Source organism: Acomys minous (assembly GCF_964271855.1).
Source record: "Acomys minous genome assembly, chromosome: 2".
Classification (NCBI taxonomy): domain Eukaryota; kingdom Metazoa; phylum Chordata; class Mammalia; order Rodentia; family Muridae; genus Acomys; species Acomys minous.
In genome coordinates this window covers 90,997,443-91,069,531 of record NC_140484.1, presented here as the reverse complement: position 1 = coordinate 91,069,531, position 72,089 = coordinate 90,997,443, and the positions used below count along the sequence as shown (strand labels likewise).

The 72,089-nt window shown below is 40.7% G+C and overlaps 1 long non-coding RNA gene and 1 pseudogene across 2 annotated transcripts; both read left to right on the top strand.

The window, feature by feature from the left end:
- Window positions 1-13,014: 13,014 nt before the first annotated feature.
- LOC311590159 lies at window positions 13,015-30,675 on the top strand. The gene is made up of 3 exons (XR_014776791.1): window positions 13,015-13,135; window positions 21,929-22,029; window positions 30,446-30,675. It is a non-coding gene; the product is annotated as an uncharacterized lncRNA (long non-coding RNA).
- Window positions 30,676-62,868: 32,193 nt separating this feature from the next.
- Window positions 62,869-63,711, top strand: LOC311578164 (voltage-gated hydrogen channel 1-like; annotated as a pseudogene). The gene is made up of 2 exons: window positions 62,869-62,888; window positions 63,073-63,711. The product of its transcript is annotated as a voltage-gated hydrogen channel 1-like (transcript).
- The last annotated feature ends 8,378 nt before the right edge of the window (window positions 63,712-72,089 follow it).

Genomic DNA, 72,089 nt, shown 5'->3' with positions numbered 1-72,089 from the left:
GCATTAGGAAGGTTGGGAACCACTGGAGCTGTAGGAAGCCTAGCTAAAGTGGTGTGGTGATCAGGAACAGGTCCAGACTCCTGTTAGATATTTGGACAGAATAAAAGTGACTATCTACAATATAGGTTATATTAAGTTCTACTGAGATAAGGAGGTTGGCTGAGAGCATTTAAGAGAAGCAGTCACGGATTTAGATTCTAATCTTAGCTTCACCACTGCTTGCCACGTGGCGATCTCTGAATATTCTTGAACCTTTTGATCTTAGTGTTTAGATAAAACGGTGGTGATGGAAATGTAGTAGTAATATCCCTCACTGAGAAGTTGCAAAGATTAAAAGTACCAAAATTAACTCACAAGAGATCTGCTTGGCATAGAGATGACTGATAAGAATGACTGTGTTCTAAGTACCACATTTAGTGCTGAGCACATAGTTCTTTATTTACTTGTTAATCCAAGTTTTGGCTCTTCATTTTCTAGCATATGACCTCAGTGGATGCAAATAATGTCAAAACTATTTAAAACTGGACGTGGTGGTTTGAATTACAACACCTCCTCTCAGCCTCAGGTATGTGAATGCTTGGTCCCCAGTATGTAGCACTGTTTGGGGAGGTGGTACAGCCTTGCTGGAGTAAATGTGTCACGGGGGGCGGGGGTGAGCTTTGCAGCTTGTACACCCACCCTACTCTTCTACTTTGCTCTTTCTGCTTCATGCTTGCCTTTGAAGATATGACTTCTCAGCTTCCTGCTCCTGCCACAAAGCCTGCTGCTTGCTGTCATGCCTCCTCACCGTGACGGACTCTTCTCTCTCTCCATAAGGCAGGAAAATGAAAATCATTCATGAAGCATCTTCCCTTAGAAAATGAATGCAGGTGTTCTCTTTTTATGTTAAAGACCTTGAAGAAAAAAAAAAGAGAGATCTTGAAGCACTGGCCTAGTGTTCTGTGATTCTACAGCTTTTGTGCTTAGTCATTTGGTGAGTGTTTGATCAACCCATATCTTTTTCCATACACCTTACTGGATCACAAATTCAGAGACTAAGGCATACTTTACTTTCTGGTTTATCCTGGTTTGGCACATTACATACATACTAGTCAGCTGAAGGAAGATACTGTGAAGGGCACGAGGAATAGATGTGAGTCAGCTTTGCAGTGGTAAAACTGCACAGATATGCATGTGGCTTTGTGATCACTAGCTGCATTTAATAGTCAAGCCCCACTTGGACTTCACCATGAGCTTATGAGGACGCCTTCCTAGAGGACACTGTCTCTCATAAATAAAGCCAATTATATTTCACCTGTCATTGCAATGCTGTCATTTACTAGCATATAAATTTTGAGTATGCAAATGTGGACTGTAAGCCAGATATATGTAAATACGATCTATGCAAATGTGATCTATAAGTCTGGTATATGTTATAATGACCCTGGAAGACAGGGCTGCACAAAGTGTTAGGGGGCGGCTCCTTCAAAGAATGAAGAAGACAATGCACCCTGATTCCTCATAGGCTTCACATACCACCTTTATTAGGAGTCCGATGGGGCCTTGCACTAAAGCCGGGGGTAAAAGAGGAAAACACAGGGAACTTGTCTGCCCTCAGAACACTTCACCTCCACAGATGAGGAAGCATTACTCAAAATTCAGGTTAGAATACAGGAGCCATGCTTTCATGTATTGTGAGACCAAAAGAGAAAGCAGATTTTGTTCAGAAACATATTTATGGAAGCCTAGATAGTGGAAGTTTGAAATGATAAGAAAACACAAGAAGCATATGTTTTTCTATTTGTAGTATGCCATGCCCATTTTAATAAATAATCTATGGTATTAAACACTTGACACAGAATACTTGGTGTGTAGATGGACAGTTCCCAGCTTCATGATGTTGAAAGCATGTGTGTTGATCAAGGCTTTCATATTGGGGAGTGCCCTTGCAGCTTACCGATATAGTACGTTTTAGGACGCTAATGAAATATTTATGTTTATGTAAAACTAAGTTGCTCATGCATGTGTACCATGGCCTGTTTCTCAAGCTTCAAAATATGAATAATTTAAATTTTTAAAAAATTCATTTATGCATTCTGTGTATATGTGTGTTTTGCCTGTATATCTGTGCACCATGTGCATACAATGCCCATGGAGGCTAGAACAGGGTGTCAGGTACCCTGAAACTAGAGCTACAGATGTTTGTGAACCGCCATGTGGATGCTGGAAACAGAACCCAGGTCCTCTGTAAAAGCATTAAGTATTTTAACTACTGAGACTTCTTTCCGGGCATGTGAGTGATTTAAAAAAAATGTGTGTTTCTAAATTAAATGAAACTAAAAAGCTGTCTATGTATTTGTTTACACTTATTTTTCTGAACAATGTTATATTCAGACAGAGATTCATGTACCTCAGGCTGGCAGTTAATTCACTACATAGCCAAAGATGGCCTTGAGTCTTGTGCATTTTGCCCCCTGGAGCTGGGAGCACAGGTATGAGCCAGCTTCTCAGTTCAAGAGTCACCATGGATGGACTGCATGCTAGGAAGGCACTCTATTAACTGAGCCTAAACATTTTCCTGAACATTGTCCATTCACCCTACACTAAAAGTAATGGCGTCAACATGGCAATCAGAGCTGCTGAGTGAAGAAAGGAAAAGTGTTGACAAAGGAACCACTTGCAAAGTCCTGAGCTGTCCAAAGAGCCTCCAACGAGCCACTAAGCATGGTAGTGTTTCCAGTGTCCTTGCGTTCATACAAAGCTATAGAAAAGTAGACAGTTATTAAAACACCTGGGTTGCTTTGAGTTTCTGTCCATTTGATTTGATGTAGGCTATTGGCTTGCTGTCTATAGCATTTATTGTGTTTAGATGTGGGCCTTGTATCCCTGATCTCTCCAAGACTTTTATCATGAAGGGGTGTTGTATTTTGTCAAAGTCTTTTCCTACATCTAATGACAAGATAATGAGTTTTTTTCCCCTTTAGCTCCTTTATATGGTGGATTACATTGGTTAATTTTTTTATGTTGAACCATCCCTGCATCCCTGGGATGAAGCCTAGTTGGTCATGGTAGATGATGTATTTGATGTGTTCTTAGACTCAATTTGTGAGTATTTTATTGAGTATGAACATCGAGTCAATGTTCATAAGGGAGATTGGTCTGGAATTCTTTTCATTGTTGAGTCTTTGTGTGGTTTAGATATCAGGGTGATTGTGGTTTCATAGAATGAGTCTGACAATGTTCCTTCTGTTTCTATTTTGTGGAGTAGTTTGAGGAGTATTGGTATTACCTCTTCTTCCTGAGTGAGATAACTCAGACCCAGAAAAACACATGTACATGGTATGTCTCACTTAAAAGTGGATTTTAGCCAAATAGTACAGGATAACCATACTACAATCCACAGACCCAAAGAAGATAAGTAACAAGGAGGACCCAAGGAGGGATGCTTAATTCTCACTCAGAAGGGGAAATAGAATAGGTACCACAAACGGTTAAAGAGAGGGAGCATGGAGAGAAATGAGGATTGATATCAGATTTGGGGAGAGTGGAGACAAGAGGACAGAGGGCTTGCCAAGAGAAGTGAGACCTTGGGCACGGGCTTCTCTGTGACAAGCCAGAGACCTACAACAGGGCAGGCTCCAGGGAGGATGTGAGGTGACTCTAGCTGAGACTCCTGGTAACAGGGGTCATGGAGACTGGAGAGGACACCCTCTAACTGGACAGGACTCCAGGTGGATAGAGGGAAACACCAAACTATCCACAAAATTTTCAACCCCAAGTTTACCCTGCCTACAAGATGTACAGGAACAAAAAATAAAGCAGAGATTGAGGAAATGTCAAACCAATGCCTGGTCCAACCTGAGACCCACTCCATGGGAGACAGCCAACCCCTGACACTATTAACGATACTCTGCTATGCTTGCAGATGGGAGCTTAGCATATGTGTCCTCCTAGTGGCTCCACCTAGTAGGTGATGGAAAGAGATGCAGAGACCTACAACCAAACGTTGGGTGGAGTATAAGGAGTCTTGTGAAGAGTTGAGGGAAGGATAAGAAGACTCAGAGGGGACAAGAGCTCCACAACAAGACCAACAGAACCAAATAAGCAGGACTGGGGGGGGGCGCTGTGGAGACTGAAGCTCCAACCAAGGAGCATGGACTGGACCTAGGCCCCTGCACAGATGTAACTGATGGACAGCTTGATCCTCATATGGGTCCCCTAGTAAGGAGAGTGGGGACTGACTCTGACATGGACTCTGCTGCCTGCTTTTTCATCACTTTCCCATGGCAGGGCTAACTTGGCCAGGCCACAGGGGAAGAAGATGTGCTGTCCTGATGCAACTTGATATGCTGATGTGGAGCAGGGCTCCCCTTCTCTGAGGAGTAGGGAAGCAGGGCGGGAAGGGGCTATGGCTAGGATGTAAAGTGAATAATTAATTTTTAAAAACAAAGTGATTTGGCAATGATAAGACAATTAAGCATCTGGGACAAGATGAGCTGTGGACTCTGGGGAGAATCAAACTCATGTCCACAATAAAGCTCTACTGCTTTTTTGGAAAATAAACACAATTCATTAGGTAAACTTTTTTTTTGTAGTGCATAGTGTTCTGTAGAAGGCTGGTTCACACCTGCTGAGGACTGCAGCCGCGGGATAATAAAGAGCTTTAATCATGAAGATCGCTGATTTCCTCATTTATTCCAGAAGCTGTTAAGAGAAGCATTTGCTTGCTGTTTCATCTGGTTTGTTGAAAAGTGAAACCCAATATATGAAGAATTATGAGTTCATTTTTTTCTTTTTGTGTACATTTTCAGCACATAATAATTTACAATGCATTTCCTTCTAATTAAACTGGATTCAAGTTTCAACCAAAGCAGACAGAATAACCTTAGTGTTTTATTTTAATCATAACTGGACAGAACCTCAGCTCTCTTTCCATTGTAGACTGGGGACCAGGTCCAGAGGATTACAAGGAAGGACAATGGCTGTTTTTATTTAAATGGAAAGTTCTTGCTTGGTGACCTTGCTCTATAATGTTTTTTTATGTGTGTGCAATTTATACCTTTTCCTGAGGAGGTAAGATTGCATACTGTGGAGTTTCTCTCTGGAGACCTGTTCTCCTGGCCGGATAGCTATGACAGGTTTAGGCATTAAATAGCTTTAAGCTTGTCAAAGAAAGGTTATTAAAAATGTCCCTGCCTTTCAGGCTCCATGCCCAGTAGGAGACCCACTGCAGTCCTCTGGGGCCGTCTTTCTATTTAGTCATGTCATTTGGCTCTTTGCCTATAGCAAAAAGTGAGACACCATCTGTTATTTCTCACTAATGGCTGTCTGCTCTGAGCTTGCCTGGCTCTGTGCTCACCCGTTTCCCACCAATGGCTGGACCTCGTGTCCCTAGCAGACTCTCCGCAGAGAAGTGTGCTTTATTATTAATGGGCTTTCATGGTGAGAAGTGCTTACAGAGTCTAAGACACGCTTCAGATTTAAGCTATTGTCATTACTGTGGGACCAGTGTGAAATCTCTGTCGTTTGTTTTTCTGTAAGAGTGATCGGATTTTATGTGGGACTAGCTATTTGATGATAATCACAATTGCTTGTATTAAGTGAAGGCACCTATAAGTCAACATTTTCCCTCAAGAAATCACATAAAGTAGGCATTACTACTCCTTCTTTCTAGATAAGCCAAAGTTCTTTACCTGATACAGATGTGGAAGGGTTTATCTAACCCAAGCCTTTCTCTAGAGCTGAACCTTCTTCAGTCACCAGCTCTTCACAACCTGTTCAACCGCATAACCACCGGCTCTTCACAAAGCCTGTTCAGATATTAGGGTTATGATTTAAAGCCTCATTTTAAAAAGGCACCATATGCTGGGAGCACATCATTTCCTCTTGGGAGATTTTTCTGTGCTGCTGTTTATTTAAATATGGGGACATTTATTACACCCTGACCACAGTTTCCCCTCTGCTCCCAGTTCCTCGCCTCGCATCCACTCCTGCTCCACTTCCCCTCAGGAAAGGGCAGGCCTCCCTGGGATGTCAACCAGCCATGGCATATCAAGATGCAATAAGAATAGGCACCTCCCTTCATATTAAGTCTGGACGAGGCAACCCAGTAGGAGGAAAAGGGTCCCACAAGCAGGCCAGAGAGTCAGAGACAGTTCAGGCTCTGCCTGTTAAATGGAGAATATATATTCTACTCAGCTTCAGAAACTGCCAAATACTTCTGGCTTGATTATCAGCCTGCTAAGTATTGTTCTCAGCTTGCACAAGCAGACAAGCCCAATGTCAACCCCCAAGTTCAGTCCTCAAGTCAGGCACTTGAAAGCAGCCACCGCTTGAACAATGTTGGCATTACTATCAATTTACAACCAGGACATGCATTTCTGTTGTAAAATTTCCAAAAGTAGCAGTGCTTTTGCCAGTAACTTGTTGTATAGCCGTGGACAACTTTATTTACTTAGAGACAGGGTTTCTCTGTGTAGCCCTGGCTGTCCTAGACTTGCTTCGTAGACCAGGCTGGCCTCAAACTCACAAGGATCCCCTTGCCTCTGCTTCCCTGTGTGCTGAGATTACAGGCATGGGCCACCATGCCCAGCACCATGGGCAACTTTTTAAACCTCGAGACAGTGCTTAGCTCTTTATATATATCCCAGGCTGCCTTCACGTTCCATATGTAGCTCAGGCTAGCCCTGATCTTACTATCCTTCTGCCACCCAACAGGCAATGCTGAACCAGGCTAGAAGCTGTGTGATGACTTCAGCTAGGAGGACACATTTTGTAGTAGAATACATGTTTTTTTAAAAACCTGTTTTTGCTTTACTTCTGGCTGATAAAATTGTAAACACAGAAACAGCAAAATTATAATATATTAAAAAAATAAGTTTTACTTTCTTTGCGAATCTCAAACAATAATAATAAACACTCCATAAGTGTTTGCTGTGGAAAGTGCAAGGCTGAAACAATGTTTTCTTGTTGTACTGTTGGCTATTTGGGGGAGTTGTAAAACCTGCTACAGAATATAAATCATTGCCCAGTATGTGATATTTTCAGTAAGTTAATATCACTGAAAAAAGTTTCATTTTTTAGATATTCTTAAAAAAAATTGCCTGAAAAAAATGTATGGGTCGTTTTGGACCAAAAAAGGTAAACAACTCATTTTGTTTTTAATATTTAATGTTCATCATAAATCTCTCCAAAGCTAATATCTATGTGTTTTCTATGGCTATTTAAAATGGAAATTAGTTTTGCAGTTTTCACATGGTTATTCTGCTATGTCTTGGAAAGACTAATCAAGTATATTATTTGCACATTCCAGAGACTTCTGAAATTCTCCATACTCCTGCTTCTCTGTGGGGAGAGCCTGTCTCACCCTCCCAGTGGTCCAAGGCAGATGCTCACACATTCCATTCATATATCCCTTTCTTTCCTCTCCAAATGCAAATTAATTGCCATCTCTTTTGTGTTTTTCCTCCAAGCCATTCTTCACAGGGGGCCACTCCCAGGCTCACCTTGTGTACCTAGCTGCCATCACTACCTGTCCAAGTGTCTGTACTATTACGGTGCGATGGCCTCCCAGCTGACCCTCTGTGGTCCATCTCTATATTTAGGACAAAGCGTACTTAATAAAATACAAAGTGAGCTAACCTCACAGGTTCTGATCTAACGTCACAGGTTCTCCACAAGGAACAATGAAATTGCCCTTCTCCATGGGGCTTTTAAGACGGGCTGTGATCTGAGTCATGCCTGTGTCCCTTGCTGTCTCTAAGCTTTAATAACAGTGGCCTGCTGGTAGCTTCCTGAACACTGGAACTTTTGGGTGGATATGTGATCTTCCATTTTCACCTTCCTGGTGTGTCATGATTTAAATGACCCATGTGTCTCTGAGGCTGCAGCTAATCTAACCCTTTGCAAACATTCTAGCTTCACCACATACAGATATACACTTCAGTCTGTAATGAAGAATTTCTTACCCAGGGTCAATGGTGCACTGTTCTGGGAGGAGACCAATGCAAAATGTGTCTTTTGACTCTAAAGGCGACCTCCCATTATCCTCGCCTCCTTGGATCATCTATCTACTTTTGTGCTGTCTTCTCCCACATTTTACCAGAGTTTCTCTGTGTGACAAAGAATACTACATGTGTGCTGAGAGCCAGAAGAGCCATCATGGTCTTCGTCTCTTTGTGAATCACTCACTCTGAGTAAAGTCTGTTGTCCTGCCATCGTCACTCCTATGAAGAAATTCTCACAACAGAGAACCAAGGTTTTCTGCTACAGTCTGTAGAAAATTTCAGGAGGTCGTATCCCTAACCCACTAGTGAGCCATCTTGGATGTGTCCTTTCTCCCCAGGCTTTCAGCTGCAGTAGTCCAAACTGACAGCTTCTTGGAATCTCCATGTGACCTTGAATCAGGATCACTCAAGCCCAGGGATGTTTGGATTCTCCATCTTAACCTTCAGTAAAGGTTGTTTGTTGTTTTAAGATTTTAATCCTTCAGGATATTATTCATTAAAAGCAGTGGAGAACAACTGCAGACCAGGATGTTCTCATTGGCATCCCTGAGCTAAAAGGACTAAGCATCCTTGATGCTTATACCACCCTTCCTGAGGACAGCATCTCTCAGCATAGATTAGACCATCATAGTGTGCTTGGCAGGTCAATCACCTGAAAACAGCAAATGTTCTTTCATCACTAAATAGACAACACCTTCCCAGAGTTGGAATACAATATGATATTTTTTTTAAGTTCCCTGTTTAAGTGGAAGTTTGCTTTTTTCTGTAGCTTGGAGTGAATACAGGTATTGTAAAGAAACTTCAGTCTACAGAAAGGCAACAGGGTTCATCTTAAAGGGTCCGTGGTACTAGGACTTATTTGCTAAGAAGAAAAAATGGAATTTCGGGTTCTGTGAGATGTCAAAGAAATTGTGTAAAGAAGACAAAATGGAAAAATAGCATGCATGGGAAGGTATTCACTTTCCTCCTCTTTCAGCAGAATTTAAGCTTGGGTCTCCTACGATGCGAGCTTCAAGGGTTGGAGAACTCCAGGCATGTCAAGGTCCTCAATGAATAAGGTGTGTGCACACGCATGTGTGAGAGAGAAAGAGACAGGGGTGGAGAGGGGGGGAGGGAGGAGTTTATGTATGTAATACATTATGTGTGGATGAGTATCACAAAGGTTTTGTTTTGTAAAACAAAACAAGATAACCTTACACAGGTATGAAGAACAGCGAGACTCTTTACATTGTCTTATTTATAATCAGAGAAAACCCCTTAACACTTGTGCCTTATTTAAATCCACAGAGCCAACAGGAATAAATTAGACTAAAAGAATAGGCTCCTTGAGATTGAGTCACTCTGTCTGCTCACAGTCTTCTCTTGCCACTTGTCACCTTCGTGAAGGTTGGCACTAATCACAGGCAATCACTCGACAGGCAGGTCCCCCTCCTCTCCAATCTACTTCCCTGCCAAGATGGGCAAACGGGAAAATCACTTTCTGAATGTGCTTGTGCTCTGTCTGTCCCTTGGGATGTATTAGTCTGGCCAGGACAGATCTGTAAAGACAGCTGTCTGACCAGAAAAGATCTCAAAGCATCCCTTGCCTTTGGAGGGAATTCTTAATTTTATTTCCCATCATCAAATGTTTACCCTTGAGGACTAGTTTTTATTATTATCTTTTTTTTAAAAAAAATGGGAAGTAAGTGGCTCAAAAAACCCTCCACCGTGAGATGCCCTTGAATAGTTACCAGTTCACGCACACTTGAATCATCTCCATAAACCTCTCACCAAGTTAAGATCCACTCTGCATCTAAGCAGTTATGTGGACCAAGCTCATTGCTTTCAAAACACTGAAAGACCTTTTCTTTTCTTTTGAATTAAAAGGTCATTCTTTGGCCTCCAAAGGTAAAGCTGCAGGGGGTAAGCTCTCCCTATTGAGCAGGGTATCTAGAACACATCACATTGCCCACGTCACATGGCTTTCCTCGCACTACCCACCCTTCTGGAAGCTAAATCATTCATTTCCTTCTGCTCCTGCTCCTCCTCCTCCTCTTCCATCTCCTCCTCTTTTTCTTTTCTTCAAGATCCATCTCTTCTCTTTCTCCCTCTTCCTCCTCTTTTCTTCTTTCATCTCTTCTGCTGCTCCCTCTCTTTTCTTGTTCCTCCTCTTTCTCTTTTTTTATTTTTCTCCTTCCTCCTCTTCATGCCTTTAAACAGGTTCTTGCTATGGAGCCATAATGCTGACCTGGAACTGGGGATCCTCCTGCCTCTGTCTCCCACCTGCTGAAATTGCAGGTGTGTGCCACTCCCTTTTGACCACTCCTTGACTTTAGTGCAGGTACTTCTGAGAACCCTGAATGTTTCTTCATCCCTTCCCAGGTTAACTATTTGGTACTAATCTTCCAGAAGTCAGTTTTCTGTCACTACCCTCCTGTATTTCTAGTACAATGCTCAGGTGTACTTTAAGGACACACTGTGACTCAGTGGGTCAGAAGTCTTGCTCTGCATGCCAGTAGATCTGAATTTGTAACCCCTAACACCTTTGTAAATTGCCAGGCATGGCTGTGTTTACACCTGTAATTCCAGTGTCCATAGTCAGGTAGATCTCAGGAAGAAGCTCCTTGGCCAGGCAACCTAAATAAAACAGTAATCTTCCAGTTCAGTAAGAGATCCTGTCTTCAAGGCAGCAAGGCTGAGAGAAGCAAAGGAAGGCATGCAGCACACATATGCATGCATCTCTCTCTCTCTCTCTCTCTCTCTCTCTCTCTCTCTCTCACACACACACACACACACACACACACACACACACACACACCACACTACACCCCACATGCACCCCCACACCCTCCCCACCCCACATAAACAAGTAATTAACAATTAAACATGCTACATGCTTCTTTCTTGTGGTCAGTCATGGTCTGTAACTTTATATTGTTGTGACAGATAGAAAAGTATCTGTGTTCCTGTCTTGATCAGAAGTTAGATGCTCTACGTTAGCCAGCTTGAACCACAAGCCTCAAGTCTCTCCTAGGCTGGGGAGGTGAGGAGGTGAAGATCGAGGGCTACAAGAATTGCTTCTCAGTAAGCTATGCCTTCCTAACCTGTGGATGGCTGACATGGAAGAAGAGCAGCTCTAATGACTGACATTCTGATTTGGGCACTGATCCTCTTGTGAGGTCCCCTCATAAGATGCTCTAAACAAAACTACTTCGCCAAGACCTCTTCATGCCATCCAATCATAGGGCTGTTAGGGAAGACATGACCACTCAGTCCATAACATTCCCCTACTAGATTGTTCTACAGGACAAAGAACGCTCATGGCCATAGGTTCAGCCTTGATTGAAGCTCAACCCAGCCTCAAAGGAGGGAAAACCCAGGTCTCCTTCTGACTGGAAGCAAGTAAGACTCAAATAGGAGGTCAAAAGTAGTACAGTGTAATGAAGTCAAGAGTAACACAAGTTCAGGAAAACTGGCAGACTTGCATAGAATTCTAGCTCGAACAGAAGTTTCAAGAGAAATTAGAATGAAAATCTGGACTACTAACAGCAGATATGATAGTTGCCGTTGAAATATGTGCATAGCCTGGAAGGTACATAAGAGCTTTGTGCAAACTGAGGAGACTAGATCACCAAGATCAATAATGTTTTGTGTTAATCTACTTGTGGCCTGGGGTGCTTGCTCTCTGACTTCCATCAAACTATAGAACCCACCCAGAGCTCCCTAGACAAGGCTGGGTAGTTTCAACGACCAGGGGTGGAATCTTTAACACTAACACTTGAATAAAGAGTAGATGATGTTGCAGCTGATTGTTTATGGGCCACATGTTTAGGAAATCTATATAGGACAGAATAAAAAGTGATAATATTATAGGCTGTCAGACATGGAAGCCCTGGCTGCAACCCAGCCAGGTGTGCCCAGATGTTAACAATTATTCCCTCTAAACTCACACTTCATCTTCTTGGTTAAGTGTTTAGGAAACCCATTGCCTTTAATTCTCTGAATACTTTCCCCAAATCATTGAGTTTTGAAGGAAAAAGAGTAAGAACACAAAGCAGATCGTGTATGAACTTCTCTTTCATTCTTTTGAAAATTCCAGGTAGTTGCTGACCCAAAAGGCCAGGAACACACTAAGGATGAAGAAATCAGATGAAAAGTGAGCCAAACCAATAATAAAAAGCAGCCGTGAAAAATGAGACATGTTCCCATGCTCCCTAGGGGACACCAGGAAGAGGGGGGAGCTTTCAGAATTCACTTTCGGCTTCCTTTTCTCATTATTCACAAGATGGAGCTGATAAAAAAAAAATGGTTCCGGAGAATGGAGTGCCGCTGACGATGGAAACTGAATTCACTGGTTTCACTGTCTCTCTAGAGGAATAAGTCGAGGACTCTGTCTGAGCCCACGAGAGGCAGGAGAGGAGAAGGAACCACGGAAAACTGCTTTCTCTGCTTCCTGTTCTGTTTCTAGGGGGGAAGTGTGGAGCCCTAGCGGTTAATGGTGACTGAGAGCTAATCTCCACTGCGCATGTCCTGTCGTATTGAAAGCGTAACTCAACCTCACTACACATCGTTCTGTTCCTGTCACTTCACAAGATCACTTTTGATATTTTGGATTAAGTGAATTGATTGTAAAGTTCTAGGAATGGTTTCTGGCACACAGTAAGTTCCCTATGACTGTCTTCTATTACCTAAGAGTACCACCAACCTCGTCCATCCTTCCACTCTCCCTACTTCCGCTGAAAGAGCCAAATACCGTTTCTCATAGGATCTGACGGATCCTACAATCAGCCAGCCAGTTGCATGAGACTCAGCTGTAATCTCACATGGGCCCTGAGAGATTTGAGCCAACGACATTCACAAACGCTTCCCTACTCCTCTCCCAACCCTCCCCCCAAAATCCTATGTCCTTCATCTGATTTGTAAAAAACAGTAACGGCACCAAGGACTCTCAGCTTTCCCCTTATCATTCTATGCTTTATGACGGACAATAATATACGATCCTTTGTAATGTACGATGAGATTACTAAGCAATAACTCTCTTTAGCAGATGGAGAAGATGGTCACCGGTTATCCACTGAGTCAAAAACTGACTGGGTAATCTTTACAGAGCATTCCAATGAAGTATGACGACTCCCTCAGCCACATCCCTGGGCCATCTTCTCTCTGCTTTAGTAAGTCCTTCAGGCTTCCAGGGATTCAGTTCCATCATACTGACAACGTCACACCAATGCCTTTGGATTCCTTGGCAGGGGGCCGGGCGGGAGGGAAATTCAGCCAAATGCGTGGTCCACTGGAGTTATGACTTTAAAACCTTATATTCAACCATGGTACAAGCAGAAATCAGACGAATGTACCCATCCAAACAGGATTGTGAGATGAGACTGGGTAGACTCAACTCAGAAACTCCTGGTCCTTCAACAAAGGTTCCAAAATCCGTGCTCTAACTCCAGATTTATTTACTTTCTGGACAAACTTAATTGCACATTATGCAGCCACCCATATCAAGACTGGGTGTGTGTATGTGTAAGGTCACCTCCCCACTGCCCATACACCATATTTAGAGACCTAAAATTCCTAGAGAGTGTGTGATGACCTTTGGGGACAAAGGATTAGAAAATGGATCTTTTCCCAAAGAATTTATGTAAGTACAAGGTGTGTGCCAGAATCCTTTTCTAAACAACAGAAAAGAAAGAGAATTTGTTCAGAGTTACTTCTCATCTCTTCCTTTGAAGTTGCCATACTGGCTGGCACCGGTCATACGCAGAGCAGCAAGCTGAACTTCGAGTCTCAGCACCATTTGACGTGGGGTTTTTCTGCATCACAAAAGGTGCTGCCACACACAGGTTTGGATAGAGATTCCACCTTAAGCTGTCTGACTGACATTCACCCTCCAACCAAAATCTAATCCATCCATAAACTTGGCAAATGGAATATGCAGAACCCACTGCGATGTAATCACAGAGTCAGGGCCTTCCTGAATATGCGTTTGCAGGGTGGGGTTTCTTTTGGGGTGTGTATAAAGAAGAAGGTTAATCAATCATACCAAAAAGAACTTCAGGTGGGATAATCTAGTCTGCATTCTATGAACATGGGGAGCAGGAGGACCCAGAAGAAGTTGTTCATCATACTATCCGAACACTAAGAGCCCGCCTTCCCATCTGCACTTCCTGGTTTGTTGGAGATCGGTATTTCATTTTGACAAATCAGCAGGGGAAAAAAAAACAGTAGTAATTCTGCTTGGTGCTTTATCAACATTAGACCAGACATCTATACAAATGAAAATGCCCTCCCGATATCTAAAACCAAGCCTTGGTTCTTAGATTTGTTTTGTTTTGTTTCTTGAGTGCTGTTTTTGTTTTTTGTTGTTTTTTTTTTAGGTTTTATTTTTTATTATAGTTTAAATGTCATATTAACAGGGTTCATCCTTTTGGTCTGCTGACTTAACCAGAAGGCATCAGCTGGAGATTGTCCTCTTTGCCTCTAATTGCTTAATTAGCATTCAAATCCAAGGTCTTAAAGAACGGTTGGAATTATTTTAAGTTATGAGTTAGTTAATTGCTGTCCTGACACCTCTGATGCTGTCATGCAGCTGCTTAAAAAAAAAAAAACTCATTGAGATGAATGGAGCTTGAAGTAAAAATTTAAGATCACAGTTTTAAAAAGCGTTATATTATTGAAACCTATTTTTAAAGAAATCATAGATTTTTAAGTTGTGTAAATATTAACTCACAAGTAGTATTCGTCTTCTACAAAAATTATGTTTAATCAAGAAATTTATAATTCTTTTAGCCAACCCAATGGATAGCTAGTTCTTTGGAAAATTAAGTTGATTTTTAACATATCTCTAAAAACATAAAAATAAACATATTCATGGGGCAATATGATGTTTTATACATGTTCATATTGTGTGATATTTAGATGGAGAGAAACTCATCTATATGCTAAGTATATTTAATTTCTTCATTATAAAAGCATTTAAAATAATCTATAAAACCTTATTTTGTTTTGCGGGAATATATATAAAGTGGTTAAGTGCTAGTATGTGTCACTCTGCTTATGAACAGCATAAAGCTTCACAGTTATTTAAATTAAGCTTAATTTTTCAAAGAACTAGTTATCCATTGGGTTGGCTAAATGAATTAGAAATTTCATGATTAAACATCATTTTTGTTTGAGGAGGACCCCAGGACCCAGATCTGCCTGTCATAAAGTTCTTCTTGTAGGTTTCCAGGATCCTGTGGGTCCTACTATTTCCCCATTCCTCCATGCTACTCTCGCCTAAAGTCCCAATAGGATGTCCTCTCCTCTGACCCACTTTCTTGCTAAGTAAAGTTTTTCATGGGACCTATCCCTTGGACTAGTGTTTTGATATAAGTGAGTATATACCGTTTGTCTCTTTTTGCTTCTAGCCAAGGAGAATATAGGCAGTAAACTTCGAACCCCTACCAAGACCTAGCTGACGAACATGATATTCTCAACCGTTGAGTGGAGAGTGAGATCTGACTCTCACACGAACTCTGGTGCGCCTTTTCTGACCATGTCCCCTGGATGAGGAGGCCTGGCAGCACTCAGAGGAAGGATAGCAAGTTACCAAGAAGAGACTTGATATTCTAAGAGCATATATAGGGGGAGGAGGTCTCCCTCAATCACAGACATAGGGGAGGGGAGAAGGGGGGAAGTGGGAGGGAGGGAAAAATGGGAGGAAACAGGGTAAGGGCTAACAATTGAGATGTAATATGAATAAATTAATAAAAATGTGTAATAAAAAACAAAAAAGCATCATTTTTGTAGAAGACTAAAATTACTTGTGAATTAATGTTTACATAATTTAAAAAACTGTGATTTCCTTTAAAATAGATTTAAATAATATAACAATGGCCATTATGATAGAAGTGGGGCACAAGAGAGTCTAAAGCATTTGGCATCTGAGAAAAACAGTGTCTCCTGAAAATAAATGTCATTGATACTGGCTCTATAAGACTAATATAATCTATATTATAAAATTTTACCCTTAGCAAAATTAGAAATTAGGCTATAAAATGATTTGTAGAAACTCAAATCAGGAAAAAATTTAATAGGAACATAAAGAATCAATAAATGAAAAAGAAGATGTATGCAAGATATATATAGATAAAAATGCAAATACAATGTTCACAATGGTCTGGGGATTATTAAATAAGAATATGTGAACAATGTTTACCAATACTCAAGGAATAAAACAGAAACATGGGCAGTGTTCCTCACGAGTGCTGATTTAACAATTAAATTGTATATTTAGTGTTCTAAACTCACAGAAACATCACTACATTCATAACTGGTCATAGAATACATTGATATTAACACATTTTATAAATAACCTCGGGGATAGCAACACAGGTACGTGGTATAGTACTTGCCTAGGATGCACAAAGCTTGAGGCTTGATTGCTAACATATAATAAAAACTGTAATTAATAATAATAATAATAAATTAAACAGTTTGTTCAAAGCTTCAAAATATTGCAAATAGTTTATCTGGCTAACCATTTGCTTTGTAATTTATCTCAAAGAACTATTTTTAGAGAAATAGATATACCCGATTACACAGAGCTTAAAATCATCTGTAAGAGACATCACGATCAAAATCATCTACCCACTGGTTTTTTTTTTTCAGTTAACAAGAGTAGTAATGGCATCAATTAATAATATTTATAAGATAGGTTATACTAAAACTTGAAATGACACTTTAGTCACTATAAAAATAGACATGAGGAAAACCACAGAGATATGAAGTTGCCGCTGCATTGGGTTAAATGAATTATAACTGATTTTAAGGTGGAGCTGGTGGCTGAGATATTTGTCGCTTGAGTTTCCATGTAAAATTAATTGCTTCCCTGAGCCTGAGGACCTTTTGCAATATGAAGTGATATTCACCTCACGAATTTGTCGCCTGTGTTAGCTGATCAAATATGTTAGTTGATCAACTACCCTCATGAACAATATTTAATCAAGTCTCAGAAAACAAAAACAGTTATGTTGTTATTGGCATTCATGGCATCAAGTGAACAGTAAATAGACTGAATAAACACTTGTTAGTCTAAGTTCTGAAACAGGAGTAGGGAGAGTAGACCTAGGGAGAGATGGCTTAAGCAGTGTGATCATCACAGAAAAGGCCTCTAAGGGGACATTTTAAACATGGAGCAGGCGAGGCGAACTTGGTAGACTTGAGGACAGCAGTGAAGGCTGGAGTCCCGATGTGGGAGTTTGTTGGTATTCACTTATGTGCTGTAATATTTGTTTTGCCAGTAACACCTGACTGGGAGACACTGGCTGCCTGTTGATTTAAAACATCATTTCCCTTGGTTCATTCAAATAATAAAATGTTAAATGTATAAAATGTAATGGACCAAGAATTTTTTGGCCACGAGTAATTGTTTACATTTCCTGCACTGGTGAGCCTGCTGAGTGTGACTGGGGCTGGCTGGTCTTGCTGGCCTTGCTAGGCTCATGGGATTAACAAAAGATGGTTGGCAGGCAGCTATGCTCACATGCCTCATAGATCCCTGGTGAACAGTTGGCATGGTTGGCTCATGGTCTTGGAAGAAATGCAAAGAAAGACTCAATGTTCCCTTTCCAGCCCCTAGGCTTAGAGACCAGATTCCAAGACGTGAGTCCCCCTCAGATGGTGTCTCAGGTACCTCTCTTGGTGCACCTTGGTCTTTTTCTGTAATCTGCCCTTGCTCTGTCAACATTCCAGGAGCCAAAGCAAACCATGTGACCACATCTAAGATGGGGTTTACTAGTAGGAGAGGTCCAAGTTGTAGAGCAAAGGAAATAGAGAGAGAGAGAGAGAGAGAGAGAGAGAGAGAGAGAGAGAGAGAGAGAGAGAAAGTAACTACTGATAGTCACTACATAGGAGGTTTGAAGCACATTGACTTGTGTTTGCAGTTTAAGCAATAAGTATCATTTTATGTTAATAATGTGTACTTATTTTCCTAGATTGAATAATAAAAGTACAAAAATGTTGACTTTAGGAGCATTATGCAATAAAACAAAGTTGAGATTACGTGAAAACAGAGAGTAAACATATTTTCAATTATATAGTTAACAAGGCTATATTTGTGTTACCTTCTAGGATAAGCTCTTTACAGAATGATAAGAAATGAAGTTAGAAAATATCACTCATTGACAATGACCCAGATGTTAACATGAGAAGAGAAAGAAAGAGATTTGAGGGAAGTGGGAACATTAGAAAAACAACTTTAAATCTTTGGGATGTGAAAAGAGAAGAGGTCAAGAGAGGGCAAATAGGATACAATTGAATACATTATATAAGTGTGTGAAAAAGTGTTAAAAGCCTATAATTACACACAACAAATACAGATTAACACACACACACACACACACACACACACACACACACACACACACACACACACAAAACTGCACCTAATAAGGCACAAAGGAGAAAGTGTTTTTACACAAAGAAAGCAGCACCTTCAGATGCCCAGTGGTAGAAGCATATGGCTTATGATGGAGTAGTAGGTTCTATGGGAGTAATGACCAGTTGGCCAGTAGTGGAAACTGGGTGTAGGCTACAGGAGGACTATCTGTGCCATCTTGGAGTTTCTGGGAATTCTGAAGGGATGCTAAAAATTTATCTGAAAGAGATCTCCTTATGGTCCAGAAGGGCTAAGCAGTGAGAATCCCTTCTGAACTCTCCTGTACTCTGGGACTTACAGAGCCTCCTCACTGTTCCTTCATCCATGTAAGATATGACATGTCTTTAATAAGTCATCTGTTGGATGAATGAAGGACTTGTAAGCTTTTGGGGCTGTGTTGTGCTTTGAATGAGAAATGTCCTCCATGGTCTCAGGCATTTCAACAGTTGGTCCTCAGCTGGAGGTGATCTTTGGGGGGGAAGTTATGGAAACTTTAGGCTTTCATAGTTGTTTTCAGAGTTGCTACTCCACTTCCCAAATGCCTAGTATCATCCAGGACTGTGAGCATTGACTATGCACAGACAAATTCACCATCAGAGAGAAATATTTAGAAACTATGAGACTGGCAATCTCTGAAAACTCAATGAAAGCCTTCCCTGAAATCCACAGCCGTAGGAAGAGCAACCATCTGCTTCTTTTGGCCAGGAGAGCCTGTATTTGAATCACGCCGCTGATTCCCCTTAGAAACCAGTCAAAACAATCCTGGCAATTGCTCTTTTAAGTAGATTTTCCCCTGAAATGACTCTGCTATATTTATTCTGTGCATCATTTAAAGCTCCCAAACTGCTCCCCACAAGGTGTTCAGTTAAACAGAGAATCCTGACACACATTATTCTATTGAATGGGCAAAGCTTGGAGCCACTGTTGGCTTTTCTGGTTTTTTGTTTTTTGTTGTTTTGTTTTGTTTTTTGTTTTGTCCCTCACATCCATTAGATGAGTAAATGACCAGGCCCATATGGTGAACTGTATCCCAACCCTTCTTACACCTCTACTGCTGCCTTTGGCTGAGACACTGTCTCCTCACTGGAAGAAGACATCTCATAAGCTTCCAGCTCCAGTCTGCTTTAAAATGTTGTTCTTTCTATTGTAGCCACAGGAATCTTTATGAAATTCTCTAGTATATTCTGATATGATCAGAGCCAATATCAAAATATCTCTGTGATACTATAACCTGACGACAGCAGATATAAACAAAACACACACATACACATGCGCGCGCGCACACACACACACACACACACACACACACACACACACGACACATATACTGCCCCCTAAACCCCAACACACAAATTGGAGTTTTGTTCAACTAGAACAAAGTTCCATTATTTTCAGGAGAACATGTAGACCTGTCATCATAGTGTTAACCCAAATAAGCCAGACCCAGAAGGACAAATACCCGTGCTTTCTCTCATCTAGAGAATCCAGATTTCTTTTTAAAAGACATGCACATAGATGGGGTAATGTTTGAGAGGAAGAAAGAAACCACGAAGAGGGGAAAATGAGACAAGCTGGGTGCCTTGGATGAATATGACTGTGACACATGTATGCCTGCAGGTATAAGAATGGTATTTTAAAACCTAATATATGCTAATAAGCAAAGCCATTCCTCTATGGCTCAAGAAATTAGATGATGGTGAAAGACATCACAGACACAAGACCAGGTAACAATTTCTCTATTGGTTAAAGAGATGACAATTTCTGCACCAACCAAGGACAATGCATGCAAAGAACCAAGACTGCCTGTTCAGAGGTAGCTGATGGACAGCTGGTTCTCCATGTGGAGGAGGAGCGCTTCTGCGGAACCTCTGACATGCATGATTTGGTCACTGCCCCCTGGCAAGACAGCCTTGCAGGCACACAGAAGAAGGAAGGTGGTTCACACTGTCATGATGAGACCTAATAGGCTGTGGCCAGAGAGTGGGGTAGGACGTCCCTCATTAGAAGTCTAGGGGAAGGGAATAGGGCAGGAAAGGGAGGGAGAGTGGGATAATAACTGGGATGTAATGTGAATAAATTATAATAAATAAAATATACATAAAACATAAATAAATAAATAAATAAATAAAATAAAGCCCATGTCCATTGAATGGGGGAGAACAAACCAATGTGTATAATTCTGCAATGGCTGTGCAGATGCTTTTTTTCCCAGGATAAGAAGATGTTACCCCAGAAGCGTGGGATCCAGTAGTGGGCAGAGTCTTGCCATGGGAGATTCAGGGTGGCAGCATCAAGGATAAATTATGCTGTAGCATGCATCTACAACATGATACCATAAGAAAGGCATGTTAATGCTTCTTTACAAGAACCAGTAAGTCCAATCTAAACAGAATCCAAATCCAAGGGCAGTCTATAAAATATCTCACTAATGCTTCTCAAAACACTTAAAACTCGCCCAAGCCAGATAAAGTCTAAAGAAATGTCACAGCCAAGAGGAACTGACACAGACAGGAAGGCTAAAGAAGAAGCCTCTTCTTGGATCAGATCCTAGACAGAAGAGGTGGTCATCATTCAAATGTTCAAGAAATGATAAAAAAAAAAAAGCCTGAACTTTAGTAGAGGAATTTTGAAAAATTAGACACACTGACAGCTGGGGGAATAGGGTGTGGCTCAATGGCTCACAGGCAATACGCCCATAACAGATCACTGACATTCTTGGTACTGTGTCTTACACACTTTCTCTTGCAGATCACTGTACTAGAGTGATTTTTTAAAAATTGTGTTCATATTTGTATGGGGGAAGGGGTATGTGCGCATGAATGCAAATGCCTTTAGGGGCCAGAGATATCCCGGAGGTGGAGCTAGAGGTGGTTGTGAGCTGGGGTGTCAAATGAATTTGGGGACCTCTGCAAGAACAGGATGTGCTCTTAACTGCTGATCCATCTCTTTATGTGCCTCCGAATCCTCTGCTTGCTCGGCCATTCGCTGGAGTGCAGCCTTGATATTCTCCAGCCCAGCCAACTTTCTTCCTTTTGCTGGTGTGTTTCTACTGTAAGGGACTGTCCTTCCCAGCACCACATCTGCACACCACTGTCATTCACTCGGGTCTCAGTTTAAATGTCACCTCTGTAGACAAGCTTACATGGCCACCTTACATAAAATTACACCGCTCGTCATTCTTCAGCCTGTTCTGGATTTTCGCCATCCTGAGTTTGGCATGTTTACGGACTCACCTGTTTGCTCCTTGTCATTCCCTCTCGAGGGAACATGGAGGTCACTAAGGCAAAGGACCCTCGAGCTCTCGTTCTTCTGTCTCCCAGCTCTAAGCAAATGTCTGATTCACAGTGGATCCTCAACGCAGTATCTGTTAATGTTTCTAATGTCCTCCCCCGGGGTTGCACCACCACCCTTCCACAGTTCAAATAATTTTACATATGATGCTGTTGGCCTCCGAAACTCTCTTCTGACTTCTACCTGATGGCACCTGATCCTTGTTCTACAAACAAAGTAATTAAGGTCACTAAGTGTTTTATTACCTTCTTAGGACACATGATGATGATGATGATGATGATGATGATGATGATGAGCTTGTGACAGAGAGTAATCTTCTATTCTCCAAGCCCCCACACTTTAAAACATACTGAGGTGAGTTTTGTCTCTCTTTCCCTTTGGATTAGCTACACACACACACACACACACACACACACACACACACACTCACGCACGCACAGGAGTGAGGGAGGAGGGAGGGAGGGAAGGAGGGAGGGAGGGAGTGGAAGAGGGAGAGGGAGAAAGAGAAAGGCAGGCAGACAGACAGACAGACTAAACACTTAATACGTTGGACTTTCCATATATTTTCTTCCTCCTTAGTATAGATTATGTGAGAATATTCTACTCCCTGCCTTAGAATGAGAAAGAAGGAAGGGTGAAATCAGGCCTGTGGTTAGAGCATCTGGCCATCACCATTGTAAAGATGGATCCCTTCAGCCTCTCTGAAAATGTCTAAACTTCCTTCTGTCTACTTTTGGGTTAAACTTCAGAAGGACTTGGGCCTTTGGCTATGATCCATCCTTATGAAGACTCTCGAAAGCCACAGTCAGATTGTCTACAACTTTGCTCATTTATCAAGTATTCTCAAAGTCCACAGGGCATCGGATGCTGGGCTGGGTGCGGTAAACATGATGGTGATGGCCAGGGCACAGCTGGGTCCTAAGAAATGGATAAACTACTGAAAGAAAATGCTAAGAATTAAAATTAGCAGCAATGCAGAAATAGAACAGGTGACCAGAGGAAGCTCTTGTAAGAAAAAAATAATCAACTAATGATTAGCAGACCCAGGAGGGAAGACCTGGGCTGTGTAGGAGATGCATCTTTGATGATAAACTCAGAAGAAAGGTCTGGCCTATGGGGGAAAGGTAAGGAGCAAGTGTGAAACATTTCCAGCTAGTATGGAAATTCAGTTTGCAAGCTACTGGTTTGTATTTATGAATATGAGTTTTTCACACACACACACACACACACACACACACACACACACACACACACACATTCTGGAAGTTGAGGAATTCTTATGATTTGTTGTTGCTGTTGTTGTTGTTTCTGTCACTTTGTGAAGGTCCCAGTAAACTCAATTGCTGTGGGAAAGAAAATGATGACCAAAGACATGTTTGCCAAGCACATACATTGTATTTCAGCTTATGCAGAAGAGGCTCTATTCTTCCTATTATAACTGGGGTCACTGTCCTGCAAATGTTTTCAAGGAGTGCTGCTCATGAGATCACTCAGCTGTGTCCTCACACATTCCCTCTGTTTTGAAATTCACAGTTTGTGGTCTGTTTTTCCTCAGGGGCCACTGCTGCAGTCCCAAGTGTGCCTCATCACCCATTTTCTCTCAATTCACCACTAGAGTGCACCAAAATATTTATTACAAGCTCAGCGAGCCAGGGGCTGTGCTTCCACTGCATGTTTTCCTCTTTTCTTTGTATTTTACAATTCTGTCTGTCATTCAGAGACTGGGCACAGTACAAGACATCTCCATTGTAGAAAAGTTAACAAGCCCAGTGGTTGGACTCAGGTAAAGATTGTGACTTGATTCAGAGGTCAGGTTTGTTTTGAATAAAAGGTTTTGCTGTGCAGATTAATTTCATGTTATGAGTTTGTGCTGGGAGTGGAGGAAGGAGTCCGTTTGGCAGTCCTAACAGAGCTGAGTGGAACACACTCAGTCCTGGCATAACTTGGCAGAAGAGACCTCTAAGATGTCAGTGAGCCAGAGCTGCTCTGCATATTCTCAGAACACTCTAGGAAACCTAAAATTATTGTCACTGCATTAGTGTTATTCATCCCATTAACATCCTCTATACTTCTAATGCATGCTGAGTACTGAGTGGTCCCACTCAAGGGTGGACTCGTATGTGGACTGGCATGGGTAAGCAGGCATCTGCCTCCAAAAATATTTTTCTTATAGCAAATCTTCCTCTAATATTCACCTAGACATGAATGGTCATTATTAATGACTCATTATTTTGATATTAATTGGTATTAACTTTAAATAAATACACTACTCAAGAAACACAGTCCATAGAGTTTGAGGCTTTGGTTAGTAGTGACTCAAAACCATATGCTCTGTATGTTTTATACTTCTCTGCTCTCTGTGTGGACAAAGCTGAATTTAAAATTTTAAGCTCATGCAGTCCCTCTGAGTTGCATACTTTGACATGTGACTGTTTTGGACTGGCTAGTTTATTGGTTGGCTTTTTGGAGGCAAAACACATATAAAGGTTACCTTCACATCTTCAAATGACTATCTCAAACCATCTCAATCATTATATCTTGAAAATTTCTTTCTTCATTTCCTTTTCCTGTCTTTCTCTGTGTGTCTGTCTGTTTGTCCATTCCTGGTAGAGTACTTGCCTAGCATGCATGTTACTTGGAAAATAAAAAAGGAAGGAAGGGAGAGAGAAGGAATTAAAAATAAGACATCAAAATTCAAGGGGAGATTTGACAAGTAACTGCTAAACACTCAAATTAAAGAGGATGCATCTAAAAATCAAGAATCTAGAAAATCTATAATATAGTTAAATGATAAAGATGTGCTAGGCAGAGGTAAACCAGAAACCATGAGACTTTCATAGAAACACACGATGCAGCCCACTAAATTAACAGTCCATAGTCTTTATAGAATAAAATATTACTTAACATCTGATGAGATGTCACCTGACAAAATTCAAAGACTGCCAGCAAGTGAGAGAAGTAGACAAGGCAGGATTCTAAATCTGATAACAGATGTTGTCAATAATTCATCAAACATTATAGTAGTGCAGTGTTAGAAACTTCCTATTAAAATTTACCTACAAAATTACTTTGAGTACCATAATTTTCTAGCCACTGTGGTAATGGTATTAAAATATTAAAGGAAAAAATATTAAAATTGGAAAAGAAAACAATTGTCATTTCTTATAATAAATATTCAAATAGAACAGATCGATAACTAAAGTCCTCAGGTTTAGAAATCAGGAGGCTGCCTGTTTATGAGACTAAAAAGTGAAGGCTAGTTTCCTGTCTGTCCTCTCTAAGTCTTCCCTCCCTCCCTCCCTCCCTCACTCCCTCCCTCCCTCCCGTCTCTCTTTTTTCATTTTCTATTCCTTCCTTTACTTCTCTCTCTCTCTCTCTCTCTCTCTCTCTCTCTCTCTCTCTCTCTCTCTCTCATCCTTGCTTTCTCTCTTTTCTCATGATCCACTACCTTGGGCATCTTCATCACAGGATTACTCTCATTAAGTCTGGTTCAATTGCATTTCTATACAGGGGAAAGAATATATGCAGTTACTTAGAACTACTCTAATGCAATTTGACCTATTAAAAAGTCATCCTTTCCCTTTCTTACACGAGTGACTGAAAACAGAAGGCCATTAGAGCCTCAAGCTATTCTCATCTAAGTCAAAAGGAAAGGGCTTGATTAGGGGATCATCAATTTTTGTTAGGCAAAGAACTACTATAAAGGATAATTATATTTCCTAAAGATAGATCTATCTCCAGGATGAAAATGAGAATATAATATCATTATATTTAATTTCCCTGCCTCTCCTTTCTCTACAAATAACTAAGATTTGAAGCATTAATACCATAAATATAAAACTTGCCAAGACTCCTAGAGTAAGGGGATACAATGTAGGAACAATGTTTAGAAACCTGCAGTTGGGTTTTTGTGTTTAAATTTACCAAGACACGTGGCTGGAGAGATAGCTCAGTGGTCCTGAGTTCAATTCCTAGCAACTATATGGTGGCTCACAACTATCAATAAAGAGATCTGGTGCCCTCTTCTGGCTTACTGGCTCATAAATAATAAATAAAGAAGTCTTTTAAAAAGTTACCAAAACGCAGGCAAATATTTCACCGAGATTGCCAATCTGAAATTATTTTGGAAATATTTTTCTAGCCAATTTAAAGGCATAACCATCTATGTCCAGTCTGGACATTTAATGTGTCACAAGATTCAATGAAGTATTTAACAAGGTGATAAATATGGGTCTATTTGCATTCATCTACATGCAGACATACAGTTAGACCAGCACCATTTGTTCAAGATTCTTTCCTTTTTCTACTATATAGTTTTGGGGTCTGTGTCAAAAATCAAGTGTTCATAGGTGTGTGAGTTTATATCAACCCTTGTCACTATTAATGATATTCCGCTATGCTTGCAGACTGGAGCCTAGAATAACTATCTTTTGTGAGGCTTCCTGCAACAGCTGATGGAAATAATTGCTGAGACCAACAGCAAAACAATAGGTTGAGCTTAGGGAGTTCTGTGGAAGAGTGAGAGGAAGGATTGAGGGAGCTGGAGGGGTTAATGACACCATAAGAAGACCAACCAGCCTGGGCCCATGGGATCTCACAGAGACTGAACCACCAACCAAAGAACATGCATGGACTGGACCTAGACCCCCTACACATATGATGGGCAGAGTGCTCAACATGTGGGTCCCCTAACAATGGAAGTAGGGGCTGTGTTTGACTCTGTTCCCTGACTGTGGGTACCTTTCTTCTAGCTGAGCTGCCTTGTCAGCCCCTGTAGGAGAGGACTGCTTAGCCCGGCTATGACTTGAGGTGCCAGGGTGGGTTGATACCCCTTGGGAGCCTCCTCTTCTCTGAGAAGAAGGAGAGGGGGAACTGGGAATGGGGGATGGGGCATGATGATGGCACCAGGAATAGAGGGGGAGAGGGTTGTGGTTAGGTTGTAAAGAGATCAAATAAATAAATAAATAAATAAATAAATGGAAAAAAGAAAACATGACGAGCTGGTTTGACAACTAGTGCATGCTCTGTGTATAGTAACATTCAAAATTCGTTATACCAACCATAGCATTCAGTATCTCGCTGGGGAGTTTTACTTTCTAGAAACAAATGTCTACTATTAAAATGCTAAGGATAAATTTAAAGGACTCTAGTATTTAAAAAGGCATATTTAACAAAGTTCACTTCGTGTGACAAATGCTTGCGTATAACGATGTATCATCATATATTTATTTCCTGACTCAGTTTACATGATTTGTATTAAACAATTATGTATGTGTGTAATCGTAGACTGTGGAAAGCAATATGTCACTTTCATTCACCTGGTAGGCGTTCTAGTTAGATCTGTACTACACTAAGCAGGTCAATGTGTACAAAGCCTATTCTCCCAGCCCAGGTGTTATCAGGAGGAGTACAAGATGGAAGACTTAGTAAGAGCTATTGGAACAATGAGGTACAGTTTTTAAAGAGGTGGAGGTGACCCAATCCCTCCCATCCTTTCTCTCTTTGGATGCTTTTGCTTCTCTCATTTGCTCCCCATCATGACCCATGGCCTCACCATAGGCCAAATAGTCATGGGTAGGGACTCCTGAAATTGTTAGCTTAAAAACAACCCAGTGTCTTTATAATTATATTTTCTTGGCTAACCTGATCAATATTAGTATTTTTTTTTTTTGTAAGCTCCTGTTAGGTGCTATGCACCCATGTTGGTAACAAGTTTCAATCCCTATTTTCTAATTCTCGATTTCTCTCATTGGCATGTGTAAAAAGGACAAGACTATTGAGGCTAAGACCATAGTGGACATAATCATAACACAAAGGTCCCTTTCCAGTAACTTACGTGGTCAAGCATGGTTTCCTAGAAGAAAGGCTGGGGATCTCCTGAGATCCTTAAGCAGAAGCCAGGCAGCTACTGTGAGAAAAGACTCAGCAGGCACTGATGGAGGCGGAGGAAGGGTGATGTTGCTAAACACAGAGACAAAGGCAGAATGGAAAGCAGAGAGTCTGCATTTGGTAATCCACCCAGAGAGCATAGCATTATGTGGATCAACAAAAGATGAGAAGTTGGATGGATTATTCCCAAGAGCCTTTAGAGAGCTCATGGCCTGGATAGCACCCTCATTCACATGTCCAGACTCCAGACTATAAGGAAATGCATCTTTGTCATTTTTTAAGCCATATAGCTTAAGATAACTTTTTAAATAATTAATTTATTGATTCACTTTACAACCTGATTGTAGCACCCGCCCTCCTCTCCTCCCCGTCCTACCCTCCTTCTCTCTTCCCTCCTGTGCCCCTCCCCTAATTCTCAAAAAAGGGGAGCCCCCTCCCCCCCAGCCCACCCTAGCACATCAAGTCGCACCAGGACTGAGCATGTCCTCTTCCCTTGTAGCCTGGTGAAGCAGCCCTGCCAAGGGGAAGCAATTTTTTAAAAAGCAGGCAATAGAGTCCATGTCAGAGACAGCCCCTGCTGCTCTTACTGGGGGTTCCACATGAAGCTACATCTGTGTTGGGGGCCTATGTCCAGTCCATGCATGGTTCTTGGTTGGCACGTCAGTCTCTGCAAGCCCCTCTAGGTCCTGGTTAGTTGGTTCTGTTGGTCTTCTTGTGGGGCTCCTGTCACTTCTAGGCCATTCTATTGCCCCCCACTTTAAAAAACAAGAATCCCTACTTTTTGCCCAATGTTTGACTGTGAGCTTAGCATCTGTTTTAAACCATTGCTGGGTGGAGCCTCTCAGAGGACAGCTGTGATAGGGGCCTATCTGCAAGCAAAGCAGAGTATTGTTAATAGTATCAGGGCTTGGCTGTCTCCCATGGGGTGGGTCTCAGGTTGGGCCAGGCATTGGTTGGACATTCCCTCAATCTGTACTCTTTCTTTATCCCTGTACATCTTCTAGGCAAGGTAAATTTTGGTACAAGTTTTTGTGAGTGGGTTGGTGTCCCCCCCGCAAATTAGGAGTACTGTCTAATGAAAGGGTGTCCTCGTCAGTCTCCATGATCCCTGTTACTAGAAGTCTCAGCTAGAGTCACCCCCATACCCTCCCAGAAGCCTAGCCTCTCTTAGGTCTCCTGCTTGTCACAAAAACGCCCCTGAAAGCGAGGGCAGGAAGGCAGAGGGCCTGCTTAAAACAAGTTTTAATGGCAATGTTAGGAAACCAGTGCAGGAACTATTACATTGTTGAGTATCAAGCTGGGCCTATCTATCTGTTTCCTTTCTGATGCCGTGATAAAATACTCTGACTCTACCACAGTTTCTTTATCCAATCTTCTAGTGAGGGACATTTGTGCTGTTTCCATTTTCTGGCTATTATGAATAAGGCTGCTATGAACATGATTGAGCATATGTCCCTGTTGTTTGGTGGAGCATTTTCTTGGTATATTCCAAGGAATAGAATAGCTGGGTCTTGAGGAAGCCCTATTCCTATTTTTCTGAGAAAGCTCCAGATAGATTTCCAAAGTGGTTGTACCAGTTTGCATTCCTACCAGCAATGAAAGTGTTTCTCTTTCTTCACATCCTTGCCAGCATGTGGTGTCACTTGAAGTTTTGATCTCAGCCATATGGAATACTACTCAGCTATTAAAAACAAGGAATTCCTGAAAAATGTAGACAAATGGATTGAACTAAAAATGATCATAATGAGTGAGTTAACCCAGAAACAGAAAGAGTCAAATGGTATATACTCACTTATATCTGGACAATAGCCCAAGGGGCAGGTCCCATGAAAGTCTTCAGTTTCCAGGAAAATGGGACAGAGGAGAGGACATCCTATTGGGACTTTAGGTGAGAGATGCATAGGAGAGTGGGAAATAGAAGAATCTAGAGGGTCCTAGAAACCTACAAGAATAACATTATGATGGGCAGATCTGGGCCCCTGGGTCCTGCTCAAACTATGACACCAGCCAAGGACAATACATTCAGTAAACTTCAAACTCCTACACAGATCTAGCCAATGGACAGGGCATTCCCCACCGTTGAGTGGAGAGTGGGGTCTGACTTTCACATGAACTCTGGTGCCCCATATTTGACCACGTCTCTTGGATGGGGAGGCCTGATGGCGCTCAGAGGAAGGATAGTAGGATACCAAGAAGAGACTTGATACCCTATGAGCATATACAAGGGGAGGAGGTCCCCCTCAGTCACAGTCATAGGGGAGGGGAGAAAGGGGAAAATGGGAGGGAGGGAGGAATGGGAGGATACAAGGGATGGGATAACCATTGAGATGTAATATGAATAAATTATTAAAATAGTTTTTTTTTAAAAATGCTCTGACCAAAAGCAATTTAGGGCATGAAAGGGATTATTTAGGCTTCCCTTTCCAGGTCACAGTCCATCACTGAGGGAAATCAAGTCAGGGACTTAAAGGCAGGCCAGAGAGTTGCTCTGTTCTGCATTATCTCTCACCAGAGATCTTGCTCACAGACAAGAAACCATGGGGATTATACTCCTCTATGGCCCATTCTCTGAGTAGCTTTTAACTGGTTTTCTTATACTGCTCAGGAACACCTGCCTAGGAATGGTGCCACTCACAAAGGGATGAGCCCTCCTTCACCAAGTAACAATTAAGACAACTCTCACCCCCATAAACATGCCAACAGTCTAGTCTAATCTAGGCGTTGCTTCAATGGAGGCTTTTCTCTCAGATGATCAGAGCTGTGTCAGGTTGACAATCAAATCTAAATAGGACACTCCTTCTTGTCAAATTTGTATGCTGAAACTCTAACCCCTAATACCTCAGAATGAGATTGTTTGTCAATATACCTTTCTTTTTTTAAGGAATGATTAAATTATACTGTCGGTTGTTAAGAGACCCTACTTAACAGACTGGTGTGTGTACAGAAAGGAAGAAAAGAAGAACCAGGAGATTGTATGCAGGAAAGAAGCATCTTGTGTGAGGATACAACAAGGAGACAGTCACCTGCAAACTTTGGAGAGAGGTCTTAGGAAAAAGTAAACACCAGCATCCTGTGAGCAGTATATGTGAACATTCTATTGCAGAACCTGAAAGGCAGTAGGTTATAGATATAGAAATTTATGCCTGAGGAAATGACTAAGTTACACAAACAATCTGACAGATTCTATCTTGTCTGGGCTTCACATTTGTCATAAGAATAAACAGTTATTAAAGTGATAAAGTCAAGAGAAATCAGAGAAGTCATAATGGGTCCCGTGTCCTCCCATGCTGATGGAAAGTTACTAAGAGTATACATAAAGGATTCAATAAAAAACTCTCTTTCCACTGAGGAATCACCTAAGGGATTAAAGTTTTCTCATTAACATGACTTTAATGTCCTTCAAATATATGCCAGTGTATAATGGCTTGAACAGGGACCACTTTAAATATAGCTTAAAAGTTTACTTACAAACCACTGAGACTAATAGTGGTCCACAAAACAAGGGTAAGATCACAAACCTTTTATATTGAAATACTGATTTTCATATTTAAGCGATTGGTTTCAAATGATAATGATGGTACATTTACTCATAAATATTTACTTATGAGCTTGTTTCTATTAGTGATAATTTGTAGTATCTATTAGATACCCAACATAATTTATTTAACTGAGTCTTTATCACAGTTCTGAAGAAGGGCGTTGTACTCCTTTAACAGAGGGATTATGACTGACACACAGTGCATCAGAAATTTCAGATTTTGATGCCCGAGTAGTGTCCCTCCATTACTATCATGGTTAACCCTTGATGGTGTGCAGATGACTAGGATGTGGACTCCGCATTTCAGAAACATTCATATCTTACAACATTATCAGATTCTTAACAAATTTAGGTTGTGCTATAATCAATAGTATATAAACCCTATGAGCATATACAGGGGGAGGAAATCCCCCTCAGGAACAGTCATAGGGGAGAGGAATAAAGGGAAAATGGGAGGGAGGGAAGAATGGGAGGATACAAGGGATGGGATAACCATTGAAATGTAACAAGAATAAATTAATAAAAAAATTTAAAAAATGAATATTATCTTCTACTTTCCAATAGGCATATGTAAGAATCCACCAATGGTTGGTCATGTGGTTCAGATCATTCAATGTCCAACTAGCATGCTTGAAAACCTAGGATCTGTCCCCACCACCTAATAAAATTGCGTGTGGTGGTGCAAGACTTGTAATTTTCCATGGTAATTTTCGGTTATATCATGAATTTGAAGCCAGCAAGTGCTATATGAGATCCTGTCTCAGAAATTTGAAATGTGGGGGATAGCTAACAATGTATAGTTTTAGAAAATCTTTATGAAGCCCAATACTTTCACATCAACTGTAAGTCCATCTCCAGGGCCAGCTGACAATGTGTTTTAGGACATGTTTACCCACATGCAGCTTGGTGAACCAATGACGCTAATTTATTAGGAACAAGGATAAGGAGTTACTTACAGGCACATGAGGCACTTCCCCCAGTCATGGTAACTACTTACATAGCTTCTGGAGAGCTGAGCTGAGGCCTCATGCACTATCTCAGAAGCTACCCGTGAGCTCCTTTCTCTTGTGCCTTCCCTCCTTTTCATGAATATTAATAAGTCCAATCTTGTAACTTGTGTGGGTAATCACAGCTGCTCTGAATTCAAGAAGGCAACAGCCACACCATGCCTAGAAGACAGCATTCTACAACACATGCATCTTCATCGATGTGATTTTGAACTTCGGTGATGAATGCAAACAGTTCATGGATGCCTCTTTTTTGTTTGTTTATTTCTTTGTTTGTTTCAGCTTCCCTAGTAAAAGCTTGGAGCAGAAAGAGGAGATTATGAACACAAAATTCAATTTGTAGTTTAGCTCATAATAATGGTGCCCATATCAGTTTGTTTGTTTCTTAGCTTTGAGAAATGAATGTTTGGTGACGTTTAGTAGTGAATACTCTACAATGCAAGAGGGTAACTTTGTTGGTTGGTTTTCATTTTTAACTTGATGCAACCTAGAATCTCATGGAAAGAGAGTCACAATGAAGGATTGCCTTCAGTGGGTTGGCCTGTAGTAATATCTATGGGACATTGTCTTAATTAATCCCAGCACCTTTCCCTGAGAAGAGAGTTCTGAAGTGTTTAAGAGTAGAGAAATCCAGCTGAAAAGCCAGCAAGCAGCATGTATTTTATTCTCCTCTATTCTTGACTGTGGATGGGATGTAGCTAACTACTTCAAGATCCTGCCATTGTAACATCCCTGATAAAAGACCATAACCTGAAATTATAAGCTGAAATAAGCCCCCTTCTCTTCTAAATTGATTTTTGCCAATATAGTTTTTATCCTATTAAAGACAAAACCAGAAGAAAAAAATGATAAGTGAGTTAGGCAGAGGATGTGATAAGTAAAATAATGCTCCCTTGAGGCTGTCTAAAAACTGTGAACACATTAGCCATAGCATCCCTGTATGAAAAGAGGAAAGTGTAGGAATCAGGGGCGGGATGATAGAGTAGGAGAGAAAGTTTCTGATTTTGAAATTCAAAGGAGGCTACATAAAAAGGAATACAGAAAGCCTCTGAAAACTGGGAAAGAATAAGCTGTTATCTTGAACATCCAGAAGGCACGCAGCCTTGCTAGCACCATGTGCAGTGGGCTTGGCATCCTCACCAGCACCTTCCCTGTGTGCAGTGGGCTCTGCAGCCTTGCCAGTACCTCCCCTGTGTGCAGTGGACTCTGCAACCTCTCCAGCACCTTCCCTGTGTGCAGTGGACTCTGCAGCCTCACCAGCACCTTCCCTGTGTGCAGTGGGCTCTGCAGCCTTGCCAGCACCTCCCCTGTGTGCAGTGGGCTCTGCAACCTCTCATACTTTTCCTGTGTACACTGGGCTCTGCAGCCTCGCTAGTACCTTTACTATGTGCAGTGGACTCCACAGCAGATCTCTTACATCTGCAAAAAATATCAACAAGTTTGTGGCATCATTTATGTGACATCCAAGAATTATAAGAAGTCTGTGAAGAACTGACTTTGCAATTATGCCAAATTTATAATATTATTATAAAATTGAGCATTACTTTAAAGATGTTAAGGAAAGCTATGGTGCATTGACAACAACTGCAGTGCAGTCCTTCAATATTTCCTCAACTCAGTTCAACATAACTCTGTATACTCAAGTACGTTTGAGTTCCTTTCCATGGGATCTGGTGCCTCTATCCTCCCTTTTGTTCAGTTTCTCCAAAGCCTGACACCTCTCTCAGATGCCGTATCTGTCTGTGTAGGAAGCATTTGACACAGTGCCCCCATCTCAGGTCTCTGACCTCCACCTCCTCCTTAGATGTATCCTTGACACTGCTAGTTAAGTGTGACAGCAGTTGCTGCCACCTTCCACAAGGTTTGGGCAAAACAACACTCTTTTATGTAACGTATTTCACTGCAGATAGAAATTTGGAAAAGCTCTGAGCTATATTGCCATGGAAACAAGGCAGCAATGAAAATGTAGCCATTTCTTTCATCACAGCAATAGAATACCAGGAAGATATGCCACCATCAAACCAGCTTAGGAAGGCCTTCATCATGATCACATTCCAGTCTGCATCCTGCTTTGCACTGTGCTGGCTGCACAGCATGCTTGCAGGTCACAGTGTCCCCTTGAGAAACAAAGAGTGAAGAAATGAAAGAGTCCATTCTGTGGGCTCCATGCCCTAGCTTTTCTTTAGTTCCGGTCATTTCCCTTGTTCGTATTTATTCTATTTACCCAAATATGGTTATTCCTAATGTAGGTTGTCAGTAATTTTTTAAAAAACTATCTTTAGGGTACAAGGAGTGTTCTCTGTCTGGAATTATTGTTGGATGTCTAGGTGTCCAAAATGCTGAAATGAGAAAGCCACACTTTAGACACCTTGTGTGGATCTTGGCATGATCCATCTTCATACATAATCTCTATGGAGGCCAGTAAGCCTTGCAGTCTACACTTGCAATGTGTCTCCATCTTTGGTGTGTGTGTGTACACAATCAATACTGCATAACAACTTTACTCACTTGTTGTCATTTATGCTCTTTTTTTTATCTTTTATTATAGGCCTAATTGACTTCAAATGTTTTTATAAAATATATGGAAATCCATGAGCACCCATAACTCTAATCATACATAGGAATATTTCTCAATTCTTTACTGGATAGACATGGGATGGAAGCTAGGAAATGCTGAGGACGGCTCAGTCTCAGATTATTATTTGCTGAAAAACTCTGGATGAAAAGCTAAGTCTTTCAAAGCTTTCTATCCTTCTGTGAGCCCAGAACTCTAGCTAGCATCCAAGTACAATGAATATATGGGTTACAGGTGCTATCAGTCAGCAATGCTCTAGAACCACACAGGCAGAACATATCTAAACAACAGGTTGAGTATATGACAAGAAAACTGATACCTTACATAGTGCAGCTCATGTCATCATAACATTCAATATTGTACCATTTGATAACCTACCAAACCACTCTATTTCATTGTATCAAAGTAGAAGAAAATATTTGAATTTTTTGTTTTGTTTTTGCTATGACAAGAAACAAAGATTTTTGTATCTGAAATAATCTTGAGTTTGCAACTCTGGCGACTCCACTGTCTTTGGGCAGAGACAAACGAGCCTTTGTTCTCTAACCCTGCATTCTCTGGATCTGCATGTGTGAAGGAAAATCATCAAGACTATTTATTTTATTTTAATGGAGAAAATAATAGTGGAGAAAATGCCCACATATTCTTTTTCCTGGGGGGTGGGGTAGGGAGAGGGTCAGTGAGAAGCGCCTGTTGTACAGGCATGAGGAACTGTGTTCAGTTCCAAACACTTCAGTCAACGCTGTGTGTGGTGTGTCTATCTGCTACCCCAGTGCTATGGTGGTTGAGGTAGAGCAGAGAAAGGTAGATCTCCACAGCTCACACACCGGCTCATATAGCCAAAATAGCAGCCTTTAGCTTCTGCAAGAGACCTCGTCTAAAAGAATATGCAGTCTAAATTGATCTCTAAAATATGTTACTTATACGAAATTTAAAAGTTACCTTTATATTTATGTTCTATGTATAAATAGATTGGTTTCAAACATTAAAATAAAGAGATTTACTACCAAAAAAAAAAAAAAAAAAAGAATATGCTATGGAGAAGGATGGAAGGAGACACTTGAATTCCACCTCTGTCTTCCACTGGTGCATATGGGAGGGAGTGCATTCACCTATGCACCGTGCACACGCATGCACTTACTACAATGCCCAGTGAGTAAATAAATCAGAAGAGTTTCCTTGCTGCATTTTCACAGGGGGAAGAACGGTATCTAATAACCTACCATCCATTCCTTTTGTTTGAGGTAGGCAGCAGCAGTCTTTAATATGGTTTTATTTGTGTTTCAATAAAGAGAAGCCAGGATACAGACATAGACATTTATACTCTGCAATCTTTCTTGAAGTCTGAAGGATGAGAGAGAAGAGGGACGGATGTGCACAACCCCAACACCTCTGTCTGAATCTTAAAATGATGCGTCTTTCGATAAACATTAAATCTTGTTATTGCTCTAAGGCAATAAATCTTCTGAGACATGGGGGAGGCAGAAACACCGCTGCACTAATGAGATTACTCTGGAAATAAAGCGGTGGATTAGTAAAATCTAATTTGGAAGTGATGAAGTACATGTGATGTCCAAGTAATTATTCCTGCACAGTTGCATCCACAGGGAGCTGGGAGTTATTGGGCAGTGCACTGTGTTAATGATGTGGCCGCCTGACATTTGAGTGGATGTGCTGACCGTCTGCTGTGTCGCCTCTCCCATTGTCAACATTCACGACTGGGTCCAGCAGCTGTGTTCAAAATGTTGCCAAGGAAAATCTGGAGCTCAGTGTGTGTATGTCTGTGTCTGTGTGTGAATGCATGCACCGCTGTGTGTGTTTGTGTATGCATAAGCATATTGTGTTCATCTATGATTTTATGTACACTTATATACATTTATGTATATCAGTATGTGAATATGTGTGCATATCAGTATGTTCATACGTGTACTTATGTTTATATGTGTCTGTGTGTATTCATATGTATGTGCACATGTGCCTTGGGTCTGTGCATACCTTCTTAAGTTAGTGTTTTAGACGTTTTAAAATTTGGCCCAATTCAGAAGTGCTATCTTCAAAGAAAGTCATAGCTAGTACCCTAAAATCTGGTGTTTCTATTTAAACACTAAGACCAAGCACGTCCTTTGAGTTCTTTATGTCTTCATTGGTCTTTCAAAAGCATGAAGCTGATGACTGAGATTAACTCAAGCATCAATGGAAATATTTCTTTGCCTCATCTGGTCTTGATTATGGAGCTCTCTGATCAGTGCAGTAATGTAGTGGCTTTATGACAAAAGAACACTGTGGCTTTAATACCTAACTAATTTGCCCCCAAATAAAATGAGTGAAATGTGCTAGTGAAGTTGAAAGAACAAGCAAACCTAACAAGAGAAATACACTGTGACGAAAGCCTCTTGATTTTTAATACATCATGTTTCATTTAATGAGTTTTCATGCGTATTTGAGGCCAGGTGAAGGGCTGGCATCAGCAGCAGCAGTGAGGGCTTTTCAGAGGAGAGGCTCGAGAGACTGAGAAGCAAAATAAGACGTGGGAAAGCAAGAAGTGTCAGAGAGAAGATGACTTCCCCAAAGGCACAAAGTAGCTCTTCATTTGGTATGTTTAGACCTAGTTTTTAAATTTCATTTTATGTTTGTGTATATACATGTGTGTGTGTATGTGTGTGTGTGTGTGTGTGTGTGTGAGAGAGAGAGAGAGAGAGAGAGAGAGAGAGAGAGAGAGAGAGAGAGAGAGAGAGAGAGAGAGAGAGAGCAGCCTTGACTCCTTGCAACACTTGAGTCTAAACAATAAAGAAGCAAGTTTCTAATTTCTACTCTTTGGTATATTTCCCAAAAGGAGAAGGTTGGAGAGCTGCAGTCAAGGTTGGCCTTGATTATTCATGAACCAAAAGGAAAAATAAATGAACTCTTTATTCAGACCTAGATCCCTTGTTCCACTTTTCGAGAGTAAATTCTAGCAATAGGTTGGTGGGGTTTATTTTTCTGCTTTTGTTACAGATTCATTAAAAGGCACAACCAGCATATTTAAGAGCTTGACTGACTCAATCACAGACATCTTCAGGCTGCCCATGCACCTCCCCTGTATGATACATCCTTATTAGTAGGTAAATACATGTCAATCCCTTAAACACACACAGACACACACACAGACACACACACAGACACACACACACACACACACACACACACACACACACACACACACATTCATCTATGAGATTAAGGTTTAGACACCAACTCGGGGCTACAATGATGTAATTTTCATGTATTATAATTAATTATTATTACAAGATAGAGAAGAGAAGTTTAGCCCTGCCTTTATTCTCACAAGCAGGTATCGGTTCACATTGCCTGCAGGGGTTACCACCTGAGTCTTATCTGCTGGCGATAATGTAGCTGGCCATATGACCTCATTCAGAATAAACAGCTCTAAGGAAAAAAACTCTCCCCTTGTCCTTCTAAAACACCCCATTCCTTTTCCTCCTGACACCTGGGTACACTCCCATCATGTGGGGAACCCCATGGGATTACATAAATACTTGTCATGTAGTATACTGGGAATAGCCACTTTCCATTACATTTCCCAGCACACTATATCATTTCTCTTAAAGATGCCAGTTGTAATCTGGAAGAACATAATGCTATCAATCTATGAACTCCTTCCAGAATAGTCTAATTGAACTGTTGATTGTGAATTTTGAAAATGGGGGAAAATCATTCCAGAAGCCTTGTGATGTTAGATACTTGGGTGGCACCTCAAACTAGCAATTCTGTTGTTTAATAATTGATCATGGGTAGCACCTTAATTAAGTCAGATTCCTTATAAACATGTCCCTAACAAATCCAAGCATTTGGCCAAACCAGCTTCTCATGCAGGAACGCCATCAAAAACACAGTGGAAAATTCTGAGAATCTCTGGGACTATTTATTCCATTGTTGTTGCTCAGAGCATCTGTGTCCATGTGGGATAAGGAGACTGCAGCTTCCAAGAATCAGAAAAGCTTCCTAAACTATATTTTAGGAATTCTAGTGATGTAGAAATGAATGATAAGCAATTAATATTCTTAAAAGACATTTTCCAACCCAGGAGACCCACAGGTAAAGCACAATAAACAGAGCAAACAACCAGTGCTCAGTCCACATCTGTTCAGAGTTCTAGGGTAGCGATGGATCCTGCAGATGGAACATGGAGGGGCACTTGTTTTTCAGAGTTGAGTCTGGAAGTCTCTGTTGGAATCCTCCATAAAGATAAGACAGCAGAGGGTCTTTGAGGAACCTGCCACAAGACACATACTGTGTTAAAAACAGAAGTATATGAGTCTTACCAGACATAAAAAAAACATGGCAGGAGATGGTCTTACAGTGATGGATTGACTTGGCCTGTGGGGAAGAATGATGTGGCAAGTGTTTGGACTTTCCTACTGACCGTGGGCTTTCAGGAAGTGGATACACTCTTCAGACTGTACAAGGCAACACATCCAGTGACAAAGGTAGGCTTGGATTTCAAAAGTATTTGCAGATAATGGTACTCTTCAGACTTTTAGATCACCCCAGAACATCCATGGTTTGTAATAACAGTAGACAGTCTTGGTTTGGTTCTATTCCAGGTTTGGCCCATCGGGCCCAGGAATAACCTGATAGTGTGAGAAGGAGCAAAATAATTCACGGTGTTAGGGCTCTGATAACTCCAGCAGGCCTCTCAGGATCCTTCTGCCAAAGTTCTCCTGCTTCCACTGTGTGCTCCTGCACTGCCTGGGCAACAGCCAAGTTGCTCCCCACCCCCAGAAATCTGCTGTAGCTTCTGTCTAGAAGCAATGTGGAAACACTATTCAATAAGCAACATATTTTTGAAAGATGGTCTCTTAAAATATTTACTTTCTATTTTTATTGATTATTAAAACATGTCTGATCCCCAACCCAAGTATCTCTGCTTACTAGTGACAATCAAAAACCAGTGTAAGACACATCTCTAGAATATTCCTTTAGAAATAGTACATCTATCTTTTCCTTCTGTACAATTGACTGTTTGCTCTTGTATAACCAGTTTCCAGAGATGAGTAACTGTATTATGTTCCTTACCAAACTTATTTCAATATAATAGATATAAAGAAGTTAATCTGTATTTGAGCATATTAAAGAATCAGCTATAATATTTATCATAGAGGATGTTGATGACTATAGTGCCTATTATACAACCTTAGTGTCTCATGCACAAAGACACTTATTTCAGATCTTATTACTGGGTATGTATGTTCTGCTATGAAACTTTACAGTTTTATTTTGTAAGATTTAAATTTTCCTTTAAGTTTTTGCTTTTGTTTGTTGAAATTTTGACTTAAGTGTATAGCATATCTATAGCCAACTGTTTATTTTGAGAACAACTCCTTTTCTTTATTTTTATATATTCAGTTGTGAGCCTAGCCTTTAATGGTTGAACCATCTTTCTAGCCCAATAAATTTTTTATTTTATTTTGTTTTTATCTTTTTGGGTTTTCAAGACAGGGTTTCTCTAAGTAGCCTTGGCTGTCCTGGCCTTGATTTGTAGACCAGGCTGGCCTTGAACTCACACAGATCTACCTGCCTTTGCCCTCCAAGTACAGGAACTTAAAGTGTGCACAACCATGTGTGGCTCTTCATTAGTCTTTAATTTTAATTTAATTTAATGTCACTGGCATCTAAGTCTCATGTATAATATATATATATATATATATATATATATATATATATATATATATATATTCTGAGGAAGATTTCATATACATATGATATATATGACATGTTGATAAAGTCAAAACTAATGTCAAAAAGCTTTAAAAAACCTGAGGTAGAAAAAGAATCAGTATTTGTTAAATGTCTACATATCAATTGTCATGGTGGTCATATTATCATCAATCCTTATAGTCCCTCTGTACAATCAGTGTAATATTGTGTATTCTAATGATTCCTTAAAGTTCACATGGCTGGGGAGCAGTTAATTCCTGCTCAAATATATATGTCATATATATAATTTCCCCAGTGGCATTACACATACTTGTATTAAATTAGTGCTTCAAATATGTTTGTTGTTATCAATGTACACACATTACACAAATGTAATTTGTATAATAATATTTGTCTCGCATGTATGAGCTAAATGTAACTCTAGGCATCAGACTTGAGTTCAGCATTTCATTTTTACATTCTAAATAGCTCTGACTTTGCAATCACTCTGCAGAGGTGTCTGTCACAGCTTAGAGCATCACCCTGAGGCTGTCACAAGTGACCTGTGAATTTACACATCCATAATCATTGGCAAGCAGACTACTGCTCCAGCATTCACCCCAAGCAAAGAGCTTGGCACGGGCTGTGTTAACCAGCCAGCACAACATGTGGCCTGAGCATATGGTCAAGTGATTTGCGGTTTAGAAAGGCCAGTTTCTGGAACTGAGCTGGCCTCAGAGCCTCACTGTCAGCATGAAAAAAGATCTCCTTATTTACCAGGGTGAAAAGAAAAGGGAGCCTTCAAATTACCTCACCCACAGCCCTACACAATGAAACAGGAGGAGAAATCACACATTAATAGACAGCAAAGTAAGTGTGAGATCCTCAGCAAAGGCTGCAGAAAGGACGCAAAAAAGTAGTTTGCAGCTCTGATTGGAAGTGAAAAGAGAAGAAATTGGAAGCGAAGCCCCACAAATTAAAATGAAAACCACAGTTCTCCTGAGCTCTCCAACCTCAGTCCCCAGACCATCCCCCCATGCTCTAACTGTCCTACTTCAAGCCTAACGAGTTGGGTTGGGAAGGACTCTTGCCTGTAAATGAAACCGTTCATCATTGTAACATTCATTAGGCATCTGAGTGCTTGTTATTAATGGTTCAAAGTACAACAATAGAAGTCAGGCGTTGCTGGGATATTTTGTGTTTAGCAAACCAAGAAAGTGGGTTTGCTTTAAGAAACTGTGAATTGTTAGAGACAATTGTCTTGGTTGCGTTTTATTCTGGTTTGTTTTGTTTTGTTTTGTCATTTGTTCACTTGATATAAGCTAGAGTCCTCTGAAAAGAAAGAATCTTAATTGAGAAGATGCCTCAGATAGATTGGCCCATAGGCGGAACTGTGGAGGATTGTCTTGATTAATGCGTTATGATGGACGGCCCAGCCCACGGTGGGCTGTATACCTAGGCAGGTGGACCCAGGCCCTATAAGAAAGCAGGCAGAGCAAGGCAGGAGGAGCAAGTCAGTAAGCAGCATCCCATCATGGCCTCTGCATCAGCTCCTGTTTCCAGGTTCCAGCCCTGCCTTCCCTCAGCGATAGGCTGTGACCTGAAAGCTGTAAGATGGATTAAACCTTTCCAAGTTTCCTTCGGTCACAGTGCTTTATCAGGGCAATAGAAACCCTAACTAACACAGTCATATGCGGCTGACTCCTTAATTTGCTCTGGGGAAGACCGGAAGCTGGGATTTGGGTACTTCCCTATTTACTGCCTTTGGCGTTTTGTTATGGCAGTTAGTTGGCTTCATATCCTCCTGAAGTTGGGCGTTTAGATCCAAATCTCCCCTTCTCTGCCTAGTCTTGTAGTTACTTACACAACGAGTGTTCTCTCACTGCCCGTGTCAGACCTGTGGTGACAACGCTGTCTGAGGAACCTGCTTAAAGCAGTGTCTAGCGCAAGATTAACGTCTCACAGGTCCTATCTGTTCTCATTCTTGTGTGCACAGCACTCACACCCAACCTCCTGGCCTAGGAACAGCAGCACGCCAACACCATTTGGTAGTGTGATAGTATTCCTCGGTATCTATGGAAACACAGGTAAATAAATGTAAATTAAAATAAGCATCCGCTGTGTAGGTAATGCTCCCAGAGATTCAAATATTTGCTAGTTTTGGATATTAGAGAAAGTAAAAAATAATTCCAATAATCATAAATACTAAAATAATACTAAAAAAAAAACAAAACGAATTTGAAGTATAATTTGTCAACGTCCACATTCTCCTGTAGGAAGATAGATTAGGAGATAAAGTCTTACATAAATGTACAAAGCTCCATGGTTTATCCCTTATACATAGTTACCACGGCATTGTAGTTGCAAAAGTATCTAGAAACAAAGGCCTATAGAAGACTCAAATTTTAGTGCATGCTTATAACAAATTTAAGCTAGCTGTTGAAACAGTGAATACTTATATATTTATGAATAATAAACAATATGGAACAATATACATGAAATGTTTGAACTATATTGAAACTTCTTTACTGGATAAACAAGTTTTAAAGTAAACATTACATGGGACTCTTGCAAGGTGTGGTTTCTCCTTACTACCTTCTAGGAACTTAGGAGGCTGAGCAATGGAGATTGTGAGACTCAGGTCCCTGTCTCAAAGAGGAGCAGACTTTGAAAACAAAAAGCACATGAGGGTCTTAATAGGTTCAGAAAATATTTTTGACAGGCTCTATATCAACTGAAGATCATCAATATACACTGTATTTGTTTTTTGTGGGATTAACCATGATTTTAGTATTTAGAAACTCCCCTGGCAGGACCTCCCACAGAAATGAAGTTGTTAACAGGTTTATGACAGACCAACATCTATCTTTATGATAAACATTACATTTGGTTTTAAATGAAATTTGCATTGATATGGTAGAAGCATCATTTTATAGACTAAGTTTAAATTACCTTGAGCATTTTATTTAAATGGTAAAATAATTAAAATTCCTGCCTCACAAACATGTCTGTCAGATATATTAGGTCATACGGCTGAAGATGATGCTCCAGTATTATAGAGTATTCTGGGTGACTGTTCAGGCAGCAAACTGTCTCTGTCATCTTCTCATTTGGGAAGCTGATAACCCGCACCTCCTGTATACTCAGGTAATTAATTTTATTCCTTCTCAAGTCTCTTAAGGGGTTGAAGACCAGATAGTTTAGTTTTACAATTAAGCTTAGTTGTTTAGGGGTTAAGATGTTTTCAGTCTAGATAGATGTTTTAAGTTGATAATGAAGAGATATGATAGATATTGATTTACATTTAGAATTTTAGACTCACCAAGATAGGAAAGATGTTTTCTTCAAAGTTGCCAAATACCAATAGCCAAAACACTATGAATGTAACATTTACATAATTCCTGATTGTTTTATGGTTCTTGTTGCTGTGGGTAGCATATTGTATATATGTGTAATAATATAAATGTATATGTAAAAACTAAAATTTTTCCTTATGAAGGTGTGGAAGACATCTTTATAATATGTAAATATTAGTATCTATGAAAATAGCAATGAAATCCTATATATTAAGCAGTTAATAATGTAAAAAAGCTTTAAAAAACCTTAAGGCAGAGAAAGAACCAATATTTTTTAAATGTCTATGTGTCAGCTGTCATGGTGGTCATATTATCATCAATCTTTACAGCCCTGTAAATTCAGTGGAATATTGTATATTCTAACGATTTCTTAAAGTTCATGTAGCTGGGGAGCAGTTAATTCCTGCTTAAATTCCAATGAACTTGCACACAAGGCCCACTCGTTTTTGTTATTCCAAGGATTTGTATCAGATCAAATATACACAGTGCAGCAGCTATGATATGCAAAACCACACAGCACCCAGGGACAAAGTGTAAGAGGCCTTGAGGAATGGAAACCCATGCCTAAGAGATTGCTGCGTTTTGGGGGGAAACTGAGAAAAGTGTTCTGGAAAGATGAGAAAATTAAGCGGAGTCTGAAAAGATCAATGTAATGAATTCAGAGTCTTCTGATGTTCAAGGAGAGACTCAAAAGGTTTGTGACTCAGCGTACATCATACGGTGCTGTGTAGAAAAGTTCTTGTAACAGAAAGGAAAGATGTTCCCAAGATGTAATATGTATTTCAACTCAGTAAGTAAGTTATGTCAAGCTAGGTCAATGATTACAAGTTTTATCACGGATGCTAATTTTATTTTCCTAGACAGGGTTTCTCTGTACAGACTTGGCTGTCCTTGAACTCACTCTATAGACTAGGCTGGCCTAGAACTAACAGAGATCTGCCTGCCTCTGCCTCCCAGGTGATGGGATTAAAAGTGTGCACAACCACTGTCTGGCTTGTGGATGTTAAGTTTTGCTGCAACAATTACATCATAGAAAATACCACCAACAAGAATGGAATAGAAAGTCAGCATCTATGGCAGAAAAGATTGACACGCAGCAAAGTGTCTGAAAAATCCGAATGGTTCTCTCCATATCACCTGAGGTAGACTGCAATGTGATAAAGTAGTCTGACCCTCTGATCACTCGTGGGGCGTGGTTTGGAAATCATTCGATATACACTAATGACACTTGACCCTGTACTTCTGGAAGCTCCCAGCAATTACTTCTGGAGCATAGGAAGCTCTTTCCTCTTTTGTTCTCAAATCTGTATCTTTACATTAGCAAGCACTTGCTTGCAATCTTGACTTCACCCAGTAACCCTGAGTTGTGATGTAGTTTATGAACACATTTTATGTAACCTATAGCTCAGTATTTACAAAAAAAATTCTCCATAATCAGATAAATTTTGAACACACAATGATAAACACTGAACATAACATGAGAGGCTTTAGTCACACACACACACACACACACACACACACACACACACACACACACAAATTCCTAAATAGTTGATGAAGATTTTCTTAGGATGCTTTGACTACTGAACTTTGCTGCCCAGAACTCTGAAGAGTTAGAGTGTCACAAAATGCATTTCAGTAGATACTTCTCCAAATTCAGGTTTGAGCATGAAGAAAACAAGTTGCAGACAACAGCTGGCATACTCTGGATAGCTGTTCTTTCTTCTGTCCTCTGATATGTTTGTGCTCATACAGGGAGAATGGTGCTTGGTAAGCAAGAAGGCTGGGAAGCATGTGGACTTTGCAAGAACTAAATAATATGGGTTTTATAACACAAATATGTAGTTTAGAACATGTATTTAAAGACAAACACATCCCAGGAGATTCTCTCACAGTGGTTGTATTTTGTGGTCATCTGTGTCGCACCTGGCAAATTTCCTAGAAAGTCTTTTGGAAAGAGGAGTCCATGGCAGAACCAAGATCTATATCTTGATATGCCATGTTAAATGGAAACTAGTCATGCCGGTGTTTTCTCCAGCCATGACTGGCCATGTTGTCAGGAGTCAGCAGAAAGAGTAGACCTGCAATTTAGAAGACTGCTAAATGTAGAAAAAGTCTGGAATGGATTGTTTGAAACCTTCTCTTCCTCCTTTTCATACTACTAATTTTCATGTGGGCCAGTGGGATGGCTCAGCAGGTAAAGGTGCTTGCTGGGTAAGCCTGGAGACCTGATATCTACCCACTGATGGCCATCAAAATGTGAAAGGAGTGAACTATCAACTCCATTAACAGCCCTTTGACCTCTATACTGCTGTGGTACCATGCCCCTCACCCCCAAAACACTAAAATAACAAAGAAAAATGTTATAAAGGAATAGTCTCAGAGAGGTCTGTATAATTCTGATAGGGGTTGTCATCTCTGAAATCTTCCTGTAGTGGACATAGTTCTGATAATTATAACTGACTGGGAAATCCACTATTTTGATCTCAAAGCCCAATTCCTCAAACATTTTATGTCCATCTTCCCATCTTTCAGAAAATTCTCTTTCTAGGTGTCTGGGTTTTGGATCTGAGAGAAAGTGCCATATCTTAATGATATTCAGAGCCACCCTTTTGACTTCCGTTTCAGCTGTGACATCAGCCTTCACACTTGTGTTGGCTTGGATTCCCTTTGTCTGGAGAGTGAGAATTTCATGTGTTTTCTTTTCATGGGCAGAAATCTGTCTTCTGTTTAACACAAGACTGTAAAATTCACAGAGCAGGAAAACCTTCAACACAGTATGACCATTGTGGGATTCATTCTTTCCATGCCATAAGTTACAAAAATCTTTTCACTGCAGCTTCTAAACATCTTTTTCTTCACAGTAAAATCAAAGGCAGAAAAATGAAATTATAATAATTATGGTCTTTTAAAACCCTCTTTCTTTAACTATAGACACTTTATAACACATTGAATGCCAGCTGTCTCGTGGAATTATCAGCATATATATTTTGTTAATATTTAACTGATTTTGGAACTGTTGAGACACACAAGCAATATTAATATTTATTTAGAAATCACACACAGTGAATAGTTTTTATGTTGTGTGTGTGTGATGGGGGAGAAGTATCATCTCACAACTGGTTTAGAGTTTTATGAACTTTAACATATATTTATATTTAGTATGTCATGTGGTTCTCATTGTGGATTATATAGTATAATATAAGTATTGTAGATGGACAGTATGGGGTCCAAAGAGTAAGTGGCATTCTGGAATTACATATATATGGATAGTTAAGTATAATATAAATTATTGACATCTTCTTAGCTCATGTGGTTATAATGTCATATTGCCTCTTAAGAACATGGCCATTAATTTCAACAAGATAAAATTTTAACTAGAGAAAAGTCATAAAACAAGTAAAAAATAAAAATCTGAAAGTTATCATGAAACACCATCTTTACTGAAGCAACACAGTCTCTTTGGCATGTGTTTTCACTTTCTTCACCCAAAATACATATAACACATTGGGCATTTGACACCATTACTAGTATCTGACCTGAACAAATAGCTACCAAGGTGGTTGTAGACTGCATGAGAAATTGGTAGTAGCATGTCCTTACATAGGCAATACAGCTCCCTAAACTGACTGTACTCCACTCAGTGTTGCCCACTGCGTTCCCTCAGTGAGTGGTCAGGCTCACAGCCATACTTAGGAACTGCACTCTTTGGAAAACCTCCTGGTTCTGTTGACATGGCAGCTGTATGTCTGTCTTAGAAAAGAGAGACTTTTGAGACTACTAAAGTCATCATAAATTAGAAGATAAGTACCATTTCCATATGTGAGTGAAAACCCTATTACACATGGTGTTCCCTTACTCCCACCATGCTCTCAAATTAGGAACCAACAAGCATTGACTATCACCTAGAAGAAGAAGGAGAGGTTTCTGTCTGGTTTGGTTTGTAGGGATTTTGTTTGTTTGTTTGTTTCTTGTTTTTTTTGTTTTTGGTTTATTTTTATTTTTTATTTTTTGCTTTGGTTCATTGTTGTTGTTGGGTTTTCATTTGTTTGTTTGTTTCTTTTGCTTTTTGTTTTTTCGAGACAGGGTTTCTCTGTGTTGTTTTGGCTGTCCTGGACTCACTTTGTAGACGAGGCTGGCCTCGAACTCCCAGAGATCTGCCTGCCTCTGCCTCCCGAGTACTGGGATTAAAGGTGTGCACCACCACACCTGGCTGATTTGTAGTTTTGAATACACGTCCTCACTATATAGCTCAGGCAAACTTCAGGCTATCAGTCCTCCTGTTCTGTCTCCTGAGTGATTGTACAACAGAAATCCGTCAACACATGGAACTTTGGGAGAAAGGATTCTTAAATATTAACATTTATATTATCTTCCAAATTATTATTAAATCTTTATTATGTACCTTGAATTTTATGATCTTGAAATGATCAATAGTCATTGAAACTTGAAAGTTTATTAACTGATCATATATTATCTTTTTATCCTCCCTTAATTTTCACAGAAACGTAATGCCATAATTGCATAATGCATATTTTTACAACATGCATTTGGAATTTGAAATAAATACTTTGGCCCAAAAGTAAAGATTTAATGTTTCAGTTTGATGTAAGTAGAGAATTGGGATTTGTGGCCAGTGGCCAATTTCATGTTAAAATCTAAATGTGTGAGTTGCTTCAGTGTCCTCCGAGAGTCCACAGTTCTCAAATAGACTCTCAAATTCCAACTGATTATTGTAAGTACGCAAGTGAGAGCTTTCCTACAGTAGACTCTTTACTGAAGGAATTACTTAAATCCTGGGACTGAGACACTGTGCTCTACCAGTGGACATAATTAACTCTGGGCCAGTATACATGTGGGATGACTGGACAAAAGTGATTTGTGAAAAATATGAAACATAGAGATAACCTTTTTTGTGAGTAACATTAAAGCCTTGAGTTAAGGAGTAGATTCAATCATCCACCTTTTGTTCTATCCTCCCTCTATATTTCTATATCCCCCTTTCTTTCTTTTCAGCTCCTATCTCCTTACCTATGGATGAAAGATAAAGGAAAAGAGAGATGTCTCTGAGTTCCACCTAGTTTTCTCTCTGCATAAGACCAATAATAATTTGTAACCACCTCCTGAAGATAATAAGTATTCCTAGACCAAGAGAGCAAACAGAAACCTACCCAACCCCCTGCCCCCTTAGAGGAAATTGGACATCATTCTCTTAAGGTTTCTTTAGGCTGAACTGGGACGTATAATACCTAAGAAGGGGACCAAAAAATTGGGGGAAATGGTTAAGCAAGCCAAGGATAGAATTTTGTATATTGATGCAAATCATGGTCATGTGAAATACTAGTCTGACTTAGTACAAGAATATATATCCTAAGTCTAACAGATATATATGATTCTATATGTATATAAGGTAAAATAGTTAAATAAGGTCTTCAAAAGCTGCAGAGACCCACAGAATATGGCATTTAAAGATGTTTTTATTATTCCAAAGATTCTTTGACAACAAAACAAGTTAACTCCTGACAACACCCTAGCCAATCTCAAGGAAGATGATGGGCATCAAAGAACCTCCTTATGGAGTTGGCTTCAAATGTGGCAAACAAGCCACTGGGCAAAATGTCCTCGTTTCTGCCACAAACAAAATTCTGCCTAAAAATGGACAAGCTTAGATTGAGGCAAAGCCGATGGCCAAACTCTGCCATGACAGGGTAAGCAAATCCTCAATAGTTCCTGCCTCATGAATAAGTTTGCCACAGATATTGGGCTAGAAGGCCAAAGGAAAGGCTACAATATTGTAGAGAGTGCTGGGTAACTGTTCAGGCAGTAAACTGTCCCAATCATTTTTTTCATTTTGGAAGCTGCTAACCTGCACTACTGGTTTACCCAGGCATTTGAATTTTATTCCTTCTCAAGTTTCTGAGGGGGATTGAAGACCAGATAGTTTAGTTTTACAATCAAGTTTAGTTGGTTAGGGGATAAGATCTTTTTAGATCAAGATAAGGGATTTAAGATAATAGAGATGAGATATGATAGATATTGAATTTCATTCAAAAATTTAGACCCAACAAGATAGGAAAGGTGTTTATTTCAAGTTTGACAAATACAAATAGCCAAATCACTATAGATGTAACATTTATATAACTCATGATTGTCTCATGCTTCTCCCTGCTGTATGTAGCTTGTTTTATTCATGTGTAATAAAATAAATACATATTTTTAAAAAAGAAAAATATGAGACAGATAGAGAAGGCAGGAGAGAGTTAGGATGGCCGCACTGGTTACTCTAGAACTTCTTCCTTTGCAGGTGATTGATTACTATTGAATTAATATGCATGTGACTTGATGGACAGACTGACTGACCGAATGAATAAATGAAGTCATGCTGCTTTTAAACATTGTATGGAAGAAATTTCCAAAGAAAAAGGGCAAATCAGAGGGACTCTATAACCTTTAATTGCTCACTTCAAGGGTTTCACAGCCTTGAGAGGTAAGTAAAGACCTGTAGGTAAGGCAGCAACTTGCAGAAGCAGAGGCGGCCATACAGAGTACCGTGGAGCCATGGGCAGAGAGCTACCGCTGATGGAGTGTGAGCCAATCCTGAGGCCTTAACGAATGCCCGCACTGTTGACCCTGCAGGGAGAGCTCCTTTCTCCTTCTAGATAGTGCCCCAGTGCTTTTCAACCCTCCCTTTAATGCACATGCTTTTTCTCAGTGAACTCCACTTACTTGTATCTTCCCCACAGGACACGTGACTATAACTGCTATTCCTTCTGCCTGGAGTGTACTTTTATCCTCCTATTGCGCTCATTTGTCACTTTCTAAAGCCCAACACAAGTGAATCCCTCACCAAGTCTGACTGGTCTTTCTCTTACCTACACGCCAGTCAATATAATGTCTTTATCTAACTTCCCTCCTACTAGTAGCCACTATGACATTTCTGCAGTAGCCATGTTGGTTCAAAATTAGAAATCTGCCAGGCAGTAGTGGTGCATGCCTTTAATCCGAGCACTTGGAGAGGCAGGGCAGTCGATCTCTGGGAGCTCAAGGCCAGCTTGGTTTACAGAGTGAGTTCCAGCACAGCCAAGGCTATGTATACAGAGAAAATCTGTTTCAAAAAGAAAAAGAAAAAGAAAGAAAGGAAGAAAATATTTACAAATCTACACCCTTTCCTATTTGATTAAGAATTACTTGAAAGCCATTGCATCATGCCAGTGGTTGAATTTCTGGTATGTATCATAGTACCCGACATATAGTAAGTCTAGTGAATTAAAGAAACCAGTGCTTCTAAAGACGGAAGATACCCTTAGCCTCTAGTCAGGGACTCACTCAATCACACATGCATTTAGACAGCCAAGAGCTTATGTTAAAATAACATCTATGTATCAGTTAGAAATATTATTTATTCTATTCGACTCATGAGGATAGACTGTTACAAGTACCTCATGCCCCCACTACCCTGTGCCAGCTCATCTTAGCTGTCCTGGGCTAACTGGCCTCCAGACTCAGTTCCTCAGGCTTAGCCACCAGCAACTCATAGGTGGCTGAGGCTCAGCTCATGGTAACTCATTGACTCTGGCCGCGTGCCCTTTGCTCTTGCGTCTATTGCTGCTGCATAGCGGGTAGCAATTCTCCTGGGAGCGTGTCTCCAGATTTGATTTGTGTCTGAATGAAAACCCTGTAGTCATTTGGAGGTAAGGTCAGCTGCTGTGTGAGGCTTTGAGCTCTTTGACACTGTGCAGGGCCAGCTTGTGTGCTGGTGGCAAACTGCATCTAATAGCAGCTAATGAAGGCAGCACTCATTCCTTTGGCAAGCATCTCATTCCCTGCTCCCATCTATTTTAACTCAGATGCATCCAGCAAGCACAGCATGGCTGTCAGGGGTAGTGCAGCCATGCCAGTTGTGACAAAACGAGGGCAGAACAAGTGGCTACAAAGGGCACTGTATGTGGCTCACAGCCCTGAAAAACTTCTCAAGCAATCACTGCAGTGATTTAGTGCAATTGGGATCGTGATCCTCTTTCCCAGGGAGATCAAGATACTGAATTTCCTAAACATCGCTATTTTTCCAAGCAGAGGATTTAAGGCTTTGATGTGATGGTGTTATATAATCTTCTAAGCAACTTCATGAGCTAGTTGCTCTTACCACTGAATTATTTAAAGGGAATATTGAAACTTTGAAAAATTAATATACTCTCCTAAATTATTTTTCTCAGTGTTAGAACACATAGAATTTTCAGATGTCCATTTGCCTTCCACGCCAGGGTAATAACTGTAAAGAGCATGCTGTTGACACCACCTTCCCTCCTCTGTTCATGTTGCCATTTTGAAAACCCAGTCTCAGAAAGTCAGTCTGACCTATGCTTTGGCAACTGTGGCCCTAACATAAAAATGTCCAAACATTTAAAATAATTGGTAACCACAAGTCAGTTTAACTTAGCTCTATAAAACTTCTTCTTTCAGGTAATTGTGTCATTTTTTATTCTATTTTTTTCAGAAAACATAAATGTTCCATGGCATATATTGAGTATGAAATACAGTACAAGAGTGTTCATTGCATTTTGTATGTGCACACCTGTGAGATATAAAGTCTATAGAATAGCTTGGTATGAAACATGCATGCAGGGTGTGTGTTCTCACACCACAAAAGCTTTGTGAAGACCAAGACCTTGCCTTGTTCACCCCTCGACTTTGCCCGTATTCTTTCACCTGATACCCACCAGAGTCCTTGTTTAAACTGATATAATCTATACATTCTTAAAAGATATAATAATGATGCTTCTAATGTCCATCTTAAAAGCCATATCTGGTGCCTCATACCTGAAATTGCAACACTGAGAAGGCTGAGACAGGAAGATTGCCACATATTCCCGGAGTCCAGCTTGGGCTGCACTGAGACGCTGTATCTCTATCTGTCTTTGTCCCTATATATCTCAGTCTATCTTTGTGTCTCTGTCTGTCTGTCTGTCTGCCTGTCTGTCTGCTCTCTCTCTCTCTCTCTCTCTCTCTCTCTCTCTCTCTCTCTCACACACACACACACACACACACACACACACACACAGAGAGGGGGGGTCATTGTAGTACCATAAGAAATGTTTATATTACTGAGTTCAAGAAGAAAACAAAAAAAGATCCTAATTTTTACTAAAATCATATCCATCCATATAACTCTAAATGGTATTTTAAGTACAAGTGTGTGTTCATACCACATGCGTTCAGTGCTGATGCACAGAACCAGATGACATGATGAAATCCTAAAGATACACCGACTTGATGTACTTTTGTCACAATGAAGGACACAGAAGCTTTTGGAGGAGGAGTGGTTTCCTTGAGTTTGTTGAAAGTCATCAAATGTCTGGTCCTGCTTCTCAGACCATTTTCCTAACAGACTATACTATATTGTCCTGTTAAACCATCACCCTGGACACACACAGACAGAAAGGGAAGAATATATCCTATTTCAGTAGAATGTCCCAACATCATTCTCTCAACAAGGACTTACACCATAGGAGGCACTAAGAATAGAGTAACAAACAGAAGCTTGCGTGATGCCCAAGGCGCAAGCTTAACTCACTATGCACCTCGGCTAGTCGTGTATACAAGCACACAGAGAAAAGTCCTCTGAAGTGATAGAGCATGGTTTCTGTTCAGTAGCAAAACACCCTGAAATTTGGGTTCTGAAGAACCAATAAAAATAGGAGTCACATGAATAAACATGCCATAATGAATTTGAAGCTGAGTGATCTGCAAAGAGTGCTAGGCACATGGTGAGAGATCTGGGGTGGAAGATGAATGGTATTGGGAACAAAAAAGATTGGGATGGAGTCCAGATTATCAGATGAAAAGGGATCACGAAATTACCTTTTATGCTTAATGAAGAAGAGAATCCATCAAGTAACAGTAATGAAAATAAAACTAGTAGAAGATATACAACATACAATCCACACAACCTACATAGTGAATCAGATTAGATACAGTGCGTGTTATTTTATGCCGTTTAGGCACCTCCACCTTTATAGGTGAGGAAACAGACTGAGAGACACAGGAATACTCCAATTATCAAGTGGACAAAGCTCTCCAGGTCTGTCTCATTTGAATAAAAAACTCCTGAAGAGAAATAGCATGATGTTAACTAAAAGTTTATAGGATTGATTGAAGGATGGGAGATGAAGGCCTGGGAAGGAATACAATGGGGGAAACCATCAAAGGACCAGGGTAAAGACCATGAGAATGGAGAATTTGGGTAAAGTAGAGGAGGAAAAGATTCAAATAACAACAATAACAACAATGATAATATAATTAATAATACAATTGCATAAATTGGGTAATGATGGCAAATTAAGATGTGGTACCACTTACCAAATTGGGATGGTTTGGAAGTGAGAACCCCTATGATCTCTACAAGTAAGTGTTTCCAATGAACTTGTTTTCAAGAAAACAGTGGTAGTTTATTGGTCGAACTCCATAGCATTGAAATTTTACACATGGATAGGACCACTCGATTATACTATGATTTTTTTTTTAAAGATCCGTGCTTCATGCTTGTTTGCAGTTAGCTTCCAAAGGCTCACCAGAATTTATCACTAAGCATTCACTGTATTGAACTAATACATGTGTTAAAAAATGCGTACTATACGTCTTACTTTTGACTAATGAGATTTCAAATCCACCGTGATTCACTTCGGTTTACAGAAGGAAATTAAAAAATTGATTGGTTGCTTCCCTCCCCGTATATGGACACCCTGATTGGCCAGCAGCCGGTGGCTAAGCAACCAGGCAGAGACTCGGTGGAGTCAGAGTCAGGCTCCATCTCAGCAGGGGCTGTGCAGCCAGAAGCTCTGGGATCAATTAAAATGCCAGGCTTTTCCAGGCTTGTTTCCAGAGCATCTGGGCATGATTCCACATAAATTTAAGGAATTAGAGATCAGACAAAGGTAAACATTTCTGTGCAGTGCTTAGCTCTGATTTAGAGAGAAGGGATGGAATTCGCCACAGTCATGGAGCCTGGGGAGGGGGGGCAGTCTACACCTTCAGTAGATTTCTTTTCCCGTCTAAATTGCTTTATTATTTTAGGTATGTGGTGTTGGAAGACTTCTTAAATCATCTGTGTTCCTCTGGGAAAGACGAGTGAAAAAGAAACAAAAGAAAAGTCAATCCTGGTTCCGTAGACTAAACAGTAGGGTGTGACTCATTCGTTAATTTTATAGCCACACCTCTGAAAGCAGAATTTATTAAGTCTTCATTTTCCTGCAATTTGGCCTCCTGAGTCTGGTTTAGGCAGAAAGCTCACACGTCAGACAAAGGACAGCTTCCTCCTTGGTATTAATGGGAGTCTGACGTTCCTGGTAGGATCTCGGCCTCCTTGCCTTATTTTATCCATCTCCTGGAATCTCAAGCTCTGCCTGCTTCCTTAGTCTGTATACCTGTACCCTGCCTGTGTGCTGTGGCCTTTCTATCTGGGCAGAGGGAACAGGCTAGCGGCAAATGGCTGGGTCAGCAAGCAACACAACAAAGAAGACTGGTTAGAGGCAGGCAAAGTACTGACAGGCAGTGGCATGGCTGAGAGAAGCCTGGCCCTATGAAGAGCACATAGAATTCTTCTAAAGCTCCATGAAAACAGCAATGTCATGGTAGCACAGACATACCCCATAGCTGTTTTATTTCATAGCAAAGCAAAAAGGCATCAGGTTTGGCTACGTGCGCAGTATGTACTAGGGTCTTCAGTCTACTACATCTATGTGAACTGGACAAACTCAGTATCTTCTGGATTGCTTACATACTGGTAGCATAATTGTTTTCCACCCAGCTTTATAAATTATATAGCCTTACAGTTAATAATTAAGTAAAAAAAGTGAGTGAACATTGGTTGGCCATTTACGGGTGGGTTCCATACTGTGTATCTACTTTGTCTTTCAGTCTCTTGAAACATAAAATAATTGCCTCTGCCCTCAGGTAGAGAACACGATGTTCTGTAACATATCAAAGTCATACACTGAGGAAAGACAAGCCCAAGTACCTTCTGTCCCCAACCCCTCCAAAATCCATCTTCTCACTCCCTAAAAACCTATACCAAAGAGTTTCTCTCTGTAGAGTTTGGCCTAAGGCTAAATAACTCTCACTTGCGCTCTCTCTCTCTCTCTCTCTCTCTCTCTCTCTCTCTCTCTCTCTCTCTCTCTCTCTCTCACACACACACACACACACACACAGTATAATGTGTACACATATGTGTGTGTATAAATGTGTATATAGTTTACACATTTAAAACTATAATGTTCATTTCCTAAACAATAGAAAAAGTTAGAAAATATCAGTTTAATCATTTCTTGCCTTTTCAGCAGCAAAACTGTAAGACAAGTGACAATCTCTAAGCAGAACGGAAGGCATGAATGACAAAGCCTTGCGCTCCAGTCTGGTATTCCAACTCTGGATGCCATCAAAGTCATGGGTCACAGGTCTTCCAAAGGCACAAAAGGTATACAAAGAAGGTAATGAGTGCTGCCTTAAAACTAAGCTACATGTAGAAGGGAACTTTACACACCTATTGCCCGTAAGTGCCTGTCATTACTGTTGCTTGTATGAGGTTGCCATATTTATGATCAAAATTTCCTCTTTACAAATATTCTTCACATGTTTCCTGCCTAATAGCCATATTCAGAGACCTTGGGCTGACTAATCTGCAATTTAGTGGAAGCAGAAAACTTTGTCCACAAAGACATTCAACAGAAACTGTATCTAAAAATGAGCAATTAATTCTGCTGTTGAGTCGGTCTAAATGCAATTTAGAAATGCTTTATTTGTGTAGAAAATTTCAGCTCATTATTTTGTTTGCTATTTTATAAATGGACTTCCTCAGTAATAGAGGGCCAAGTGATAGTCTTATGTTTTCCAGTTTGTTCCAGATTATAAATCTTGGCCTGATCAGAGTCAGACCCCTGAAGTTCCTGGAAGCTCCACTCCCATAGCTCTCATGGATACACTCCGCCATTTTGGAAGCCTGATGTCTCTAAATCCTTAAGGAAACATTCTCTTTCTTTGAAAAACAGAACAAGTGCCATCTTCATTGCATTCCTGGGTTCCAAGCAATTAGCTGCCCTCCCTTCAGTTCCTCTCATTCATTGTCTCCTTTTGATTTCAGATTGTCAGGATCAGAAATGACATCACTACTTCTCTTTACTGCTTTGCTCTCTGGCAGTAGGCCCCTAGTTGGTGGCCACAGTAATTTCTTTACTAAAAGTCCAGGCCAGGCCTGATGCCAAGGTCATCCTCCTTATATTACGTAAGAAAGAGACCAGCCTGAAACACACGAGTCCATCAAAAAGAAAGAACGGTGCAGTCCTCCTGTAGATGTTCCCCCCCCCCCCCCGAATATGGACAAGGCTGAGAATTTTCCAGTACTTTAATTTGATTTCCTTTTAGGATAACAATTCATTTTCAGTCAATTTATCCACATTCTCACTTTATTATGCACAACCAGGAAGAACCAAACTGCCCTTTCAACATTGCTCAAGCATATCTCATCTGAATACCTAATCTCACCACGAATGATATTTCTCTCTGACAGATCAGCAGCACAGGAGAGGCATAACCCAGAAGCTGAGGGCACTGAGCAAAGGCCGGCATTAATAGAGCAATCTTCAGGAAAGCCCACACAGTCTAGGCAAGGCATGGAAGCTCAATTTTGGCTGAGTGGCAAAATTCGCCCCTTAGCGACCCAAATGGGAGCTGCAATACAGGTGTGGAATAAGTTCCTGCTGCCTTCTCCTAAGCTGTGCATTATCTGCCAGAGATTTATAACAAAATGCTTGGCACTGGGAAGCTTAAGCAACAAAAACTTAATTGCTCACAGCTCTGAAACCTAGAAGATCAGGGTTCCAGCTGGCTTGCTTCTGCTGAGGACTTTTCTTCTGACTTGAGGCAAATACTCGAACATTATGTCTTTATGAGACCATCCTTAGTGCCTGGGTGTGGAGAAGGAAAGAGGAAAAGACAAAAGAATGGAGGAAGGAAGAGTGGAGAGAGGAAGAGAAGGAGAGAGGAAGAAAGGAATAGAGAGAGGGAGAGATTAGAGAAGAGGAGAGGCCCTAATGTGTCTCATTTAAGCACAGCAGTCTTATCAGATTAAAGCCTACACCGTGAACTCATTTAGCCTTAATTCTTTTCTTAAAGACTGTTTCTTATTTGGGCCGCTAAAGTAAGTTTCTTTACACTGGGTAATTTGTAAAGAATGGGAATTTATTCATCACAAGTGGAGAGGGCTGGGAAGCTTTAGAACAAGGTGAAGGGGTCTTAGTGCTTAAGGCGAGTCCATTCTGCACTGACGTCATCCTCTAGATGAGTCTTGGAGTGGTGGAGAATCAGCATCTCCTTTCTGACCTCTTCCATGGCACTAATTCATCAATGAGTGTCCCACTTCATTACTTCCCAAAAGGCGCTTATTAATACTAAGGTGCGTTGGGAATGAGACTCCAAAGATAAATTTTGATGATGGCAGATGGGAAGGCTGTACAGGCTCTAAACAGAAACATTTGCTCCTGAATTTCACCATCTGCATTTGCAGAGGAAGACAGAAACAGTCCTAATGAGGCAACTCAAGGAAATTAATTAATATGAATATCTTTTTTTCTGAAGGGAAACGCTTCAACTCTCAGAGTAGGAGGAATATCAACAGTAATATACACTCTAACTGATGCTAAAAATAGGCATATTTAAATTTTTGCAGCACATTCTTAACAAATTTCTAGTTAACTTTCACTTCAGAAAGAAAGGACAAACAACAAGGAGCTCTAAATACAAATAAATCAGTGATGAAAAGTTTACTCACAATGAAGTTACTAGAACAAAGGTAGCCACAGAGGGCAGTGTTAACACACTTTCAACAGCAATTACTTCAAACTAACTACTACAAAGAACAGAAGAGGACAACACATAAATGAAGCCCTGTTTTATCAGACTCTACAATTCAGCACCATGAGACAAAGGCAAATGGACTGCTCTGAGTTCAAGGCCAGCCTGGGCTACAGTGTGGGATTATGTTTCAAAGACACTTAAAGGAATAGTCTTTCATTCTACAAACTTACCCTTTTCTGATAACAACTAAAAAGAAAATAAGTCAATTTTATTTATTAGACCACGTCAAACCCAAACAGGAAGTTCTCACCTATATAGAAAAATGCTTCATCATTGCTCAAACATTTAGCTTTTTTTTTTTTGTCAGCAAAAAGCTGGCTTGTTTTCTGTTTCTTGAAGTGTTGTAGTGACGATTCTTTTTAGTACAGTGAGGAGAAAAATAAAGAAAAACATGGTAATAAAATGAGCAGAAGAAAAGGAAGAAAAATGTGATCGTTCAAAAGTGAGATGATGTTTTTGAGAAAAAAAATAATGACCCATGGGTAGAATTCTGGGAAGAGTTAAAAAAAAATCAAACCACTTGTCCAGTTAGCTAATTAAAATATTTGGGTCCCCATACCCTCAGTAGGGGGCTAAGTAGGGCCTCCTGAGAGATAACTGGCCTTGGTGGCAGGATCTTAAAGAGTTTGCCCTGGTTTGGGAAGTAACTTCATTCTTCTGATAACAGAAAGGCAAAGCTGATTGCTTTTCTGTTCCTCTGCCATGTTGGTCTGCAGCCAAGACATCATCATCACGGACCCATGCGGACCCACAGTCACTGGAATCATGAGGCGTGTTATGTTTCTGTCTTCTTAGGTCCTCAGCCTTGGGTATTTTGTTATAACGAAAGGATGATTCATATACGTGCACACTAAGACCTAAAGTATATATTTGTATTGCTTTTCTCCTCAATAGAATTGAACATCTGACAGAATGAAACTAAGAAAAAGGATTGATTTTTCCACATGGGCTTGGGAGTTAGAGCCTATTACATCAGAGAGGACATGGTAGAAAGCTTGATGCAGTCAGTGCTTGGTGATTAAGCTATTTTATGCATAACTCCTGTTAGGAAGCAGAGGGTGACTGGAAAGGAAGCAGAGAAAAGCTGTAAGACCCACCCCCCAATGACCACAACTGTCAATCAGAAATTACCCGATTGTTATACAATATACAACCTCCACAAAGAGCACCACCACCTTGGGACCATGGGTATAAACACATGAATCTGTGGGAGAACATTCTACATTTTAATCATAAGACTTGATGAAAAAAAAAGAAGTATTTAAAACAAATAAAAAGAAGTCTTATGCTCAAGTATTGCAGTAGTCATTAACAAGAAATAAAGTCTCCTGCTTGATCTATGGGCAATTCCAACCGAAACTGTAGCAGAAAGTGTTTCAGCTGACAAAGAATTTAAAGTATATGTGTGATTATAAATGGCCTTGTCTTAGAAAGTCTTCACTTCTGAAAGATTGTGTTTTTGGTGTAAATTCTTGGATGTTCATTTTTTTTTCTCTTAGGCATATCGAGTGTGTATTATTTTTCAGACTTTACCAGTTAACTCTAGAGTCTGCTAGCAACATCAGTATGTCCACTCTTTTTTTTTCTAGACATCTTTCATGGGATAGCTTCCTTGGTGAGAGATCATCTCCAAGGAGGTGTCTTAGTGTGCTCGTTTGGTAGGCTACTTTGGTTTTATGTTTAGTTAAGGCAGGGAATCCTCCCAATAGTTAAGCCAGCTTAAGTCAGAGACTATGGATTTAGAGAGTATGGAAAGGAGAGCCCAGTTGTAGGAGAAAGTCCACTGCCAGTGTGTAACCATGGGAGCAGGTTGCCTCTGCAGCAGGTATGACCATGGGGCCTTTACAGGGATGAGTCTAGAAGCACACAGGGTTTCGAATACATAAACCATTTAAAAAGAAGAATAAAAGTGTAGAAATTAACCCACCTAAATTCAAAGCTTACTATAAAGCTGTAATAAATAAGACACAGTAGGGTTGGCATAAAAACAGCCACTTGATTGGATGAAACCAAATTTACAGGGAAGCATTCCCTTCCCTCTGTATTTATTGACAGTTGGTGCTCAGTCAGAGAGCCAAGGTGTTTGGGTGGATAAATTCTCCTGAAACAAATTGGATACTGGGGAAAGTAAGCAAACCCTTAGCATCCTACACAGTGCTGAAATGAAGACGGATGCTGTGAGTTCACAGTAGCACAGGATGAAGGCCCTGGACATCCATGAGCAGGACGCTAGCCATCCATGAGCACCTCCTGTCACCACCTTTGATTGGGACCCCAGCTACTAGTGAGCAAGACCCAGCAGGACCACAGCCATCATTCCGTAGGTAACATTTCACTTTGTTTTAAACTTCATGTTGAAAATGACTTTAATTTATTCATTGTTCTTCCAGAGGCTTCCCTGTGGGATGAGGAATAAACAGAAACATACTCTTTTTGTTCTTTGACATTCCTGTGTCGATTAGAATTTTGCAGGCAACCATGGAAATATTAATGCCAAAGTAACTTTCTCAAAACCCCAGAGTCTCCACAGTCCCCTCAGGCCTGACCCCATTTCATGAGCTGAAAATTCGTTTCTGTCTGTTCAAGGCACTATTTTTTTTTTTGTATTCGTATTATGCTATAAATGTTTGACACAATTTGGGTAAAGTTTTGCATGAAGACACAGTTCACAGCTCAGGATAAACCCCGGATTGAGTTAACTTACCACAAATCCCGTCAGCCCATGACTGCATCAAAACAACCCAGCACACAGTTTCTAAAATCACAGTAAGGCAAGCCTCGGAAATGTCTTTCTGTGTCAGCTAATGAGGTGCTATTCTGTAAAGGCAAAATGTCCTAGCAGACAGGCGTTTAATCATTTATAGTCCAGGTTTCAAAGTTCAAATTATAATTGCTGCTGGACCCATGGAAAATGGAGATCTTTTTCTTTTTTTAATTTTTCTGTATTTCAAGTAAAAATATTAAATTCCAAAATGATAGAGGTTTTTTTTAAAACGACAATTAAAACCAGACATAAGGGCAATCCTACCACCCCGAACCGAAACTGGCTTCATATTAATTTGGGTTTGGTTCCACTGCTGCTTTTCTTGACCAGGTAAAACTCAGACACATTCTCTCAAAGTCCTGCTTTTAGGTCTTCACTGGTAGAAGGGCAGGGCACCTGCTTTGGGATTGTCCAGAGTAACCAGGAAGGAGTGGACATTTGTACTGTAGGGTGTTCTTAAGGCGAGGCATCTGAATTGCCCTCGAGTTGGTTGTTCAATCCTCTAAAATGCAAGGGAAATTTCATATATACATGTAGTGACTTTTATCAATCCTCAAATTAGCTTGTATGTTAGGGACCACAAACTAGGTGCACAGGTGCTTGGTAAACAGTAACTTTGAAGAGAATGGCCAAGCAGAAGCTGAGTCTCACAGCCAAACTTTGGGCAGAGGGTAGGGAGTCTTTTTTTTTTATTAAATTATTCATATTACATCTCAATTGTTAGCCCTTCCCTTGTATCCTCCTATTCCTCCCTCCCTCCCACTTCCCCCTTCTCCCCTCCTCTATGTCTGTGACTGAGGGAGATCTCTTCCCCCTATATATGCTCTTAGGGTATCGAGTCTCTTCTTGGTAACTTGCTATCCTTCCTCTGAGGGCCACCAGGCCCCCCAATCCAGGGGACATGGTCAGAAAAGGGGCACCAGAGTTCATGTGAGAGTCAGATCTCACTCTCTACTCAACGGTAGAGAATATCCTATTCATCGGCTAAGTCTAGGTAGGGGTTCAAAGTTTACTGCCTATTTTTCCCTTGGCTGGTGCCGTAGTTTGAGGAGGACCCCAGGACCCAGATCTGCCTGTCATAAAGTTATTCTTGTTGGTTTCCAGGACCCTCTGGATCCTACTATTTCTCCATTCTTCCATGCTACTCTCACTTAAAGTCTCAATAGGATGTCCTCCCTCTGACCCACTTTACAGGTAAGTAAAATTTTTCATGGTTCCTATCCCTTGGACTAGTGTCTCGATATAAGTGAGTATATACCGTTTGTCTCTTTTTGCTTCTGGGTGAACTCACTCGTTATGATAATTTCTAGTTCAATCCATTTGTCCACAAATTTCGGGAATTCCTTGTTTTTAATAGCTGAGTAATATTCCATAGTATAAATATACCACAGTTTCTTAACCCATTCTTCTACTAAGGGACACTTGGCTATTTCCATGTTCTGGCTATTATGAATAAAGCAGCTATGAACATCGTTGAGCAAATGTGAGGGCAGGGAGTCTTAAGGAAGATTGTGGGGATCGAAGGACCCAGTGGGGACAGAAGCTCCACAAGCAGTGGGGCCGGGGCGGGGGGGGGGGGGCGGAGACTGATGCACCAAACAAGCACCATGCATCCTCCCTGCTCAGATGTAGCTGACAGTCAGTCAGTCTCCATAGAAGTCCTTTAGAAGAAGAGAAAGAAGAACATCAGCTGAGGGTGAGGGCAGTGCCTCCTCTGAGGCTGGTCCTATCCCCACACCCAGACCACCCCTGGACTTCAGGAGCAGGCTGAGGAAAACCCCTCAGTCCTCATAGGTTTCGAGTTGTCATTATCCGCCTGGTGATCCTGGATGCCTTCCTGGTGCTTGCTGAGCTCCTTCTGGATTTGTGGATCATCAAGCCAGACGAGAAAGGCCATGCGGAAAATGCATCCCACTCACTACATGAGCTTTATTTCATCATCTTGGTCTTCTTCATGTTGGAGATTTTCTTTAAAAATCTTCATCTCCCCCTTGGAGTTTTTCTGGCAAAAGTTTGAAATCCTGGACGCCATTGTGGTAGCGGTGTCATTCATCCTTGACTTCTTCCTTTTATTTAGGAAGTGCCAGTTTGACGAGCTTGGTCTGCTGATCCTTTTGATGCTGTGAAGGATAGCCCAGATCATCGATGGCATCATCATCATGGTCAAGACATGCTTGGAACAGCAACTCTTATACTTAAAGCAGATAAACATTCAACTGGCCATCATGACCCAGCACCTGGAATTCAGCTGCCCTGAGAAGACACAAGAAACTGAGTGATTCAACAAGCTGTTGAGACCAGATTGATGCTGATGGTAGAGCTGGATGCTGAAGAGGAGAGGCTGGGTACCATGATGACTCTTCTAGGGGATGCAGCACAATGAGCTATGAGCCAGCTTTCCAGAAGCTCCACCCTAGAGAAGCTGGGCTGTGGACAGAAGAGTGTCACATGCAGATCTCTAGCTGTAAGGTAATCTGGAAAGAGAATGTGTTAGTGGTAAAAATCAGAGTCATTCCAGAAGGAAGTTCAGACTGGATAAACATGGGTGGATAACATAATCTGGCATCTGTATATGATAAAGAGAGATGAGAATTGCGTTTCCCATTTTGATACTGCACTGCCTCCATTTATTTGTGCTTTTGTTGTTTTTCATGTAGGTCTCATGTAGCCTGGGATGGCCTCTCAGACTTACTATGAAGCTGGCTATGACCTTGAACTCCTGATTCTCCTGACTTCACCACCCAAGCTGATAGGATTACAGGTGTGCGCCATCACATTCATCTTTATTGTGCGTTTTGAAGGTTTATGTATGTCCATGCTTGTATGGGAATATGTGCATCTGTGGGTGTGGGTGCCCACAGAGTCCAGAAGAGGTGGGTCAGATCCTCTGGGACAGCAATTATAGGCTGCGAACCACTACAGATGGGTGCTGAGAACTGAACTCAGTTATTTGCTATAGTCTGTGTGCATGCAGCCATAACTTTGGACACCCACTGTGCATTTAGAACCACAGTCTCGTCTACCGAGTTTGATGAATGAAATTTAAGTCTCACTCAAATTTAAAGAATCAGATAAAAGTTTCATGTGTTTCCCCCATTGTAACTCATAGTATTTCCCATAAACCACAACTCCTCCTCCATTATCCCCAACCCTCATTCCATCATATCCCAATCCCTGAGGCGCAACCCACTGAACGGTTAAATCCAGAGTTCCTAGAGAATTCAGTTGCAAGTGAAGTCAGATATTTCCCTGCCTGCCCATAAGGCCTCCTGTTTCAGCTCCAGCCCTGTAAAAAAAAATCAAATATCTTCAGTGGAAGCCAACTCATTACCCCCATGAAACTGCTGCAGCACATGTGCTTGCAAATGCAAGTCACATCTTCTCACCTGGGCAGCAGTGTTTTACAAGAAGTGATTTCCTTGTGTTGGTTTTATAGTTATAGGCACATTTGTTGGCTGGTAATCCCAAAGATCAAACTGTGAGAGCAATCTAGTCTTGAGGACAGAACTCAGACTTTCAGTGGCTTGAAGAGATTACCTGCCCTGTGTCCCTGGCAGCCTGGACCCAAGTCTCGGGGTTTCACTGCACACCCTGCCTCCTCTTACCATCATTGCATACACCGTCTACACTTCTACACTCACTGTTGGTCATCTTTTAGCATGTCGGTGCCAGGTTATAAGAGCATTAAGATTTGAGTGGCCATTCTGGTGTCTGACAGGAGTGTGACTTTGTCCGTGTTATAGATTCTCCTTTTACCTTAGAGTACTTTTCTATTAAAAAAAAATATATATATATATATAAGGATTACAAGGTCCAGCTTACAAAGTTGTCATGGCTATTGAATGAGTTAATAGATTGAAGTTCTTAGCATAATTCCCAGCAGGTACTGTCCTATAAGTGGTGGCTATTGCTATTATTGTCACCCAGATGGATTATAACAATAAGCTGGTGTGGCCTAAATTAGCCAGCAAAATAGCCCACTAAGTATGCATTACAGAATAGCATAAAAATGTCCTGTAGAAATACGTGTGGGAAGGAATAGATGTCCCTTGGGAATAAGAGACTCAGGAAACTGGGGTAGTATGAGAAGTTACCTGGGGTTCAAGTTTGCTATTTCCTCTGGAAGCTTAGGGAGGATAAAATTTGAGAGGGAGCATAAAATTTATCTAATACATTCTGTTCATTTTACAAAGGAAAAAAAACAGACGCATTAGCTGACATAATGATGTCATAGTTAATTAGTGGCAAACAGGGACATAATTTTAGCTTCCTGAGCCCTACTGTACTGATTGTTCTTTTTTTGCATCAAGCCAAGGAAATGCTTTCATTCCCTTTCAGGTAAAGAGAAAATTAATGTGGTCTGATGTTTAAATCCCGAGGAGATCTGCTTACAAAGAACCTGATTTCAACATAGAAATATTCATCTACTATGCCGTCTTGGGTTTTATAAGTCCTTAGTTTTGACTTTGCAGAGCTGTTTATGCAGCTGGTTCTCCCATTCTTTTCTTAGAGTGAAATGAGAAACAAGTTCCAATATTGTGGATGAAGCTTGAAATCTTTCAGATGGACAAAAGCACTGTTGGACGTGGACTATATACGTGAGAGGCAAGCATAAAAATCTCATCTCTGCTCCATCTTTGCTCTATGGGTGAACGTACAACAGAATGAATCAACCACCATGATGTACAACTGTATGCTCATACTCTAGAAAGCCTTCATTATCTCTCCAGGAGCATAATCATCCACCTCAACGTGCCTTCAACTGACCAGAGGGGAAACCATGTCTCAGAATCTACTTGGTGACTCACTCTTCCGAGATCACATAAACAGTGAAGGCCAGCAGGAATAAAACAAGACAGAACATATGTGTTCACTCACATATACTCGCATGCACTTGTATGACTCACACACAATTTAATTGGAGCATGGATCAATTAAAAAACACAACATAACATGTAACCATGCTTGTATAACATTAATAGAAAGGATGTTCAATGCTCTTCAGCTTGTCAAACATTTCAATAGCCGAGACCCAGATCTCGTACTTGAATGCCCAAGTCTTTATGGATGAAGGTAGGGAACAAAAGAACTCAATCTTGGGATTATAAATGCCCACAGGTAACAATATGGGCATGGAGCTTTGATTTTAGAGAGTTTGCTTAGACAGATAGAAAAAAAATGGAAGTCGATATTCAGGCTTACAAATAATTTTACTTTAAGGTCATTTAAAAAAATGGCATTAAGTGGAGAAGCAGAAAGACAGATTGCCAGGCTTTTCATTAGAATTGTTTTATCATTACCTCTAAATGAATATAATATAAAACTATCTGCTCCTAATTATTTATAAATAAGTCATAACACTTTTTTTGTCATGAAAACAGCACTTTTTGTAGTTATTAACATTTTAGTCAAGTATGCCCTTCCCATAGATCCTGGAGGAAAGACAACTTTGAAACCCAATGTGTGTTCCCTTTACACTAATCCCTATCAACTTAATATTAACTCATTATCATACTGAATGTAGAACAGGTAAGGTCACTATGACAGTTTTGGAGAAATTGATGGTTTATTAAGAATAACAGATGGTTATGCATCAGAAATTTCACTGTTATCTGAGTCTCTGATCCCAACATGTCCTTCAGGTGTGCCACAAGAACAGCTGTTCCATGGTGCAGTGAACTGCTTTAAAATTACCCTCTCCCCAAATATTCTTGAAATATCAGTTTCCATTAGGGATTAGTTCCTGGTACCCAAAATTTGGTATCAATTTATTCTCTAAGTGTTGCCAGAACAAGCTGACCTCAAAGGAAGGCCCTGGAAGACTCAGTGTACCAAATTTTAATCTCACTGTAATAGATTTAGAGAACACATTTATTTGATTAATTAAGAAAAAAAATGTTGCTGATATCTGATTCCCTTTCTGACACCAAGCTCTTATTGGGAGTGGGTCAATGCCTTCCATGTGTCTTTTATACGAGTTTTGAATGACCGTGTGTGGATGTTGCAGACGTTATAAAGCAGCGTTCATAGGATTACCTCATTTCAGCCTCCAGATCCCCCCCCCCGCCCCCCGAATCCATTATCCTTCTCCTAGGCTGTTTGCATTCCAGCCAGATGCAGTATAAAATTATTCAGGCCGATAGATCTGAAGGACTCCAGGACTAAACGCTGCATTTGATGTGTTCAGCCAAAGAATCTAAGAATCCCGTAGAAGTAGATGGAGCGGTTCCTTTCCTTCTCTCTTCTAGCATCATGACATCAATTCATTGCGTCCAGCAAAGGCCAGTTGAAGTAACAGAGGAGGGCGACACTTGTAACTGTCCCCAACAAGACTCCCAACACTAGAAGAAAGCTCAGCCAAGCCAAACCTTTAGTTGACCTGAATCTTAAACCCTATCCAGTTTTCAATAGATTGTTATCAGTCTAGGATTTTAGCTCCACATTGCTTCATATTCCCAAGCCATGAGCTCGAGCCCAGCACAGGGTAGCACGTGGGGGAGGCGAGGTGGTTAAGATAGGTTTATTTGGAGACTCTGTTTTAGTTTCATTTTACTTCTGTTCCTAATAGTTTTAGTTTCTTGTCTTTTAAATTGAAGTGTGAAATGCAGTCCCACGATTATCTTGTTAGCTGCTGGACACTATAGCATGCAAACGACTCATCTTCAAGCTTTTTAAAACCCTGTAGTGTGTGTGTGTGTGTGTGTGTGTGTGTGTGTGTGTGTGTGTGTGTGTATGATGTGATATGTAAACAGGTATATACAGTCATGTGCCATCGCAGGTGTGTGGAAGTCAGAGGACACTTTACAAGAGTCAGTTCTCTCTGGCTATAGGTTCAGAGGATGCGTTAGACTTAGGTCCTCCGGATGGCACAGAGGTGCTTTTTACCCTCTGCCTATCTTACACACCCATCTTCAAGCTTTTGACAGAGTGAATTCTTGAGCAGGATGTGTTTGGTGAGCCTGGTGAGCCCGGGGTGAGGCAGCACCTGCTCCCATGACTGCTTCCTGATGCTCTAAACCTGTCAGCCAGCATGTGACAATGGCTTAATATCTGTGAAAAACGTCAGTGTCCTGTCTGTCACTATCTACCAGGGAAACAATTTTGTGTCTTTGCCTCAATTCCACATTAAGAGTAAAATGAAAGATTCTGTGTTTGCTCCTGAATATTTCCACTTTCAGAGGGGAAAAATTACAAAATTATTAAGGTCTCAGGTGGTGCCATAATGGGTAAATTTCAAACGGTGCTTACTTTTAAAGTACTCCTTCATCCCAGAAAATTTAATATACCTCTAACGGCACGTGGAAAATGCAGGTTTAGGTTTCTATTGGGATATTTGACATTTAATGAAGCAGAGTGGAAAGAATTGTATCTGCTTCAAGAAATGAACTTGACCAAGCTGGTGCCATTTCCTGACACACCACAGTCCCTAGTGCAAAGGAAGGATTTCTCCATCAGGCATCTGCACTCGCATTTCTAGGGGCAGCGAGCAATCAGAAGGGGTCGCACAGTCCCAGGGGATGGCTAGCAGCCTGGGGCAAACTGGGTTTCTTTCTGAAAACTTAGATAGAAATTCTGTGAAAATGCTGCTGGTTTTGTTTCTTTGGAAGATATCCTCGGCTTCCTGAGGTTGTGGGTTCACGTCTGTTGTCTGCAAAGTCACTCCACAAGACAGGGACGGTGTGTAGGAGAGTCCTCACTATACTCGGGTACCTGTGTGAATATTAGTGTTACCTTCAAGCTGTCCTCAAATAACAGTGGTATGCTGCTGTCTGGATTCATGCCACGCAAATATCATATGTTTCTCCGCAAACATTTCAGTTCTACGAGATGGTTTGCCACTTGTAAAAACTCCCCATGGAGGTATAAACAGGGACAGAATCGAGGCAGTGCCAAGCCACCCGCCACAGATGCACGGGCTTTGAGAAGTTTCACGGAAAACCTTACGTAAGCTTTCATTCCTTCGATGGAAAACTCTGAGGACCAGGTTTTCTGAAGACTTTTCGGGAATCACAACATTGGTTTGTAGCCTTGTCTTCTGACAGCCAAACAGCGGCTTCTACGTGTTTTCCCTCAGACAGTCTCACTGCCAGTCTGTGTTGCCCTACTACCGTGGGGGAAATCTACCTTGTTCTGCTAACACCCAATATCCAAAGTTAGACATGGAGAGTGCCCGTAATCCCAGTGCTCAGGACACGGAGCCAGGAGGATCACCGGACTGCAGTGAATTCCGGGGGGCGAAACTTTGTATCAACAAAGAACGAAAAGGGTGGTGAGGGAAAGGGAGAGAAAGGAAAGGAAGAAGGAAAGGATGGCAAATGGGGACGCAGGGAAGGAGGGAGGAAAGGAGGGATGAAAAAAGGGGGAGGAGAAGGAAGAGGAGAGGGAGACAAGCACACACCAATCCACTGTTAAATTGCATCATTTCCAAATGAAAAAGCATTCTTTAAAAAAAAAAACACTTTTCTGTGAACCAGACACATCCTACTATATGGTGAATCTGAAAAGTCAGTGATCTAGCTTTGAAACATCCGCCCACCTGCTTTGAAACGTGCAAAGCAAGAGGGAGGTGATAGCAAACATGTGTGGGGCCTGCTCAGCATCGCGCTCTGCCTCTGGCCCTGGGTTAATTCCAATGCACACTCATCTTGGTGCCCGCCTGGGCATCATTCCTTCAGAGCTGTTCTTCCTTGGGTATCTGGAAACCCCTACCAACCCCGATCATGTGTCAGAGTTCTAAGGGCAGCGTTTGATGAAGAGCACCGCACTGCCATTGCGAGAAGGCAAACAAATTCTGCTGTATGCCGCGTAGGTTCAGCCATCGTCGGCAAATAAACCTCGGTAATGAGGTTTAGGGTTCCTCTCGGTTGCATGCTGATGATAAATTCTCAGTGGAACTGCCTCAGACCCATTAAAGCAAGCTTGCTCCTGCCACCGTGGCTGTTAATTTGACAGGACACTGTCACATTAAGTAGAACAAACATGTTTTCGCCCAGTCGGCCATCCAGAACCGATACGGCTGTTACTTTAACAACCGGCTATTGATTGGAGTCGGTCACCCCTCCCGACCCTCCGCTGGGAGGTGGAAACCAATCTGAGGCTGACTGAGGCTCTGCCTGTTTGGCACACATGGGTACCCTGTTAACAGCAGCCACAAATTTTAAACCATTTAGCTTCCTGTCGTGCTCATCCTTCAGACACAGCCTGCTTCTTATTTGTATCAGGGGGCAAGAGGCTCTGAATAAATCACTGTCATTAATTCTATGCATCTACAACATTCAGCTGGGATCGCAGTTGTTTTTAGTATTTACAGCTTACAAACTACAATTTACAAAATACCCTAAGACAACAGACAAAGATTTTATAGCAAGTCCAAAGAAAACTAAGATTTTTAAGAACTATTAAATTCTAAAAGATGTTTAACCTATTTTTTTTTAATGTGCATTAGGAGACATCTATTTGGTTGTTTTTTTGTTTTGTTTTGTTTTGTTTTGTTTTTCAAACTACAGTTCACTTACCAGATAACATCTGAAATTCTGTAAATCATGTTTCTGGATACTGTACTGACATCTAACCTATTATTAACTTGGCTTTTTGCCTCCTTTACTAATATAATAGGCATACCTGATACTTAGTAAAATTTGCTTTCTAGCCAGTAATTGACTTTCCAGAGACAAAATTCCATGTGTGAAATTGCTGTGCCCCTGGTGACCTGTGCCTCTTAGTCAGCCTAAAGTTATGCTGTGCTTCATGCATGAAATTCTCTTTATCATGAAATTTATATTTGAAAATGACATTTAAAGAACAGGGGGTAAAGCTCTCCTAGAACATTAAAAAGAAGTGGACATCTGATATTTTCTTGATATGTCCAGTAAAAACGAGCTCCTTAAATTCACGACCACTCTAGAACTTATATTTAAAAAGACCTTGTTTTACTTGGAAAAAAAAAAAGGGTTGACATAAAATCTCACTCATTGCATATAAATCCGTTTGTCATATAGTATAGCTCACATTCCTGTTCATCATGGATGTGATTCAAATATTTGAAAGTAAACGTGGTGTGCTTCTGACTACTCCAAGTCAAACAACACATTTCTTACTACTAGTCCTATGACAGTTGTTAGGCTTTGGGTCTAAATATGCAGTGTCCCCCACAGGCTCATGTGTTAAATACAATTCCCGGCAGGAGGTTCTATTTGGGAGGTTATGGAGACTTTGGAAGATGGAGCCTTGCTGGAGGAAATAGATCCCTAAGGTCTTGGGAAGGTTATATGTAGTCATGGGTACCATCTCTTCCCTGTAGGGACCACTACTCTGTCTTGCCACACTCTCCCTGCCATGTCGATGGAAGCCTCAGAAACTATGACCAAAATAAATCCTTCCCCCCATTTAAATCATTCTGTTGGGTATTTTGTCATGGTGATTAAAAAGTCTAGTTAACATAATGACCTATGCACAGAACATATCTGTTTATTTAAATGTTTTTCATACCTACTTCTACTGCATGGCAGAAATGAATAGCTTGGATAGACTGTGTGGTCCACAGAAGCAAAAATATTTAACGTGTCCTCTGTCCACAGATATATCAGGTTTGCTGACTGTTGCCCTACACCCCAGTGTGTCTTAAGCCCTTAGATTTCTCTACTGTCATGAGCTTGGCATCCCTAAAGCATGAGAAGCCTGTGTT